The sequence below is a fragment of the Taudactylus pleione genome, unplaced genomic scaffold (assembly GCF_031769625.1).
Source record: "Taudactylus pleione unplaced genomic scaffold, aTauple2 ptg000986l, whole genome shotgun sequence".
In the NCBI taxonomy this organism is placed as follows: Eukaryota; Metazoa; Chordata; class Amphibia; order Anura; family Myobatrachidae; genus Taudactylus; species Taudactylus pleione.
Window position 1 is genome coordinate 476,883 of NW_028285387.1, and position 72,089 is coordinate 548,971.

General features: G+C 47.4%; 1 protein-coding gene across 1 annotated transcript; it reads right to left on the minus strand.

The window, feature by feature from the left end:
* Nucleotides 1–23,511: 23,511 nt before the first annotated feature.
* LRRN1 (leucine rich repeat neuronal 1) lies at nt 23,512–44,280 on the minus strand. Its single transcript, XM_088460813.1, has 2 exons — nt 44,200–44,280; nt 23,512–27,518 (listed from the first exon to the last, which is right to left on the minus strand). Exon 2 carries the CDS (start codon nt 27,416–27,418, stop codon nt 25,262–25,264), a length of 2,157 nt encoding a protein of 718 aa, XP_088316939.1. The 5' UTR covers nt 27,419–27,518; nt 44,200–44,280; the 3' UTR covers nt 23,512–25,261.
* Nucleotides 44,281–72,089: the final 27,809 nt, after the last annotated feature.

Sequence of the window (72,089 nt, forward strand, 5' to 3'; positions counted from 1 at the left end):
TGGTCACCATCAATGGCAGGAAACCATTAACAGAAAACCATCAATGGTCTGAGCCATCGATGGGCATTAGTACTGTGTGGCAGACTAGTCAGGGACAGAGGGCCTGATTCAGACCCGCTCGCAAACGCTGAGCGCTCGCAAGCGGGTTGTTGGTGGCCCAGTGCGCAATTCGCACGACGGAGACGGCTCCGTCATGCGCATGCGCGAGACCCGGATAGCGACGGGCAAACAGTCGCTCCGGGTCTCGTACCAAAGGGGGCGTGCTGTCGATGTTGAGTGACAGCACGCCCCCTTTGGTGGGCGTGCCGGGGGCATGGCTGCCCAGAGGCGTTCCCATGGGAACGCCTACCGCCTGGGGCCGACCCCACTGACATCACAAGTAATGTCAGTGGGAGAGCTTTTGGCTCTGTTTGAGCCGAAAGCACTCCAGGGCTTGCGGCAACGAGACCCTACCACAAGGGTCTCGTCACAAGCGCAATGGTCGCGATGGTCTTGACCATTGTGACCATCTTCCTGGCCGCTCACTATAGCTGTGGGTGGTCACCCACAGCTATATGAGCGCCCAGGAGGCCGTTCTAAAAATCAAGAAGGACGGCCCTGATTCAGAGCGAGCGCTCTGTCAGAGTGTCCGGCTCTGAATCAGGGCCAGAGTACTAGGCTTAGCAGGACACGTTGGGGGCAGCACTGAGTGCCATGTGCTGAAAACAATTAATCATCTGTGCCATCCATGCTGGAAACATCGGAACTCCACCATCAATCGCAAAACCGTCGACCATCGCTGGCAATGGATGGTCGTTGTTGATCCCTTACAGAGCACTGAGACAGGGCAGGCTGCAGAGGAGAAGCACTGGGCCATCACAATGGGATCTGTTCATTACATTTCATATCACATATAGAAATATTCAGCGTCCATATCTAGATAGCAATTTAAATATTCCAGTTTGTGTTGTGAAAAATCTGAAGTTATATAAATATAGCGCCCGTGCCTCTCCGCACTTTTTGCATGTGATGTCCCTGTATCTCTTCATTGATGTATGTGTTTTGTCAGTTCCTCGCCATGGTTCTGCAGATGCAGCCTTTCGTTGGGTGACTTCCATCTAAGAGATAAGCCTCACGTTCCGTATCTCGGAATAACACATTGCCGGGAATTGATGCGAAGATGAATTTCCCTTGAAGGAGCCATTTACGGCCCCCGTCCACTGGCCACTCGGTGCTCGCAGCAGAGATATGAACCAGCTGAGAATCGGATGAATGTTGCCAGGGCGTTCTTACTGCAGCTTCAAGGGTAATTAGGCAGCTCATTATTTTGTTTTCATTTTAATTGCATTCCTAATAGTCTGACATCAATATTCAGCAGCTAAAAATACAGCCGGTAACTAGGAAGGCGCTGCAGGTGTCATCATCCCTCGCTCTATCCCCGCTCACTCTCGTTTTGGGGCCTATTTATAATTTGTCGCGCTGAGGCCCCCACATATTGCGACAATTTGGAATGTATATTCAGGGATAATTATGTTGGGGTAGGAGCCGGGATAAAGGCTCTGATAAAAGAATGTTTTGGCCAGGGCTTCCCAAACTCAAGGCGTGATTCAGGGATGTCGGTAAACCCGGTGGAGTTTTGTGGGTCCGTGCGAGTCCTGCATGTTAGCACGCAGCGCCCCCCAGCCGCAGTGCGATTGACATGCTGCGGCGGTTTGGGGGAAGGGAGTTCTTATTTTCTGGGAATGGCGAGGCCAGGGTCTGCGTTGGGGGGACACCGATTTCCTGGCCTCGCAAGCGGCAGAAGGCAGCCAGTCCAAAGGCTCCCATACACGGTGCGATTTGCACCTTGCGACGCGACGGCAGATGCGATGGCCGACATATCAGGCGGTCCCCACACATGGAGCGATCGGCTGCCTGACCGCCCCATATGCCGGCATCCCCCCTCCCCACCCGTATAGCGCTGCATGCGATCGTACATCGCATCCCCAGATCAAGTGAACAAGCAGTAAGATCTGGGGGTGCGACGTATGACCCCACGGGAGCGCGCACTGGCCGATATCATGCCCACACACGGTACGACATAGCAGCGATATCGTACCAATCCGTCGGATCGGCTGCTATATCGCACCGTGTGTGGGGCCTTTAGTAAGCTTCAGCTTTCTCAGATGGCCGATGCTACAAACATCGCGACCATATAGAGATTGATACGTATTATCCGATTTCTCCGGTCACATTGATGTAAGCGCCGGTTACTGACACATAATGTCAGGTTTCCCTTTTATTACCGTTCCTATTTCATTTATCTGATAGATTCTTTAATTTCAAACGAGTCCAGTTCCCGGTGAGAGACGGCTTTGGCGTGGCCATAGATACAGCGCAGGGACAGACACCTAACGTGGCTGGAGGGGACCTAAGTAGAGAGTGTTTTTCTCATGGATAACATTACGTGGCTCTTTTGCATGTTAACTCCAAATCTAAGGACCTCATTCAGAGCCGGTCGCACAGAGCGTGCGGTCGGTCTGAATGAGGGGAGGACGTCTTGAATTTTCAAGACGTCCTCCTTTGCGGTGGTAAGGCTGTGGGTTAACACCCACAGCCTTACGACCGCCTAAGGTGATGGTCGCGATGGTCAAGACCATCGCGACCATCGGGGCTTACGACGAGACCCTAGGGTAGGGTCTCCCTTGTCGTAAGCCCCCAGGAGCTTCTGGCTCTGTCTGAGCCGGAAGCTCTCCACTGACATCACTAGTGATGTCAGTGGGGCCTCCCCCAAACGGTAGGTGTTCCCATGGGAACGCCTCCGTTTGGGCTGCCACCCCCCCGGCCCGCCTTCCAAACGGGGCGAGCTGTCAATCAACATCGACAGCTCGCCCCCTTTGGTGCGAGACCCGTTACGACCGGCGCTGTCGGTCGTAGCGGGTCTCACGCATGCACACGACGGCGCCGGCGCCGTCGTGCGCATGCTCTGTGGGGGGCCATCGACCCGGTCCGAGCGCATCGGCGCTAACGACCGGGTCTGAATGACCCCCTAAATCTTTTCGCGTTGATGTCAGGAAGAAAAACGACTAATGTCACCTACAAGGCGATCTTATAGGACCTCGGTTAAACAAGACTATTGCCGGTAATTGCTCCGTGAAAAGCTGGGGCGGGTCACTACTACTGTATACGTTAAGGGTAAAATTGAATGATTTTCTTTTTCTGTGGACAGGGACACTAGTGAGACGTGTGTGAGTACATGTCATTGTGTATGTCATTGTGTATGTCATTGTGTATATCATTGTGTTATGCGGTAGCTGGACCCTCAGTCACGGATGTGCGGTATCTTTGTTGATGCTCCTCCAAGCGTCTGTAATGTGACAGAAGATAACACTCGGGGCTTTTGTTCCCTGTATCTATTTTCTCTCAGTTTGGTCATTATGTGTATTTGCTGGGAAGCCAATTGAATTAAAAACTCTGCATGATAGCAATGGGGAGCTATCGAAATGACTTCCATCTACAGTATGTCAGATTGCGCTGTAATTAATAAATCAAGGGACGATTTACTGACAACCAGTGACAGTACTGAGAACCAGTGACGTTACTGGCAACCAATGACGTTACTGACAACCAGTGACATTACTGTGACGTTACTGAGACCAGTGACAGTACTGAGAACCAGTGACATTACTGTGACGTTACTGAGAACCAGTGACGATACTGACAACCAGTGACATTACTGTGACGTTACTGACAACCAGTGACAGTACTGAGAACCAGTGACATTACTGTGATGTTACTGAGAACCAGTGACGATACTGACAACCAGTGACATTACTGTGACGTTACTGAGACCAGTGACAGTACTGACAACCAGTGACATTACTGTGACGTTACTGAGAACCAGTGACGATACTGACAACCAGTGACATTACTGAGAACCAGTGACATTACTGTGACGTTACTGAGACCAGTGACAGTACTGACAACCAGTGACGTTACTGAGAACCAGTGACATTACTGTGACGTTACTGAGACCACTGACAGTACTGAGAACCAGTGACATTACTGTGACGTTACTGACAACCAGTGACATTACTGAGAACCAGTGACATTACTGACAACCAGTGACATTACTGTGACGTTACTGAGAACCAGTGACGATACTGACAACGTGACATTACTGAGAACCAGTGACATTACTGTGACGTTACTGAGAACCAGTGACGATACTGACAACCAGTGACATTACTGTGACGTTACTGAGAACCAGTGACATTACTGTGACGTTACTGAGACCAGTGACAGTACTGAGACCCGTGACAGTACTGACAACCAGTGACGTTACTGAGAACCAGTGACAGTACTGAGAACCAGTGACATTACTGTGACGTTACTGAGAACCAGTGACAGTACTGAGAACCAGTGACATTGCTGTGACTTTACTGAGACCACTGACAGTACTGACAACCAGTGACATTACTGTGACGTTACTGAGAACCAGTGACATTACTGTGACGTTACTGAGACCAGTGACAGTACTGAGAACCAGTGACAGTACTGAGAACCAGTGACGATACTGAGAACCAGTGACATTACTGTGACGTTACTGAGACCAGTGACATTGCAGAGTGTTTCCTACTGAATTTATAAGCTTCCTTTTGACGTCACACAATAACTGTGCGGGAATATTGTCACCGTTCTCTAGCGCCCTATCAGGGTGCCTAATTTATTTCAAGCCCATGTCACCCCACATTCACTTATGTCATTTTTTTTTTTTCAGGGAATATAATAACCGGAGCTGAATTACACACATGGATCGAGGTTATATATTGCCAATACATTTACTGTTAGCAAAAATTAGATTTCTTATAAATCTATACATCTTCGTTGCCAAATGACCACCCTGCAGCCAAAGGAATGGCTATTTACTTACAAAAGAAGACACTGTGAACTGAGGTCACGTCCTTAATAGGGAGCATCAATCCCTTAGTAACCCTCCATTATCTCTATATTATCCTTGTATTCATCCGATGGAAGGCAGCAAAGCAATGAACGGAGCAGGGAGCGCTCGTCTGCCCTCTGAAATCCAATATAACAAGACACACACTGTGGTTTAAAGGCAATATTATAACACTGTTTATGACTGGAATAAAACAAGCTATGCTTCATTAGAATAAAGTTCTAGTGGCAATGATAAATGATAAATTCACTTTTTCTGTTATATAGGGGGAAAAGCATCAAACCTTGGAGAGGGGTCTATTTACTAAGCCTTGGGTGGAGATAAAGTACCAGCCAATCAACTTCTAACTGCCATGTTACAGGCTGTTTTAAAAAATGACAGGAGCTGGTTGGTTGGCACTTTATCTCTAAGGCTTAGCTAATAGACCCAAAAGTACCAACCAATCAGCTCCTGTCATTTTACAAGCTGTGTTTGAAAAATGATTGGTTAGTACTTTATCCCTCTCCAAGGCTTAGTACATCACCTCCTATAACCCTAATATATGTACAATTATTGTTGAAAGTGGAGAGTGCTACTGCACACACTCCATTTTATTCCTCCAGGGAGAATTCATTCCCTGTTCCAAGATGGCCGCTGGACTTAGCTCCACGCGATGCCATCTAGGTCACTGTGTTGAGTGTCACAGTGGTAGACAGATGTCTCTCACTTAGCTCCAGAGAAACCCCAGTATTACTGCCCCCCACAGCGCTTTCCAGCATCCCTGTACCGCTACCGGCTCACCAAAAACACTAACCGGCTGGTTGAGTTGTATATCGCCCTGCTCTGCTCCATCAAACCAGTGTATAACAGTGAGTACGGCTGTATCTTATATGGCACCAATAAAACCAGCAACTGGGCTGGTCATCGTCTCAGGGCATCCGCTGGTGTGTACTGGAACTCTGCTACAGCTACAAACCTGTACACACATATTTCCATCACCTGTCACCTACACACAGTAGAAACTGTTTTCTGAGCTGCACCAATATTCCTGAGACTCCAGCCTATCAATTCACTAAGAACCAGTGATATAACGAAGGTACAAGGCAATTGTGCCTCAGGAATGTCAACAGATCCTAATAAGTGGATAGGTTGAGTATCACTTCAGTCCACAAAACGTCTGTATACACTATGTATAGGTGATGGACACAAGCAGGGATGCTCAAGAAAGGGGTGTAACCAGGCCTCACGGGGCCGCGTCACGACTCACTGGGTTATGGACTCTCGGCAAGCCATCTCTCTTCATGCCCAGGAGAGCAGAGCTCCAGCAGGCGGAGCTGCTCGGCCAGGCTTCCAGGCGGCCGGTCCGGTCCATCAGGCCAATGGACCTTCTGGCATTACCCAGAAAAGCCAGATGGCCAGCCCGGCCGCATAAATATACAAAGTCTTTTTTTATTTGTACAGTCACGTCTCCAGGCAACATGAGGCTTCGGCCTAGTAGCGTAGAGGACAATACCCAGGGTTCCTGAAGAATTTGAAACGTGAGGTTTTCAGATTCCTACGTTCAGCTTCAGGAATAATATACTGCTGCGAGGTTTTACCACAGAGACTTCGTTTGTATAATTACAGGATCTGTCTAGATGAATAAAGCAAGGACTAATGATTAATGATGCCGGGCCAAGAGAAGGGAAGGGGGGAATCCCGCTGTTATAAGCTTCTTTCATTAACCCAATATGCTGTCACATACATTTATAATCACACAAAACATCAGCTTTATTCTCATTTGTGCTGGATGATCAACAGGAGTTACTGAGGCCAATGTCTCTTTGTAGCAGCAGGTCGCAGATGCAGGGCCCGCAGCCATCAGAAAGCGCCTGTTAACTAGTTTCATACTGTAGATAGGTCATTGTGCCGCACAGTGGTGTCACTAAGCCTCCTCTGGGGCCTTATCCGCCTGCATGCAGAAAGCACCGCCATCATGTCACCCGCTGGGAGCAATGTGAGATAATTAAGCCCTCTGCAAGAACATTACCTATGCCAAAAGGTGTCAATGGGTATTCATAACATCCATATTCAGTTGAAAAGGCAGCTTACTGTTCGCCGACAGTTCCTGGGTGCTTTCAATTGTATACACTAGTTTGTATATACAGTTCAGTGAAGTTTTTGCCCGCACGCCGCCCTCAGTGCAGTTCAGAGTTAAAATGGAGCGTGCGATGGTTCATTGTGATCTCATTCCCTTCTCTGTTCAGAACAAATGTTGGCTCATGACAACATTTCATTGGTTGTAAAGAAAATCGGTGCACCTGCTGGAGAGATGAGGTGGGACGAGATGAACCTTTTCTAGCAACTTTTCCAAGAAGCCACCGAAAACTAAAAAGTTTTTCACCATATGAAGGAGGACACAAGGATATCATTCTCTCCCAACTACGCTGCTCCCTCCACCCCAATATTTGTCTATACCGAGCGCACGGCTTCATCCTTTCCATCTTCAAACATGCACTCATCTCTCCTGTCCTCAATACACCAACCCTGACCTTTGTACCACGCAATGCAGTGTATGAATTTCGCTTGCATGGGGGTGTCCAAAAAAAATTGGCAGAAGGGCGCAGGGTCCATAACATATAAATTATAACACACAGACTCTATAAATAAAGTCCCTGTCCTTCATCGTTAATGATCTCTTCGTTATGGAACGTTTTGTACTACAAGGAATAACACCTGAATATAAATATAGAAATACATTTACTGTATAAATTATTCCAAAGCAGAAAAAGCAATGACAGGCGCAGGACGCTGCAGGGTACGTAGAGGTTTAACCACTTCCAGTCTAACTGCAAAAAAAAGAGGAATTAAAGCCAAACCCAAATGTTTGTTTTTAACTTGTAAAATGTATTTATATATATATTATATATCTGACAATGATGACGGAATATTGTATTCAGCAGTTTCACCGTATCACTCCCCTGGGAGCTGCCGTGTGATGTCGCTCAGGCTGTGCGCTGACAAAGCAAAAGCCAAATACCTTTCTATAGCGGAAATGTATTACTCCAAAGTAGGGGTGTGCACCGGCCACTTTTCGTGTTTTGTGTTTTGGTTTTGCATCTGGATCTTTCTTCGTGTTTTGGATCTGGACTGGTTTTGCCAAAACCACCCTTCCGTGTTTTGGGTTCTGGGTTTTGTGTTTTGGATCTGTATTTTTTTGAAAAAAAGCATAAAAACAGCTAAAATCACAGAATTTGTGGGTTTTTCTGCTCCTATGCTATTATTAACCTCAATAACCTTAATTTCCACTCATTTCCAGTCTATTCTGAACACCTCACACCTCACAATAGTGTTTTTATGTCCAAAAGGTTGCACCGAGGTAGCTGGATGACTATGCTAAGCGACACGAGTGGGCGGCACAAACACGTGGTCCATCTAGGAGTGACACTGCAGTGGCAGACAGGATGGCAGTTTGAAAAACTAGGCCCCAAACAGTACATAATGCAAAGAAAAAAAAGAGGTGCAAGATGGAATTGTCCTTGGGCCCTCCCACCCACCCTTATGTTGTATAAACAGGACATGCACACTTTAACAAACCAATCATTTCAGCGCCAGGGTCTGCCACACAACTGTGATTGGTTCGTTTGGGCCCCCACAAAACAAGCTGGCAATTAATGTGTCCCTGCACAAACTGGCTCTACAGAGGCAAGATGTCATCCTCATCCTCCTCATCCACCGATTCCTCACCCTCTTCAGTGTGTACATCCTCATCCTCACAAAGTATTAACTCGTCCCCACTTGAATCCACCACCACAGGTCCCTCTGTACGTTCTGGAGGCTGGTCTCCCTGGAAGAGCTGATAATTCATTTTGATGAACATCATCTTCTCCACATTCTGTGGAAGCAACCTCCTACGCCTTTCGCTGACAAGGTTCCCGGCTGCACTAAACACTCTTTCGGAGTACACACTGGAGGGGGGGCAACTCAGGTAAAATAGAGCCAGTTTGTACAGGGGCCTCCAAATTGCCTCTTTTTCCTGCCAGTACAGGTATGGACTGTCTGACATGCCTACTTGGATGCTGTCACCGATGTAATCCTCCACCATTCTGTCAATGGTGACAGTATCATATGCAGTGACAGTAGACATGTCAGAAATTGTTGCCAGATCCTTCAGTCCGGACCAGATGTCCAAACTTGGTCCTGCCTACCCTGCATCACCGCCAGCGGGTTGCTTAGGATACCTAAGCTTTTTCCTGGCAGCCCCAGTTGCGGGAGAAAATGAAGAAGGAGCTGTTGACGTGTCACGTTCCGCTTCAGCTGACAGTGTGTTCACCAGCAGGTCTTTGCACCTCTGCAGGCTTGTGTCCGCCGGAAAGAGAGACACCACATAGGCTTTAAACCTAGGATCGAGCACGGTGGCCAAAATGTAGTGGTCTGATTTCAACAGATTGACCACCCTGGAATCCTGGCAAAGCGAATGAAGGGCTTCATCCACAAGTCCCACATGCCGAGCGGAATCACTCCGTCTTAGCTCCTCCTTCACTTTCTCCAGCTGCTTCTGCAAAAGCCTGATGAGGGGAATGACCTGACTCAAGCTGGCAGTGTCTGAATTGACTTCACGTGTGGCAAGTTCGAAGGGCTGGAGAACCTTGCACAACACGGAAATCATTCTCCACTGCGCTTGAGTCAGGTGCATACCCCCTCCTTTGCCTATGTCATAGGTGGATGTATAGGCTTGAATGGCCTTTTGCTGCTCCTCCATCCTCTGAAGCATATAGAGGGTTGAGTTCCACCGCGTCACAACCTCTTGCTTCAGGTGTTGGCGGGGCAGGTTCAAGAGTGTTTGCTGGCGCTCCAGTCTTCGGCACGCAGTCGCTGAATGGCGAAAGTCGCCTGAAATTTTTCGGGCCACCCAAAGCGTCTCCTGCACGCCCCTGTCGCTTTTCAGAAAATTCTGCACCACCAAGTTTATTGTGTGAGCAAAACATGGGACGTGCTGGAATTTGCCCAGATGTAATGCCCGCACAATATTGGTGGCGTTGTCAGATATCCACAAATCCCCAGGAGAGTCTAAGTGGGGTAAGCCACTGGGCGATGATTTCCCTCAGTTTCTCTAAGAGGTTGTCAGCGGTGTGCCTCTTACTGAAACCGGTGATACACAGCGTAGCCTGCCTTGGAACGAGCTGGCGTTTCTGAGATGCTGCGACTGGTGACACTGCTGCTGTTGCTGCGTAAGGTGATACATCTACCCAGTGGGCTGTCACAGTCATATAGTCCTTAGTATGCCCTGTTCCACTTGTCCACATGTCCGTGGTTAAGTGGACATTGGGTACAACGGCATTTTTCAGGACACTGAGGACACTTTTTCTGACGTTTCTGTACAGTCTCGGTATCGCCTGCCTAGTGAAGTGGAATCTAAACGGGATTTGGAACCGGGGACACACTACCTCCAGCAATTGTCTAAATCCCACTGCACTAATGGCGGATACCGGACGCACATCTAACACCAACATAGCAGTCAAGGCCTCAGTTATACGTTTTGCTTCAGGATGACTGCTGTCGTACTTCATCCTCCTCGCTAAGGACTGTTGGAGGGTCAAATGTTTAGTAAAAGTAATGGTGTTCCTACTTCCTCTCTGGGATGATGAACGACTCCCAGCAGCAGCAACAGCAGCAGCGGCAGCAGGAGGCGTAGCAATGCAGGATCCTCCGGAGGTATCCGGGATAGGAGAGTCAGTCATGCCAGTGACATGGCCTGCAGGACTACTTCCGATCCTAAGGAGGAAATTGACGAGGAGGGAGTTGACGGTGTGGTTTGCAGGCGCTTGGATACAACAGGACAACAGGATTTAGGTGTCCCTGGACTGCTTACGGTCTTAGCCAAAGTTTCTGAACTTGACAGTAACTTTTTATGAACGCGCTGCAGGTGCCGTATAAGGGAGGATGTTCCTAGGTGGTTAACGTCCCTACCCCTACTTATTCCACCTTTACATAAGGTACATATGGCAAGACAGTTGTTGTCCGGATTTGGATAGAAATATTGCCAGACCAAAGAGGTGGAATGTTTGGTCTTCTGCCCAGGCATGACCGTGATGGGCTTTTTCATCCCACGGACAACAACTGTCTCCCCCGGAGCCTGATTTAAACAAACCACATCACCATCAGAATCCTCCTCGCCAACTTCCTCCTCAGCGCAAGCTACACCAGTATCCTCATCCTGTTGTACTTCAACAGTGACATCTTCAATTTGCATATCAGCAAGTGGACTGTGGGTGCTCCTTTCAGCACTTGCAGGGGGCGTGCAAATGGTGTAAAGAGCCACCTCTTCCCGTCCAGTGCTGGGAAGGTCAGGCATCGCAACCACCACCACACTTGGACTCTCCTTGGGGATTTGTGATATCTTCTTAGAAAGCACAGTTCTTCGCTGTGCTTTTGCCAGCTTAACTCTTTTGATTTTTTTAGTGGGAGGAGGGCTTCCATCGTCATGTGAAGCTGAACCACTAGTCATGAACATACTAGGGATCGACCTTAGCCGTTCCTTGCCACTCCGTGTTGTAAATGGCATATTGGCAAGTTTACGTTTCTCTTCAGCTGATTTAAATGTTTTTTTCAAGGTCATTTTCCTGAACTTTGTCATTTGGGATTGTATGTGCCCTCTATTATGACATTGGGCATCGGCCTTGGCAGACGACGTTGATGGCATGTTATCGTCTATGTCATGACTAGTGGCAGCAGCTTCAGCACTAGGAGGAAGTGGTTCTTGATCTTTCTCTATTTTATTTTTATCGGAGAAAGTTTGGTCCTCCATTTATGTTATATCGATTTGATATATACGTGCGGCTAAACACAGAAAATATTTCTTTATTTTTGCTGGAGAGTAGTGCACTTTGTGGGTTACACCAGCCTTTAAGAAATGAGCCAGCCGGCTCTTTACTTATGGGACACAGGCGCACGCTTGGCGCTGCTCCTTTGTTGATGCACGTGCGGCTACTGCGCGCACAATTCACAAACACAGAAAATAATTTTTTTTTTGGTTTGGACTGGAGTGTACTTTGGGGGTTACAGCACCCTTTAACGGTCAAGCCAGCCGGCCCTTTACTTATGACACAGGCGCACGCTTGGCACTACTTTGTTGATGCACGTGCGGCAACTGCGCACACAATTCACAAACACAGAAAATAATTTTTTTTTTGGTTTGGACTGGAGTGTACTTTGGGGGTTACAGCACCCTTTAACGTTCAAGCCAGCCGGCCCTTTACTTATGACACAGGCGCACGCTTGGCACTACTTTGTTGATGCACGTGCGGCTACTGCGCACACAATTCACAAACACAGAAAATATATATTTTTTTGGTTTGGACTGGAGTGTACTTTGGGGGTTACAGCACCCTTTAACGGTCAAGCCAGCCGGCCCTTTACTCATGACACAGGCGCACAATTGGCACTACTTTGTTGATGCACGTGCGGCTACTGCGCACAATTCACAAACACAGAAAATATTTTTTTTTTTGGTTTGGACTGGAGTGTACTTAGGGGGTTACAGCACCCTTTAACGGTCAAGCCAGCCGGCACTTTACTTATGACACAGGCGCACGCTTGGCACTACTTTGTTGATGCACGTGCGGCTACTGCGCACACAATTCACAAACACAGAAAAAATATTATTTTTTTAGCACTTGGGGGGAGCACCCCTGATGGACAGAGCACCCCCTGGACAACACTACAGCACCCCTTTAGGACTGGGACACTGCACAGGACTTTGGAGTGGACACAGCCCCTATGGAGAACTGACTGCACAACACAGTCCAGCCAGCCCCTATGGACTTTGAAGTAGTGGACACAGCCCCTATTAACAACAGCAGCACAGCACAACACAGCCAGCCCCTATGGACTTTGAAGTAGTGGACAACAGCAGCACAGCGCAGCACAGCACAGCACAACACTACTCTGCACTACACTACACTACACTACACAGCCCAGCCAGCCCTAACTCCCACCCTCCCTCTTCACTGTCCACAGCCGAGTGAGAAAATGGCGCCGACGCGGGTACCTTATATAGGTTCCAAAACCCACGAGACTCGGAAGGCGGGATAATGACGTTTTGCCTCGATTTCAGATCCGAGTCAGGCGGGAAAAGTCGAGCCTGACTCGGATCTGCCTCGGATCGGGGGGGCTCGGATTTCAGAAATCCGAACCCGCTCACCCCTACTCCAAAGGTCTCTTTTCTTTCTTAAAAACATGATATTTAACATGGTTAAGGAGCTAAGGACAATTTGCTCTACTGTACACTGGCAGAGCAGTTAATCGGTTCAAGGGCCTGAGTCAGCGCGGATCACAATTGCAACCGTGTACGCAGATCAGCCGAAGGTGCGTACAGAGCATGCATCGCAGTGCATGTGCGCAGGATAGCCTTGCAATCGCACTGCGATCACGCACGCAGGTAGAAAGAGGGTTTGACTGGACGTCAGTGTTTGGGGGAGTGATTGGGAAGTGGTCGGAGAAATGCAAGCGTGCCAGACCGCGTGAACGTCTATGCATGAATGGGCGTAAATTAGCCACTGCAACGGCATACGCAGCTTCAGTACTCGCTGCCTGCGACGAGACATGGAATTTCTGAGACAGGTCAGAGCTGCTGTAACGCTGCGCGAGGGACCGATGTTACCGATGTATACGCAGGAGTGCGAGGTCTTACGGATGTGAGAAATCGGTAATGGGCGTCTCTATGCTGGCGGAGTGGCTGCAAACAGTAGCATATTTTCACAGCAGAACTGCGTGCGATTTTGCAGCTGCAATCGCAATAACGATCCATGCTGAATCAGGCCCCAAGTCACTAACTAGAGGTGTGGGACAGATGTTCCCATAATTATGGCAGTTTCTCTGAGCAACGCCTGGTAAATGGAGGTTCTATGGCACAGGGAAAGATGTATCAAGACTTTGAGACTGATAAAGTGAAGTTGGCCAAAATAACCAATCAGCTTCTGTCATTTATTTAGCACAGACTCACTTTATCACTCCCCAAGTCTTGATACATCTCCCCCCACAATATGAAAGGTTAGGGAGATCAAGTTACCTGCACCCTCCATATACTCCCATAAATATTTGTACAGCAAATAAAATCATTTAGAAGTTGGTCACTGCACATTGACTTATTTGAATAAAATAATTTCACCCCAGTTCAATTTGAGTGACCCACATGTGATTAACAGACATCCCTTGACCCTCCAGCTGCTGTGGAACTAGAAGTCTCAGGCTGCCCCGGGGAGGGGGGGGGAGCTCTCTTGTAGCTTTAGAAGATAGAGGGAGCCACATGCCGCATAAATTTGGTTTAAACAGATTCTCTCTGCCTATTTTTAGACCTTGAAGATCAGATGATATTTTAGGTCACATTAATGCAGGGTACAGAGGATCCAGGAGGTATTGTAGTCTGTCGCAGGATATATTGATGTAACGAGAGGCTGAGTGCCTATGGATGGGTCTCTGCAGCTGTCCCCTCCTGTAGCCTCAAATTATCCATTACAAAAAGTTATAGACCCCACTATTCAGTACACTGACTTTATTTATTAACAGTTATTTCTACAGAGCAATTTTGTTTGTTCTACATGTCCTTATTCTATGGGTTTTAGAAGCCACGGTTTATAATAGCTGAGTATTTAAATCACACCCCTCCCCTCCCCCATAAAGATTATAATCCAGGTCCATGAACATATCCGGAAGGTCCATCTGGACAATCCCGCCTGCCGTGTGCCTAGATACGCCCGGAGGTTACAGTCAAAAGTTGGCGACTGAAATAGATCTTTCTCCGAGACATGTATGACATTGCTATGAGGAGTTGCAGCACTGCAGCCTATTATCTTATATGGCCCAACAGAATACTCCATGTCAGTATTACAGCTGCTTTCTAGTACTGTAAGCAGAACAAGGGAAATCTCACCCTAATTGAGGCTGTGGGATGAGACAGGACATGGACCGGCGGCTCTGCCACTCAGCTTGCTACCTGATCTGAGATCTGTCACTTCATATCATCAGCCCGTTCCCTGGGCTACCTGCATCTTCCACGCTGCTCAAAGAAATGCGCTCTATGATAGCTTACACAGATGCCGAGTCCTGGGGCCAGGGCCGGGGATAACTCTCTATGATAGCTTACACTGATGCAGAGTCCTGGAGTGAGGGCCGGGGATAACTCTCTATGATAGCTTACACTGATGCAGAGTCCTGGAGTGAGGGCCGGGGATAACTCTCTATGATAGCTTACACTGATGCAGAGTCCTGGAGAGAGGGCCGGGGATAACGCTCTATAATACCTTACACTGATGCTAAAAGTCCTGGGGCGAGGGACAGGGATACTGCTCTATGATAGCTCACACTGACGCTAAGAGTTCTGGAGTGAGGGCCGGGGATAACTCTCTATGATAGCTTACACCGACGCAGAGTCCTGGAGAGAGGGCCGGGGATAACGCTCTATGATGAGGGTCGGGGATAACGCTCTACGACAGCTCACACTGATGCTAATAGACCTGGAGCGAGGGACGGGGATAACGCTTTATGATAGCTTACACCGCCGCCGAGTCCTGGAGAGAGGGCCGGGGATAACGCTCTAAGACGAGGGTCGGGGATAACGCTCTACGACAGCTCACACTGATGCTAATAGATCTGGAGCGAGGGACGGGGATAACGCTTTATGATAGCTTACACCGACGCCGAGTCCTGGAGAGAGGGCCGGGGATAACGCTCTATGACGAGGGTCGGGGATAACGCTCTACGACAGCTCACACTAATGCTAATAGACCTGGAGCCAGGGACGGGGATAATTCTCTATGATAGTTCACACTGACGCTAAGAGTCCTGAGGCGAGAGATGGGGATAACGCTCTATGATACTGTAGCTCACACTGATGCTAATAGTCCTGGAGTGAGGTCCGGGGATAACTCTCTCTGATAGCTCACACTGACGTTAAGAGTCCTGGAGTGAGGTCCAGGGATAACTCTCTATGATAGCTCACACTGACGTTAAGAGTAATGGAGCGAGGGCCGGGGATAACACTCTATGATAGCTCACACTGACGCTAAGAGTCCTGGAGTGAGGTCCAGGGATAACTCTCTATGATAGCTCACACTGACGCTAAGAGTCCTGGTGCAAGGGCCGGGGATAATGCTCTATGATAGCTCACACTGACGTTAAGAGTAATGGAGAGAGGGCCGGGGATAACGCTCTATGACGAGGGTCGGGGATAACGCTCTACGACAGCTCACACTAATGCTAATAGACCTGGAGCCAGGGACGGGGATAATTCTCTATGATAGTTCACACTGACGCTAAGAGTCCTGAGGCGAGAGATGGGGATAACGCTCTATGATACTGTAGCTCACACTGATGCTAATAGTCCTGGAGTGAGGTCCAGGGATAACTCTCTATGATAGCTCACACTGACGTTAAGAGTAATGGAGCGAGGGCCGGGGATAACACTCTATGATAGCTCACACTGACGCTAAGAGTCCTGGAGTGAGGTCCAGGGATAACTCTCTATGATAGCTCACACTGACGCTAAGAGTCCTGGTGCAAGGGCCGGGGATAATGCTCTATGATAGCTCACACTGACGTTAAGAGTAATGGAGCGAGGGCCGGGGATAACACTCTATGATAGCTCACACTGAAGTCTAGAGTCCTGGAGCAAGGGCCGGGGATAATGCTCTATGATAGCTCACACTGACGCCTAGAGTCCTGGGGCGAGAGATGGGGATAACGCTGTATGATAGCTCACACTGAAGTCTAGAGTCCTGGAGCAAGGGCCACCACAGTGTCGACACGAAAATGTCAACATGTACCAGGTCGACGTCTTCAGAATGTTGACATGTTCACAATGAAAATGGTCTTCTTTCTCCGATTAGCATCTGTAGCACTCAAATCCATAATGGAGGACAGGCGACGCATACGTTGTGTTTTTATCGCTTTAGAAGCGCACGAGAGCGGCAAACTGAGCAAAATATTGAGCCAAAAGAGCACGAGGTGCAACTTAGTTGCATTTTTCATGCCATCCCAAATGGGGCTCTTTGAAACAGAGAGGGGCGCATCTGTAGACGCACAGGGCATGATTAGGAGATGTACGCTATTCCGATATTTACGTAGTAAAGTGATTATTGGTCTATTGAGCATGTGTCACGGTAATGGGGAGTGTCGTCAAAAAATACAAATCGTAGCCTGCGTCTGCGATCCCGTACGCAGAGGATGTGGTTTCCGAGGTCTCAGTTCAGGCATCCATTCTGTATGACCACAGGGCCACTCAGATGTACGATTATCAAATGGTCTGCGATGGCGGCTTAATATTTGCACACACTTGCTTGCATCTGTGAAGACGCCGGTGGGCGCCTTAGTACACTCCCAGCCGGCTACAGTATTAGCAGATTTTTCGCACACAGCAGCTGTGTGCGGGATTGCAGCGGCGAATGCATTAGCGTCCACAACCGATTCAGGCCTAGAGTTAGGACTCCTGCTGCACCCAGATTAGAGAACGCTCTTTGTCTGTCTGCACCTCACATCCCAGGATATTACCTCGCTTCCACATCTCTCTGTATGAAGGAATCTCTCTCCTGGTACTACCACTCTTGGGGAGATGGTTCAAACCTTCAAAAGAGGTTGAATTTGCCCATATCAACCAATCAGCTTGTACTGATTAGTTATCAAGTACATTCTATAAAATGATAGCTAGAATCTGATTGGTTTGATCCATCTCCCCTAAATATAATTTTTTTTTTTGCCGGAGATGGACAACTTTTGAAGACTTGCCGAAACAGTTCTCAGGGACGTCCAATTACTACAACTTTCCTTCATATTCTTCTGTGGGACACTATGGTTTTTATAGGAATTCTCCTTCTGTAAAACGATGGATGAAGGAATCACAGTGACGTCACTTACTGCAATTAGTTATGGGTTCAGTTCATGGAGTGTTCCATTTAGCAATTTCAATTATTACATTGCGCTTGGCTGCCTTCCATCCAATACTTCTGTCCCATGACGCCACTTAGCTTTGTATCGGCTTCAGGGGCCTCTCTGCTACATTCCTCTCGCTCCTGGCTGCAGACAACATAAATTCCTGAATCCCTCCTTCTTCACGTCTGACCATAATATCGCTATTTATCACCGTTTATTTCTCTTGGCTGCTATCATCTTTTATTGCTCAGCGATTATCAGAAAACCTGCTTGTATTTTGCCGTCAGACACATGGTTGGTTATACAGACACAACCCTCCCCGTGATTTCCCTATTACAATGATGGACGAGGGCTGCAGGATTCCCATTCTACATTAGGGTCTCTAAAAGCCCCTCGGGGAGAACAGACAGAGAAAAGCTTCTAAAGCCTCAATATCTGCAGCCAGAACAATAAAAGGAACAAAGACTTATGGAGCGCCGAGGGACATAGATTTCACCGTATCGATCGGCTGCCTCGCTGGATGTCCCTGATCTTACAGCTGAAGCAGTCACAAAGACCTACATGTTGTGTCTGAGACAGACACGGTATCACTGCTCCAGTCATGTGTTACTGACCCTAGCAGTTGCTATAACCACTGACCCAGCAGGGAATCGTCACATCCACTCATAAGAGAGTGTATTTACTCTGTCACTATAAACTAACGTGAGATATAAATCCTGTCTCACACGGAGACCATTGATGGGGCACAAATCTCAGGACCTCTCAGGTGTCCCCAAACTCCTGGTCCAGACTTTTACAGCTAGCAATCTGTATAAACATTACAGGTGCTGACGGGGTTAATGGTTTCCAAACTGGGTGTGGGTCACAAGGTCTACAGTAAAAAGGTAGACAATGTTTAAGTAGACACCACAAGTTAGACAGGCAATAAGGTCGACAGAGACACAAGTTCGACAGGGTAAATAGGTCGACATGTAAGGTCGGCAGGGTCAAAATGTTGACACAAAAATGGTCGCCATGTTGTTGTTTTTTTTCTAGCCCTAGTCTTCACACTAACCCTCCCTCCTGGTGCCTAACCCTAACCGTCCCTCCTGGTGCCTAAATGTCGGAGTAAGTGCCTAACCCTCCGGTAAGTGCCTAACCCTCCATCCTGGTGCCTAACTGTCTGAGTAAGTGCCTAACCCTCTGGTAAGTGCCTAACCCTAACCCTCCATCCTGGTGCCTAACTGTCTGAGTAAGTGCCGAACCCTAACACTCCGGTAAGTGCCGAACCCTCCGGTAAGTGCCTAACCCTAAAAAATAAAACTCTATTGACCCTGTTGACCTATTGCCTGCATCTGGTGTCTATCTAGACATTGTCTACCTTTTTATTGTAGATCTAAAGACCGGATACCTTTCCAAAGGCACCCCTGTAGTTCTAGCAGTTTGGATAAGGGGGGGGGGATAGCTTATAGAAAACTATAGCTTTTCCTACCTATAAGGTGCGTATCCATTAGGTGATAGAGGAACAACAGTACGATTACAACATTGTAATCGTACAGTCATTCCTCATCCTGTGCTGTGCCTACACCGGCATGTACAGGCGATGATTGAGGTAAAAAAAGACCAGCGTTTTTGACATTTTCATGCCCGATTTGTGAACGATTAATGAGCGACTGAACGAGAACGATGTCTTTATTGTTCAATCGCTCAATTTCAATCGCTTAGTGCATACGTGGCATTAGTCTGGTCACTGTCACCTACACACGGCAGCTGGTTAGGGGGCTGAACCAATACATAGGAGTACGCAGCCGGTCCTCGCATTATGACCAGTGACCTCACTAGTGCTCATATGCCAGGATTTAATTCTGCATTGAGCCGTAGCAACCAATCACACAGCTGCTCTTTACCTTGATCCAGACAAGAGCTAATTGTTGATTGGTTGCGGTGTCTCAGTGGAATGTGGAGTGTAAATATGATGTTCGGGATATCACTGGTTCCCAGATAATTTACAAAGTGCATTCTTATAAATATGGGCTTCTACCACAAAACGCCTGCCTGGGTGTGTAAGGAATGGGCACAGTTTTCCCAAGGCCGATGCATGTTTATAATACTCCTGTCACGCTCCAAGCAATAACCCGGGTTACGATGCAGTGTGAAAGGGCCAGGCATGTCAGTGACCAAGGGTGCTTGTATCTCAGTGGATATATGCCGTGCCTCCCAACATGTCCAGATTTCAGGTTTCTGTCTCCATCGGCCGAGCAGTTGGGGAGAGAAGTCCCAATACTCTCTACACAGCTTGGGTGCTGCCAGGACTTGCCATCGTGTCTATTGGCATTCAAAGAGAAGGGAAAATCACAGACATTCGCCCGGTGAATCAGAAATATTGGGCACACCCCCTATTATGCTTTTCACCGCCCCCCTCTTGAGTGCGCTTTTGCTCTTCTCTTGCTTTGGCCACTACAAATGTTAGGAGGTATATTTTCTACTGTACAGAGGCGTCGGAACTATTTTATGGGGGGGCAATATATAATTTAATTTTGCCGCCCGCCCCCACTCACCCCCCCTCCCTCCAACTTACCTGTGGCTGGGCGCATAAGCGCCGGAGCAGCAGGAGGCAGGGACTGGAGCGTCGGCCGCGGACAGTCGGGCTGTGCTCTATAGCAATAGGCTGCGCGGTCCCTGCACTGTATGGAGGAGGTGTAATGTGAGGTCTTTAAGTTATAACAGCGCACATTACACCCCCTACTCCGTGCACTACAGGGGTCACGCAGCCTATTGCTATAAAGCACAGCCCCTGACTGCCCGCCGCTACACTGGCACCTTTCAAATGTTGGGGGTGAGTCGCCCCCCTCCCCGTTCTGACGCCTATGCTACTATACAATTTATAGGCAAATACCATCACGTCTATTCATATACGAGTTATATTTTCCCTCAAACACATGTATCACTTTACTTTCCACTGACAGAACTGTATTCCCTGGAAAGTACAGGCACGTCCACACCCCAGGTTTTGCTTCTGACAGGAAGTTTTAAAATAGAGGTGCTAGAAACGGACCAAGTATAATCCAAGGCAACATGATCAAACCAAAATCTCTGCCGAGGAACAAGCCCGGGGAGTTAGGTGAAACATTTGGGACAGTCGCCACAAAAACTGTTTAATTATCACTTCAGGCTGATTAAATCCGTCCACTTCATTAATTCTCAGAATAAGTCTTTATTGATCTACGTGCGCCAAACCCCTCCAACTAAGGCGATTACTAATTTAATCACTAAGAAAATTATTTTGGTTTCCCCCGTCAGCTTAGTGACACCAATACAGCAGAGTGTATCCTAGTACTTACGAAGAGCACGCGAGTGTGCGAACGCATACCAGCGCGGGCACAACAGGAACCTCTTTTGCATTCATCTCTCACTCCCCCCTTAACGTGACCCTGTTGCCTGCAACCATTTTGTGGACGGACCCAAAATATTCAGAGGACTATTTACTAAGCAGTGTTAGGAGACAGAGTGAAAAGTGATAAGAAAGTGATAAGGTGCCAGCCAATCAGCTCCCAACTGTCATCTCACAGGCTGTGTTTGAAAAATGACAGTTGGGAGCTGATTGGCTGGCACCTTATCACTTTCTTATCACTTTTCACTCTGTCTCCTAACACTGCTTAGTAAATAGACCCCTCAGCCTGCTAGTTCACAAGGCAGCGACAAGCCCCTCACGCCTCAGTGACGTCACTAATTGCTAGTGAATTAGTAGGCTATAAAAGCTTAGTGTATAAAATGGCTGCCGCCATTGTGTATATGCCACGGGTAATATTTAACTGAATGTGAGGTAACAATTGTTTAACAGATGTTTTTGAATGCCAGTGTGTCCCTATTTATAGGGATCTTATTTTTCCACTTACGAATTTGAATTCAAGTCCGACATACGGCCAGTTATATTGCGGTGCATCAGAACAGCGACACCTTGTGGCGGGAGTCTGCCAGCATTTTACGCCTTCTCACCGTACTACAGAGAGAAATGAATCATTTTCCGCCACAACTTGTGAAAAAAAAAAATTACTTTATTTAATTTTTTTTATATATATATAGAAAAACAGCATATCGTACAGAATAAAGTGAAACTAGGTTCTATATAATTACTCTGCATTAGGTTTTATTCGGGGTGGGGGGCGAGTTGTACGCTACTCTCTACGGTGTTTCTAGCAATGAGCAGAATAGTCTGACATTGTGCTTTAACGAGGAAAGTGACATGCGGTAACAGTCGTGTGGCGGTCAACTGACCTGATGGCGCTGACATGCGAAAACTACGGTGAGATGGCGCTCGTCAGGATGATCGGTGACTTCTTCCTGAGGTCTCTATGCACCTTGTAATGCTATGTTTAAAAAAAAAAAGGGGGTTATGTATAAAGAGGAAGGTCGACGTTGTGAAAGCAGCCGCTCATGTCTCACACATTATACTCGGGGAGGACAAGACGTAAAGAGCACCCATTGTTTACAGCGGAGCCAGACATCTTTTTTTTTTTTTCTGGGTGGATCCAGTGATCATGCAGCCTATTAAATCACTTGGAACCCATGACATCACCGAGAATGCGGACTATCATTTCAACTCCATGCCTCACTGGTTGCTGGCAAGACACGGGCTGCATTTTCAAAATGGCTGCTTGCTTTACGCAACGAGTGCAGGAGACCCTCTCTCGAGGGGCGAGAGAGGATGTATTGCTAAAACAGCTCTACAAGGAAGCTTAATCTTCTACTACAAAAAAAGGGGATCAAGGGCTTCTGTCCCCAATCAGTCCAAAAAAATTCCAGAGAAAAAAGTTGATACAACGATACAGTCAATTCACTTGTTTGGCGGAGAAGGATCTCTGAAGGGAAAATGGTGGGGTGGGACCTTTAGTCTCCGGATATAGCCTCCGAAGATCTGCCCGCGCCAATGCAACAAGTGTTCACGTGGGAAGCTGGCTTGTTAATAAAGTCAGCCCTTTCAAAATAAAAAGAAAAAAAAGAAAAAAAATGTTCCTAAAGAAAATAATTTGGGGAGTGGGAGGAATAAAAAAAAAATCACCCCAAATCATGCTGCGATACGCTATACTAAAATAACCAAAACAGATCCGGTCCAAATAACCTCACTTTGCTGCCAAATGAGCAAAGCCACAAATACACCTCTTGCTGCGCGGCCCGGCCAAAATCTTAGAAAACAGATAATAATTCATTCACTCGCTCTGATTCAATCTCGTAAAAAGACTGGCATCCGACGTCCAGGCTTCTGTGCGGGCAGCTGGTGCCCAGAATGCCACTTATTACAAAATATGCTGCAGATTATCAGTCATACCAGTGGGTGACAGGCTGAATTATCTGTAAGAAAACCCTCAGCGAGGGAGAAGCTGCATTTGCTACTTAGTGAACATGGGGCCCGAATCTGCAAGGATCACAGCTGCGATAACGCACACGCAATCGGCCCATTGCAGTGTGATTGACAGGAAGTACGGTTGGGGGAGGTGACGGGGGAGGGGCAGCGAAATGCAGGCGTGCCAGTGCGTTTTAACGCCATCACATAAATTATGCACTGCGACGCCATACACAGCCTGAGCTGTCACTGCGTGCGATGAGGTTAGTAATTCCTGAGTAAGGTCAGACCTTGTGCAAGTGTGCGTGAGGCTGCGATTGTACTCGATGTTACCGATGTTTTTGCAGACTTGCTAAGTATTACGGATGTGTGTAAGGTAAGGTGGGCATCCATATATTGTGCTGCGGTGGCGGCATAGCGATCGCAGTGGATTAGTATATCATCGCAGCGAGACTGCGTGCGTAATCGCAGCCTTCATCTGTACTGAATAAGTCCATGAACAGGTCTTTACCGATGGAGCGGATGGTTTTATGTTCACTTTACTCCACTTACCACATGGCAGGTGGATAGTGATGCATGGGCATTACTAACCTAGGCCGTATTTACCCACAATGCTTAGGGCAGCCTATGCTCTATCGGTGGCCCAGCCTATGGCGTGAATGCCTCACTATCTATTGTGAGGTTTTTAATTTTTTTAAGGTTTAACTTAATCAGCCCCTTAAACTGAGCTGCAGTATTGACATATATAGGACATCTCACGGGATGTGGTAAAAGGGTTAATAATATAGGCTATGCTCTGATCATACCATAATACACAACACAAGGGTTTTCTGGGAATGATCTAAAGAGGTGGCAGGAAAATAAGCTGTAGTGTATGTTTGTATACCTATTCCTGCAACTTTTACCAAGCAGTGAATTGTTTACCTTTTATTTCTAGTTTGTATTTTTGAGATCATTAATATAATGTAGTCATTTCTCGCACACTGCGAATGCTTTGTGAGCTGCAGACGCATATTTGCAAACCTGTTAGCAAATCAGAGCCGCCTCTCTGCGTGAGTGGCAACAATGCGAATGCATGCAAGAGAGCTGTTCATGGGCGTAACGTGAGCGTGTAGCTAGAGTCACATCCTCTAGCTACATGCTCTAGCTGCGCGGAAAATTCACATATCATGCACCTAGTATGGGGTTGGTGCAACAGCTGATGTGGGCAGCTGCTTGCGCAGGAGTGGGGCCGGAGAGGTGCGATCGCATAGATGCGCACAACTGAAAATACAGTGTACAGTCGCATTAGCATTGCGATTCCATTACGTGTAACTCAGAATGAGGCCTTATGTATTCTAGTGGCCCTCACTCCTATTAGATTGTTAGCTCTTTTGGTCAGGGATATCTTTACCTTCTGTTTCATGTCATTATGCATAATCAGTTTGTGTCATGATCTCCTCAATGTACAACGTTGCGTAATGTGCCAACGCTGTATATATATATATAAAATATAATAAAATGATAAATACATTTGTATCCAGTGTTGTAAAAAAAATGAATGCATTTAGCAAAAGTTGCAGGAGTACCTGCATAGACTGGATAAAGTGATCTGAAGGTGGAATCCCCGTACTGGGAACTGCGCAGTCGCTCTCGGTCATATCACTACCGGGGATCGGACACGGAATAGAGGCTGCGTGCACAGGATAGCAGGCATCAGCCGCATTTAGAAAACAATGGATATATTATTAGAGGCTTGTTAAGTGTCCATCTCCAGGCTCAGCGGAGAACGCTAATGATTAGATGGCACTTCTGAAAGCAGCAACAGTTGCCTGCAGCATGGCTTTAGCAGAGGGATTAAATTGATGTTCAATAGTAATCTAATAGACAAGCATCTTCAACTCAGACTGGGAAAATCTATTCAGTCGTCCATTCAGCCAGGCACAGGGGACGTCAGTAGCAAACATTTGGCAGCCGTTCATCGTTTTTGGCCGGGCAGCGCACATCATTTTATGCCATGAAATAATAAAAAAAAAAAAAAGACAGAGTAAAGGGGGCATAAAGGAGAATCAAGGGGGAGAATTGTAGGGGGCGAGTGGGGGTTGTTGTAGACGTCTCCACCAGTCTTTGTGCTCTCTTCTAAGGTGTTTCTGTTGGGGGAGTTACCACATGTAATAGCTCCGGGATGTATCAACCTGTGAAGCTTTGGCCTCCATTGTCCCTTCCTTCTCCTTCTCACTGTCTCCCTCCCACAGGCTGATAAGAGGTGGATACAGCTCATTCAACGGGATCGAGGAAGTCTTCTGCATGTACTTCTTCAGGGAGTGGCGATAGTTTTTCCGCTGAAATCTCTTCGCTGCATAAACAGAAATGGAAGCAAAACTGATTAGAGCGAAAAGAGAACCCATGACAGCGGCCAGAGCAGCGCTGGTCTCCTGGTCGGTGACAGCCAGTGAGTAGGAGGTCCCCTTGGTGGTGACGTTAATGCAGGCCCTCTGAGCTTGTTGGTGTAGACCAGATACCGTCAGACATACTTCGTACTCTGTGGCAGGCTGGAGGTGGGTCAGGTTGTACTCATGGACGTCGGCAGGGACCCGGGCAGTGTAAGTGATGTGTGGGTTGTCGATCTTCATCGTGGCTGATGACCATTTCAGGTTAGAAGCCAAGACGCTGGAGCTAACTTTCCAGGACACCAGGACAGAACTGGGCTCAGTCTGTTGGACATACAGCCTCAGAGCCTGTGACCCATCTAAAAGTGTCCCATTGATACGCAGCGTGGCAACCCTGGTGTCTGCTCCTTCTGAATTTTGTGCCACACATGTGTAGCGGCCAGAATCCTCCACCTGCACATTGGAGATCTGAAGTGTGCCTTCTCCACTTAAATGGTATTTGTCAGACAGAGTCTCTGTGGTGACCTTATGGCCCAAGGGTGTCACCCAATAAATGTCCGGCTCAGGTTCTGCCATTGCACGGCAATCCAAGGAGACAGTCATACCCAAGTCTAGGCTGAGGTGGCTTGGGAACGTGTCTTGAGAAATCATGGGCAGACATTGCTCTCCTGCTGGGTCTTGAGCCAAAGCCTCTTTCACAGGCTGGCCTCGATATTCTGGTGGCAATGCGCAAAACATGGACAGCGGCTCCATGAAACGGATGGTGGTTTGGTTGGAACCCATCCAGTGTAGGACACAGTCGCAGCGTAGTGGATTGCTGTGAATGCTAATTTCGCGGAGATTAGGGAGGGACTCCACTGTCCCCTTATACACAGAGTTCAATGCATTGTTGTTTAGCATTAAGCTCTCAAGAGTAGGCACATTGCGAAAGGCGGAGCGGTGGATGTAGGACAGTTTTGGATTATTGGTGGCTTCAAGCTTTGTTAGTTCAGGGAGATTTTCAAGAGCACAGCGGTCCAGGGATACTAGCTCCGCCATGTTGTTGATTCCAAGCTCCTTCAAACGTAACATGTTCTTGAAGTCTCCTTCTTGGATCTTCCGAATAGGATTTTTATTAAGGTCCAAAAACTTTAGGTTAGGTAATTTCTGTAGGGCGACCTGGGGCACATTGCTTAGTTTATTGTCATAGAATGATAAACTCTCCAAATTATCCAATCCCAGAAGAGCATTCCCTGGGATGTCACTGAGGTACATCCCTGCTAAGACCAAGCTGCGCAAATTGGCAAGAGGTTGGAAATTTAAATCCAGTATGCCAATAACTGGGTTCTCCCCAATCATCAGGATCTCCAAATTGGGTGTGGACTCAAACCAGCGACTATCGATAATACGTAGTTTATTAGAATTCAGATGCAACCGGAGTAAACTGCGCAAACCTGAAAAGGCACTAGGTGAGATAGAACTTAGTTGGTTGTGGTTGATGTAGAGTTCCTCTAGATTGGCCAAGTCTTGAAGACAGTAGTCCGTCATCTCAAAGACTTGATTCTCTTCCAGGTGCAAAGTTGTGAGCTGGCTAAGATTGGACAAGCCCACGTCTTGAATGGAGGTGATGTTATTCTGGGAGAGGTCCAGCTCTGTCAGGTTCACCAGTTTTTGCAATTCTCCGTTCGTTCGTTCAATGTTGTTGCTTTGCAGCAGAAGTACCTGTGTGTCAGCGGAAAGGTTCACTGGGATCCTAGTCAAACGAAGGTCATTGCAGTCCACGGTTTTAGCTTCACGGTATGTGGACTGCGGCGTAAACCAAGGCCGGTTACCGCAGACGCAGAGCTGTGGACAGTCGTTAGCAGGAAATGAAGATTCTGTTAATGAACTGGTGAGAATTCCAACCACTAACTGCCAGGCAGCCAGCACAAGAACACGACTCGGACCCATGTCCGCTCTTCTGACAAGATACCAGTGTTGCAGGGTCGGTGTTAATGAGAATAAATATCCCGTTCGCTTCCCGTCCCGGATGCAGCCAGATTTAGATCACCTGAGAAAAAAGCACAGAAATACATATAAGTTTTACTATGTACAATACCCTCTCTCATATCTACTAAACATCAACTCTCTCCTTCATTCTCTATCAGAAGCCAACAGTCCCACTCAATATAATACTTGGCATAGATATCTGATGTCCCACTAACAATCGATAAAGGAAAATCCAAACCAAGGACAACCAACGCTCTACTGCAAGGGTAACACATGTTCGAATGAAAGGATAACTAAGAGTCTCCTGCCCAAAAGACTGAGGTTCCCCTGTCCAAAAGACTAAAGTAGTGTTCACTCTAGGTCAAGCGCCTGGCAGGTTGCCGGACCTAGAGTAAGGGCACTCTGGCGTGCCCGGCATCCATTCACCAGTAGTAATCGCTGTACCACAATATTCCCCACCCGTGGCACACTGTGGCCCGTGGGTGGGGGTGGAACCCGCAGTCTGTTTTAGCAGGACGCCGCCAAGGGGGGGCAGGGCGCATTCTGCCCTTTAAAAAAATCGGACAGGGTGCGGTGCCCCTCTAAAACAGTCTAGCGGGAACGCTATAAAGTTTGCCTGCCCAAAAGAGTGAGGTTCCCCCATCAAAAAGACTAAGGTTCCCCCACCCAAAAGACTAAGGTTCCCCAGCACAAAAGTCTGAGTGTCTACTGTCCACTCCATACTGTACATAAACTTTTATGGTAGCACTTTACAAACAATTTAACTTTGCATATTGCACTCCTTAACGCTCCAAATAACCAGAAGTATGGGGAAATATGAAAGCAACATAATTATTTATATAAACAATATTTGTATAAAATGTATAAGAAATTTCTATACACTTGTAATTGATCATTCAAATAGGATCAGCCTGCACTGTAGCTAGGGATTGTCTTAACACAACATGCACCAAGCACTTTCCACTGGAAGAGGACAAGACTAGCATTAGATCCAGGACGTACACACATTCACACTGACAGAGTGATGTCGCCCAACGCATTCACCCCATCCCCCCTTGTCCCATTCATAAACAAATGTTGTGACAGCTGGGACTGGGAACTTTAGCCGAGGTCAGAGAGCAACACCACACTTATATTAACTCAGTCACCCCGGGGGAGCCCCGGCTTGTACTACAGGTCCCAAGAGATGTCACGGTTTCAGACAAAAGAGAGGGGGGGATGGATTAGGGTTGTTTTACGGAAGCCCTGCAAGTATATATGTTTCCAGTGCTATGCATAACTTCTGTGCCAGTCTTTTTACAAATGCACATCAGTAAAAATGCCCTTAATGGACAGGGGCTCTGATTCAGAGCTGGACGCTCTTTCAGAGACCACCCACAGCTTTTGCGAGCGGCCAGGTGATGGTCGCGACCATCGCGCTTGTGACGAGACCCTTGTGGTAGGGTCTCATTCCCGCAAGCCCCAGTGAGCTTCCTGCTCTAATAGAGCAGAAAGCTCAACTACTGACATCACTAGTGATGTCAGTAGGGCCGCCCTCAAACGGCAGCCATTCCATCGGGAACGCCTCCGTTTGGCCAGCCACCACCCCCCCCCGCCTACAAAACGGGGTGAGCTGTCGATCAACATCGACAGCAAATAATGAAGAGTTCAACTGCCTAAAACAGATCAATGCATCTTCTATATCAAAACCTAGCACCCCATCTAACAGGAGTACTAAAGCGCTTCTCACCCACCCTGACACTATTGTAAAAATATATTTCTCACTTTAATCCCACATTAAATTTGCAGATCCCAATCATATGACAAAAAGAACCAATCAAGGATACATTTAGGCAGCCTGCTGTGGAACCACAAGCACCAGCATGTCAAGTCAGCTAGACAGCCACAGACTACCTACCTCTGTCTACATCTTCTGTTTTGTAGTGTCCACTAGACAATATGTTGAACGACTGAACGATAACATTATCATTCAGTCGTTTACTATATTATCCAGTGGATATGCCGTCAACGGCCAGCGATGTGCGCTCCCGCTGGTCGTCATCGACGTCGCCTATCGCTCTAACCTGCTGTCCAATCTGATGATATTGTCGTCAGGTTGTGCAGGTTCGGCATGAGGGAGGGTGTCGGCACTTAGCGATATCAGTGTGTGCGCTCATTGTCGTTAACGACACTGAGCACACCACTGCTGGGGACACACTCTTATGGAGCGAATCGTTTAGTGGATACGTGGCATTAAAGACGTCACCGGTAGCCGGGCCCCCAAGTGCGTGCAGAATGCAGCGGAGGGAGTGTGGCCCCTGGGTTTCTCGCTGACTTTTACAAGCTGGAAGCTTCAGTTTGTTAAACAGCTGAACTTTATCTTCTTTTCAATTTTCTTTTGTAACATAAAACAAATAAATGTAAGAGGAGGAACTGGGAGCGCGATCTGAGCCGGTACAGGGATTCGTTTCCTGGCACCCGATGAAGATGTGGACAGCTCCTGATTGAGGGACTGTACAGGGCGAGTGTGGAGCACAGTCCTGGCTCCAGCCTTGCTGCGGTATGAATAGATTGTGCTGTGCTGTGCAGAACCAGGAGCCCTGACACAGGGAGAATAGAGGCTGCACGGGGAGAAGTGCACATTGGCAGCACAGTCCATGCAGTGCACCTCTCTCTGCACGCTCCTTGTCCACACATACACAGTAAGTGCACCTACCTCACCATCCTGCAGAGTACACACACAGAGGCACAGGCACACAGAGGCACAGGCACACAGAGGCACAGGCACACAGAGGCACAGGCACACAGAGGCACAGGCACACACTGCACTTCTTGTTCACCAGATTCATTATTGTGCAATAAATTCCTCCAGATGAACACTGAACGGGACATCTGGCTCCAGTGCTTCATTGCCATGCAAATCACGGCCCCGGCAGGGGGCATGCCTGGTGTAAATCCACACCTCAGCTGGGTACACAAAACTCAAAGCACATGAGGAAGGGGGTGGGGGGGTTATCCAATCAATACAAAAGGTTATAGGTAGGAGAACAGCACAACTTAACAAAACCGTGCACAATACCACTATACACGAAGGAGAAACAAAGCCTCAGCTGCTATACACACAGACAGCACAGCAATAGGCATGCTCGCTACACAATACACACAGACAGCACAGCAAAAGGCATGCTCGCTACACAATACACACAGACAGCACAGCAATAGCCATGCTCGCTACACAATACACACAGACAGCACAGCAATAGGCATGCTCACAACACAATACACACAGGCAGTACAGCAATAGCCATACTCGCTACACAATACACACAGACAGCACAGCAATAGGCATGCTCGCTACACAATACACACAGACAGCACAGCAATAGACATGCTCACAACACAATACACACAGGCAGTACAGCAATAGGCATGCTCGCAACACAATACACACAGGCAGTACAGCAATAGACATGCTCACAACACAATACACACAGACAGTACAGCAATAGCCATGCTCGCAACACAATACACTCAGGCAGTACAGCAATAGGCATGCTCGCTACACAATACACACAGGCAGTACAGCAATAGCCATGCTCGCTACACAATACACACAGGCAGTACAGCAATAGCCATGCTCGCTACACAATACACACAGGCAGTACAGCAATAGGCATGCTCGCTACACAATACACACAGGCAGTACAGCAATAGGCATGCTCGCTACACAATACACACAGGCAGTACAGCAATAGCCATGCTCGCAACACAATACACACAGGCAGTACAGCAATAGCCATGCTCACAACACAATACACACAGGCAGTACAGCAATAGGCATGCCTGCAACACAATACACACAGGCAGTACAGCAATAGGCATGCCTGCAACACAATACACACAGGCAGTACAGCAATAGGCATGCTCACAACACAATACACACAGGCAGTACAGCAATAGACATGCTCGCTACACAATACACACAGACAGTACAGCAATAGGCATGCTCGCAACACAATACACACAGGCAGTACAGCAATAGGCATGCTCGCAACACAATACACACAGGCAGTACAGCAATAGACATGCTCGCAACACAATACACACAGGCAGTACAGCAATAGGCATGCTCACAACACAATACACACAGGCAGTACAGCAATAGGCATGCTCACAACACAATACACACAGGCAGTACAGCAATAGGCATGCTCACAACACAATACACACAGGCAGTACAGCGATAGCCATGCTCACAACACAATACACACAGGCAGTACAGCGATAGCCATGCTCACAACACAATACACACAGGCAGTACAGCAATAGACATGCTCACAACACAATACACACAGACAGTACAGCAATAGGCATGCCTGCAACACAATACACACAGGCAGTACAGCAATAGGCATGCTCACAACACAATACACACAGGCAGTACAGCAATAGGCATGCTCACAACACAATACACACAGGCAGTACAGCAATAGCCATGCTCACAACACAATACACACAGGCAGTACAGCAATAGACATGCTCACAACACAATACACACAGACAGTACAGCAATAGGCATGCCTGCAACACAATACACACAGACAGTACAGCAATAGGCATGCCTGCAACACAATACACACAGGCAGTACAGCAATAGGCATGCTCACAACACAATACACACAGACAGTACAGCAATAGGCATGCCTGCAACACAATACACACAGACAGTACAGCAATAGGCATGCCTGCAACACAATACACACAGGCAGTACAGCAATAGGCATGCCTGCAACACAATACACACAGACAGTACAGCAATAGGCATGCCTGCAACACAATACACACAGACAGTACAGCAATAGGCATGCTCGCAACACAATACACACAGACAGTACAGCAATAGGCATGCTCGCAACACAATACACACAGACAGTACAGCAATAGGCATGCTCGCAACACAATACACACAGACAGTACAGCAATAGGCATGCTCGCTACACAATACACACAGGCAGTACAGCAATAGGCATGCTCGCTACACAATACACAAATTCACTACACTATTCTACACGTAAACCACAATATAAATAAAGGATAATAATAATAATACAGACTGAGACACTGTAGCCAAATACAACTACTATAGAGTAGTGCAGCAATACACATTTACTACAAGAGTACTACAGAATATTACTCTGATGCTCACAACCATTGGCACGATCTAATATATATATATATGCATATATGCTACACAATGACAATTAAACAGGCTCAGCCTGCAAAAAAACGTTAAGGGGCTGATGTATATTTGGCTGCACTTGCACCCCGCATTCATTAAGATAGAAACAATTGCAACCACGGGCCCGATTCTGCGTCCCACGAAAAAGTGCGCACAGCAATGTCTGTTGGCAGTCGCCCATTTGACACTTTATGCCGATGGCCTACACACTCCTTCCCTTGTGTACATTCGTGCTGCCAACTGTACAAGGACTAAGACGCCCACATTTAGCGCTCGTTCATTCTGAAAATACCGATTGATGCGTCCTGATACGCCCCCATTGCTCGCACGCCGACACTGCTCACATCCGCCCTATAGCAGGTGCCTGACTATCGCCTGCGGCGGTGCGTGTGTTTGCAGCCGCTTGCATTGACAAGACCGCGACACTCCAATAACACGCCCGCTGAACTATTTTTGCGCATACTACAAGCCACATCCCAGGACGGCCATCACATTGCCGTTACCTTTCTGATACGGTGTGAATTGAACGCATCTGCTCCTTTGTGTGTACACTCTGCAACACTTAAGACGTAGGGGGCTTTCAAAAATGTTCACAAATGCGCAGTTGCAAATCAGCGTTGCGTGCAGCTGCGAATCAGGCCCCATATGCAAAGCCGCAACTATATTAAAGTGCCAGCCGGTTGGCACCACAGTAGCATAGACGCCTAGTTTATACCAAGAATATAACTTCCCATTTGCGCCCATGTTTTTAACAATTTAATTTATTTTAAGACCTTGGTCATTAGACATCAATAAAACATAAAAAAAAAAAAATATTAATACAGCAGAAACAACTCTCCGGTTTGCGAGAGAAATCACCGGTCAGCGTTTTTTGGGGTGTTTGTAAACAGTCCATCACATGAGACGCACAATCCACTATTTACACCTGACCCTGCCACACGCAAATAATACAACTTTCCCAGGTGTATACAGTCTGCGTGGCGGTCTGCATGTGTTCGCAATTGCGCATACACACCCCTATTGCACCTGAGCTACGATAGGACACTCCTGACCTGCACCGTTCCAACTTTCCAGACCATAAGAAGCAGAATTGCGAAAATTCGCACGGGCGCAATTGCACGGGGCCACTTTTCTAGCACAGCGACACTATACACTGCGCAAACTCAACTAGAGACCACTTGGCATCGGCCCAGAAGTCTGTCACTGGGCAACACAAAGAATAATGTTAAATGACTATTAGACGACCCCTAAGGGATAGGAGCTGGCCTTATAGATCCACATCCTCCTGCCTAACCCTGTGGTAAGTCCCAGCAGGCACTTCTGTGAAGATCTCCAGGGCTCCCATCTCTGCATACTGGTGACACAATAAGACTAAATGGTGGTAACTGCTGCATTACACAGGTTTATGTAACCATTTATACAGTACAACACTGGTCACTGGTGTAATGACTACTGCTGCAGTATTACAGATTCCTGCAGAGTAACACAGAAAAACGGCACCTATCGCCCTACATTTGACGCTTAATGAACCGAGTCATTATGTGCACGCTCAGGGTAAAGAGGCGCAAATCACCACCATCAATTTTTATTTCATTGCTCTTTGATGGCTGAATCCTCTGTGAGCTCCCTTAGGACCTGGTATCTCCGATCTAGCCTCACCGCTGACAGAGGGCCTGATTCAGAGCCGCTCGTTCGCTCTGAGCGATGTTCGCACAAATGCACATGCATATGGGTCATAATGCGCATGCGCAAACCAGTCATTGCGGTTGGAAATCGAGCGCTCGCAAAACAACGAGGGGCTACTAATATGATTGACAGAATGTACCGTTTGTGGGTGGTAACAGGGGAAGGTGCTTGAAAACGGGGGAGTGGGGATCCGAACGCAGGAGTGCCTAACGGTCAAAAGGGCGTTTAATGGGAATGCATAATTAGTAAAGGAGCGTCATCGACCATGTCACTTGGTTGTCTTTTAGCCTGAACTGCTCGCAGTGATTGCGGTAGGACAAACCTACCACAAGCACTGCGAGCAGTTCAGACGCCTTTCGACACTCAGACATAGAGGCGTCAACAAACCGCAAAGAGCGAGCGCTCAATTTAAAGAGCCGGCCCCCTTTTTGGAACGACCGTCCGAAAATAGCGTCCGGCTCTGAATCAGGCCCAGAGTGCATCATACCTGGCTCATTCTCACCGGAATGCCTAGCGCAGGAGAGCGCCGTACAGCACCCCAGATACTGAACGATCTTGTACAACAGTGGACCCCATATAATTAGATAGCTGGGGCCAATTTATCAAAAAGCAGCTATAGAAAAATTAGAAATTAATCAAACCACATTTAAAAAAAAAACAAAAAACACATTTTTTGCAGAGGCAGCAGAGCAATGTTCAGCCGCCCCAGCGGCACTGGCACAGAGAGAGGCAAGGGTTAATCTACCTTTTCGCTAGGCCAGTCCCTGTGAATATACCCAGGAGTGACTTACACTAGTTCAAATAAAATAAGTTACAAAATCCATTAAAAAATATTACAAAATATCTGTTTTAAAAACCTTTCGACATTGACAAATGCTTTATACAAATGTTTTTCAATGATTTTCAGTTTCTCTTAAATGGAAGTTACCCAGGGACGTATTCCCACCTGGACGCAATTGCAATTTCACTCGCTCCGCAATTGTGAATATATGCTGACTCAGAAGTTTACCTGAGCATAGAAACGCCCCCTGCTGCCTTCTCATATCGGTCGGATGGCATGCAATAACGTAACCAGAAACGCTGATCGGACGCCCACCAACCTGAGGACTCTCCAGCTGCGAGCAGGATCACAGTGGCTAATTTATGAACGCCCAACTGACAGCGTTTAAAGGGACACGCCTGCGTATCTGTAGCCACCCCCCCAATACCTCCCCCGAACACCGACGACCTGTCAATCACCTTGCCATTAAAATCCTTTTTGGGACCAAAATTGCAATTCAATCGCTGCGCGTGCGCAGTGCCACTTATACACGTGCGCAATAGCGAACAATCACTGAGTCTGCGTAAAGCATCGACTCTGCGCCCGGATCGGAAACAGGCCCACGGTCAGAATATTGTGCCAGGAAAAGAATCAGCTCCTAAAATGTCTAACAATATTCTGAGATCATCACATTCAGGAACCGCTCATGGCATCCAGCAACAGCCCCAGAAATGAGCAGGAAGACTTGCGATGCTGTAGCTACCGGGTATGGCAGATACGTGCCCAGCTGAGCGTTGCGGCGATACTTGGCGTCACATCGCCTGCAATAGACTTACCCCACTAAATATGTAATAACTTCCCCCACGTGTAACATTGTGCTTAGTGCAGCAGTTATTGTACTGACACGTGTGATTAAAGGAACAAGTCTCTCTATATAAATACTTTTGGGGATGATAGAAGATCCAATATATGGGGCCTGATTCCGCAAAGGTCACAGGGTCCATGCCAGACGATGTTTTAAGTCTGCGCAATTGTCCCAAGTCGCACCAGCTTGTCTGCGCACAGAGACGCAGAACAGAAGTAGACGCACGGTCTGTGAGTTTTTAGTGAGCGTCAGTTATTTGAAAAACGGACGTGGCATAAAGACACGGACGTGACCACCTTAAAATCAGGCCCAGGGTGTCATGTTGTACAACGCATCTCATAATCAGATATCGGTGATAGATCGCTTACCGGAACAGTGTATACATAAACTCCATTCCAGCACACAGCAGTCCTGTATGCCATTACAATCATCCACATGGAGGCAAGTGAGGTCTACTCCAGCTGGCATGGCATAACTACTGTGATTTCCCTCTGATGATGCACGGAATAGTGGGCACATGCTTTACACCAATGCTGACTCGCGTGATTCTGCCACCTACTTCTGCTGGGAAGGTGGTGCACTACTTCTGCTAGGATGGTGGTGCACTAATGTAAGGCTGATTACAGTAAGGGTGTGTTTGGGCAATTGTGGACCTGGAAAATGATGCATATGTGCCAGAGAAAACCATATTAATTGCGGGTGGTCAGGGACAGGTGAATATGGTGGATAAGATGGCGGTCACCAGTACTAGCGAGCTTTGGTCACTGCCGTTTTGGGAATGCACTATTGATGTTTTGGGCATATATTATGCAACAAGAACAGCTGCCGACACAGTACTGCTGTCGTCCAGCACCTTAAGATAGCTGTAACTTTGCATTGTGTCTTTTTTTTTAATAGATGCAAATTGTGCCTACGATTTCAGGCGCAATTGCGGCCATCTCTGTAACCGTTCTATAGAGGAATACATAAAGGTTACTAGTGTTCATTCTAGCACCCTGCACCTATCACATCCCGTGCAGTTCCTCTTTTCTGCCTGGGGTGTTGCTTTCTGCTCTGGTGCTTCTAGCACACTCTAGTGACCTAAGGGTGGAAAATAAGCGCCCCCCCAGCTGTTGTAGAGCTACACATTTCAGTATACCCTGTAACAGTTTTCTATTTGATCAAGGCATGCTGGGATTTGTAGTTCAACAGCAGTTGGAGGGCCGCTAATTGCCCATTCTAGTCTGTATCTCAGCTGTTTGTTGCATTAGCTGAGTGGGCTAGAAGCACCAGAGCAGAGAGTGACACCTCAGACAGGAAAGAGGAACTGCACGGGATGTGACAGGTGCAGGGTGCTAGAATGAACATTAGGTACTACAATTCCACATATATCTGAATAAATAAGTATACTTTTGACCCAGAAACTCCAAAGCAAAATGTTTCCTGCCCACCCCATAAAGAGATGAGGCCTGATAGGATTACAAAGTAAACAAGTCACTGCTATAACAAAGTACAATGATAACTATGATGTCAGGATGGCATTTATAACTAAGGCCCTCATTCAGAGCCGCTCGCTAGCGGCCGTACGCTCGTTCTGAGCGATGTTCGCACATCTGCGCATGCGTACGGTTTTTAGTACGCATGCCCGAACCAGTCAGTGCGGCCGAAAATCGTTTGTACGCTATATAGCGAGTGCCTGCTATTTTGAGTGACAGAATGAGGCGTATGTGGGTGGTAACAGGGGAAGGTGCTTGTAAACGGGGGAGTGGAATTCGAACGCAGGCGTGCTTAAAGGTCAAAACGGGCGTTTTAAGGGAGTGCATAATTAATACAGCAGCGCCATTGACCACGTCACTTGTTTTTTTTTAACTCAGAACTGCTCGCAAAATAGCGGTTGAAAAAACCAACCACAAGAATAGCGAGCAGTTCATACGCTGTTCGATGTACTCGATTAATCTAATAAATAGCGGACATGACGCATGGTGCGAGCGGCCAGGGGGCGTTTTTAACAAATAAACGAGCGTATGTTTTGCACGCTCGTTCAGACTTAGAGGTGTGAACAGACTGCAATTTGCGAACGGATCATTTGAATAGCCACCCCTTGTTTTTGAACGAACGACCGCAAATAGCGAACGGCTCTGAATCAGGCCCTAAAACACAAAGCACTAAAGCAGGGGTCAGGGAACTTTTTTACCTTTTACCCCAAAATATATTTAGATACGCCAACGTTACCCCCTTGATTTGAAAGGAAGGAAATCATATAGTAGTGCCCCCATATAATGCTCCTGTAGTAGTGCCCCCATAGTTATGCCCCTGTAGTAGTGCCCCCATATAATGCCCCCATATAATGCCCCTGTAGTAGTGCCCCCATATAATGCCCTTGTAGTAGTGCCCCAATAGTTATGCCCCTGTAGTAGTGCCCCCATATAATGCCCCTGTAGCAGTGCCCCCATAGTTATGCCACTGTAGTAGTGCCCCCATATAATGCCCCTGTAGTAGTGCACCCATATGGTGCCCCCATATCATGCCCCTGTAGTAGTGCCCCCATATAACGCCCCTGTAGTGCCGCTTGTACAAAAAACCCCCACTTACCTTAATCCCCGCTCCTGCATCCGCCGCCGTCCTGTCCGCCCGGCTGCTCCTCGGAACTATGGGAGAAACGTCATGACGTCTCTCCCATAGTGCGCATGGAGAGAGCCGGAAGCTGGAATTCAGAAGAGAACCCCAGCCTCCGGCTAAAGCGGCGCTGCAGGGAAGGAGCCGGGCGCCCGCTGGTAATAACATCTCAGCGGGCGTCCGGCTTAGAGCCTCCCTGCGGCACAGCCTGGCATGCATATGAATCATCCTATATTATATCATTAATCATTATAGAATGATTCATATGCATGCCCGTCTATTACCCCCAGGAATTTCATTTTTACCCCATGTGCGGTAATTTACCCCTGTTCCCTGACCACTGCACTAAAGGATTACTTATGGGATAACTTATATGGATATTAGAAGTCGCAGAGGTGCTCTGTGACAAGTCTGTATGCCAAATACACTGAAGTGATGACATCAGAGCTCACTCATTATACAGATGTTTATAGGACTTTTTACAGATATTTCCGTCACTGGAGTATTAAAGCATTGTACAAGACCAGCCCCACTAAATCCCAGCGTCTCGGCTGCAAGTCAGCAGGTAACCATGTATTGCTTCCATATTACACAGCGGCACTGGAGTAATAAACATTATTACTTCTGCAGCACAAAAGGGACACAATAGTAATAAACATGATGAAAAACACACTATGTACTTGGTTTGTTCATTAATATAAACAGTTAGTAACCTCTGCAGGAGAATCAAAGCTGAAGACTACGCTCAGGTGTGTAATGTGATACAGCGGAGGACATTACACCTGCCATTAGTGTATTAAGGAGATAATAACATCATATAACGCATTACTGGTTCACAAGATATAGAAACTTGAATACACGTCCACAACAACACCAGATCACTATTGTGTAACACCAGACAACCTCCGCTACACCAGGACAGAGCGTGTACACAACTCAGCACCAATGTGATCATCCTCCTGAGAGACACAATACATAGGATTACTGGTCACAACCAGTCACACTGGGGGAGGTCGGAGCACAGCCCAGCAAAGTGTGATGGATTGGTGACCAGAACTGATCCCTACTACCTTCAAAGCCACAAGGAAGGGATAAGTCCTAGGCATATCTCGCACAACTAGCTCTTCACACTAGATCGCAAGTATATGTTGAGATCACTGGGATATCACACTAGATCACTAGTATATAGCAAGATCACTGGCACATCACACTAGATCACATGTAATCACTAGCACATCACATTAGATCGCTAGTATATAACAAGAGATCACTGGCACTTCACACTAGATCGCTAGTATGTAGCAAGATCACTGGTACATCACACTAGATCACATGTAATCACTGGCACATCACATTAGATCACTAGTATATACCAAGATCACTGGCACATCACATTAGATCGCTAGTATATACCAAGATCACTGGCACATCACATTAGATCACTAGTATATAACAAGATCACTGGCACATCACACTAGATCACATGTAATCACTGGCACATCACATTAGATCACTAGTATATAACAAGATCACTGGCACATCACACTAGATCGCTATTATATAACAAGAGATCACTGGCACATCACACTAGATCGCTATTATATAACAAGATCACTGGCACATCACACTAGATCACATGTAATCACTGGCACATCACATTAGATCACTAGTATATAACAAGATCACTGGCACATCACACTAGATCGCTATTATATAACAAGAGATCACTGGCACATCACACTAGATCGCTATTATATAACAAGATCACTGGCACATCACACTAGATCACATGTAATCACTGGCACATCACATTAGATCACTAGTATATAACAAGATCACTGGCACATCACACTAGATCGCTATTATATAACAAGATCACTGGCACATCACACTAGATCGCTATTATATAACAAGATCACTGGCACATCACACTAGATTGCTAGTATATAACAAGATCACTGGCACATCACACTAGATCGCTATTATATAACAAGAGACCACTGCCACATCACTGTAGATCGCTATTATATAACAAGAGATCACTGGCACATCACACTAGATCACATGTAATCACTGGCACATCACACTAGATCGCTATTATATAACAAGATCACTGGCACATCACACTAGATCGCTATTATATAACAAGATCACTGGCACATCACACTAGATTGCTAGTATATAACAAGAGATCACTGGCACATCACACTAGATCGCTATTATATAACAAGAGACCACTGCCACATCACACTAGATCACATGTAATCACTGGCACATCACACTAGATCACTAGTATATAACAAGATCACTGGCACATCACACTAGATCGCTAGTATATAACAAGAGACCACTGGCACATCACAATAGATCGCTATTATATAACAAGAGATCACTGCCACATCACACTAGATCGCTATTATATAACAAGAGATCACTGCCACATCACAGTAGATCGCTATTATATAACAAGATCACTGGCACATCACACTAGATCGCTAGTATATAACAAGAGACCACTGGCACATCACAATAGATCGCTATTATATAACAAGAGACCACTGGCACATCACACTAGATCGCTACTATATAACAAGAGATCACTGCCACATCACACTAGATCGCTATTATATAACAAGAGATCACTGCCACATCACAGTAGATCGCTATTATATAACAAGAGATCACTGGCACACCACACTAGATCGCTATTATATAACAAGATCACTGGCATATCATACTAGATCACGTAATCACTGGCACATCACACTAGGGGGGAGATGTACTAAGCACTGGAAAGTGATACATTGGAGAGTGACAAACTACCAGCCACTCAGCTCCTAACTGTCATGTTATATATGTTTGAAAAATGACAGGAGCTGATTATCACTCTCCAGAGCTTAGTACATCTGCTTTTACTAGATCACTAAATTATCATAACAGATCAGAAACATGGGACACTAGATCACTAGAGTATGACAACAGATTGCTGGATTATTCTAATGTCACAACAGACTGTAGGGCACGTCACACTAGATAATTTGAAATAACATGTGACACTAGATTAGGACAACAGATTGCAGGCACAGCGCACTACATCTATAGAATATCAGATCACGGGTAACAGATCACGGTCCCATCACACTGGATCAGTGGGACTAAATGAATATTACACTCTCACTGGTCTGGAACTATATTAGATATCTACCATAGACACACATTGGATTACTGGTATTGATCCTACAGGATCCAGCAATATCATTTCACCTCCCAGATGAAGTCAGTTCAGAATGTATTGCTCCTGCTATTGTATTATCAGCTGTATTACCTGACCTGGTGCCAGGACATCAATATCCTGTACATACAATCATATGATACATGGAGTCATTCTGCCAGCTGGTAGTGTACACTGTCAGATCCTCAGTCAGGGACCACCTGGTACCCCTGTACAGCACAGACACCCAACATCCACACTGCACTGTCACTGTATACCTGCACTGTCACCATATACCTGCACAGACACCGTATACCTGCACAGACACCGTATACCTGCACAGACACCGTATACCTGCACAGACACCGTATACCTGCACAGACACCGTATACCTGCACTGTCACCGTATACCTGCACAGACACCGTATACCTGCACTGTCACCGTATACCTGCACTGTCACCGTATACCTGCACTGTCACCGTATACCTGCACAGACACCGTATACCTGCACAGACACCGTATACCTGCACAGACACCGTATACCTGCACAGACACCGTATACCTGCACTGTCACCGTATACCTGCACAGACACCGTATACCTGCACAGACACCGTATACCTGCACAGACACCGTATACCTGCACAAACACCGTATACCTGCACAAACACCGTATACCTGCACAAACACCGTATACCTGCACTGTCACCGTATACCTGCACAGACACCGTATACCTGCACTGTCACCGTATACCTGCAGTGTCACCGTATACCTGCACAGACACCGTATACCTGCAGTGTCACCGTATACCTGCAGTGTCACCGTATATCTGCACTGTCACCGTATACCTGCACAGACACCGTATACCTGCAGTGTCACCGTATACCTGCAGTGTCACCGTATACCTGCACAGACACCGTATACCTGCACAGACACCGTATACCTGCACAGACACCGTATACCTGCACAGACACCGTATACCTGCAGTGTCACCGTATACCTGCACAGACACCGTATACCTGCACTGTCACCGTATACCTGCAGTGTCACCGTATACCTGCACTGTCACCGTATACCTGCAGTGTCACCGTATACCTGCACAGAACACACTAAGCAGTACTACACTTATATAACACTAAATACTACTGTACAGAAACATATTCAAGTGCAAATACAACAAAACACAGACCCTATATATAGTGTATATAATGTATATAGTGTATATAGTGTATATAATGTATATAGTGTATATAATGTATATAGTGTATATAATGTATATAGTGTATATAGTGTATATAGTGTATATAGTGTATATAATGTATATAGTGTATATAATGTATATAATGTATATAGTGTATATAATGTATGCATTGGGTACACACATATATAGGCTGTGCTATGTCCTGGGTACATACATGTATATATATATATATATATTGCATTATATAGTTTGTATACATATATACTGTACTGTGCACACGGTACATACACATATACACTGCATTATACAGTGGGTACATACACATATATACTGCATTATACAGTGGGTACATACACATATACACTGCATTATACAGTGGGTACACATATATACTGTACTGTGCACTGGGTACATACACATATACACTGCATTATACAGTTTGTATACATATATACTGTACTATGCACACGGTACATACACATATACACTGCATTATACAGTGGGTACATACACATATACACTGCATTATACAGTGGGTACATACACATATACACTGCATTATACAGTGGGTACATACACATATACACTGCATTATACAGTGGGTACATACACATATACACTGCATTATACAGTGGGTACATACACATATACACTGCATTATACAGTGGGTACACATATATACTGCATTATACAGTGGGTACATACACATATACACTGCATTATACAGTGGGTACACATATATACTGTACTGTGCACTGGGTACATACACATATACACTGCATTATACAGTTTGTATACATATATACTGTACTATGCACACGGTACATACACATATATACTGCATTATACAGTGGGTACATACACATATACACTGCATTATACAGTGGGTACACATATATACTGCATTATACAGTGGGTACATACACATATACACTGCATTATACAGTGGGTACATACACATATACACTGCATTATACAGTGGGTACACATATACACTGCATTATACAGTGGGTACATACACATATACACTGCATTATACAGTGGGTACATACACATATACACTGCATTATACAGTGGGTACATACACATATACACTGCATTATACAGTGGGTACACATATATACTGCATTATACAGTGGGTACACATATATATTGTACTATGCACACGGTACATACAGAGACACCATTATTCCTCAGTGTACTCACCTCTGTGTGTTCTGTATTTCCAGTGCCTCATGCCCCCCCTGTCACTGCTCCCATTGCCCCTGCCCTCTCTCTCCCCCCATGTGACCTCACTCTTCTGCCACTTCCCCAGGACTGAGGAGGCTGCTGCTCTGCTCCTGCCCCTGGGGTAAGTCCCGGACTGGTCAGCTGATCGGCGGGATGTGATTGGCCGCTGCCGGGAGGGAGCTCCATCTGCACCATGAACAATGGATGGGGGGAGGTAAGAGCATGTGTAGCCGGGAGGGGAGGGAGGGACCCTGGCTGGGAGAGAGGAAGGTGCTGGGAGGAGGAGGAGGGAGCAGGTGGATCCAGGCTCTGCAACTTCTGCTACTTTCTGTGTCACAGAGTAACCCATAGCTGGATGTAATAGTGTTATTATTATATATCAGAGGCAGCTACTTCATCCCTGACATTACAGCTCAATGCAAAGCCCAACCCTGCTCCCTGACAACTACACCATATGCTCAAGATATACCAAGTAAAGTGCAATATGCCGTCACTATATATATATATATATATATATATATATATATATATATATATAATATGTTACTAATACACCAGGAACCAGTATGTGCTGACCACTGTGCTTGTTGATGGCGTACACATTATGGGGAGTGTCTCACCCTAATTTGTGCCCATCCACCCTACTAGACTCATTACAGTGTTATATAAAGGCACTTAACCATTGGTGTCCCTACTTTTTTTGTGTAGTTGGTCAGGTACCCCAAGTGAATGCTATCAACCAAAAAAGGACTAAAACAAATTAGAAGATACGGCATAAGAATATATCCTTATACAAATGTGTTATAATAACAACTGTGTGAGCAACCTCTAAAAATTCAAACCGCAGATTTAACCCTGCGTCAGGCGCAGCTGGCCTGACAGGCGCCACAAAGCTGTTCTCGCTCACCTCTCCGCCGCAAGGGGGCGCAGGGGCCTGCCCCCCTAGTACCTTCCTATCTCTAGGCGCTGTTTGAAACCCCCCTAGTCAGTTTTCCCGCCGCCTGCGTGGAGTGCAGTAGTGACCTTCCTGGCCTCTCAGGCTCATTGCGCCCGAACTCGTGCGACTTTTGAAGGTACGTATTTCTTTTTATTTTCTCACAATTTTGTGTATTTTGCTCATTTTATGAATGAAAATTAAAAAAGTTGTGGGTATTTTGCGGAAATATGTAGGTTTGTCCAGGCACACTGGACAAACCTACATATTAGGCACACTGCGCCTCTTAAAATGTAGTATTTTTTGTTTTACTTGCTTTAAGTTTAATAAATGTGGTTTTGTGAATCAGATTTCCATATATTCTCTCTTTGTACATCCTAATGAAGGTCACTGATCACTTTAAGAACGTTAGAATTGAGTCAATTAGGTGCTAATGACGGTTTTATAACAGGCGCCTGTCAGGTACACTGCGCCCGAACCTGGGAGTCCCAGAGGTGCGTCTGACGCAGGGTTAATAAGCACAATGTGCAATCTAATATACATTCAACAGGCACATATATAATACAATCCTAGGAATAGAAAACCTGTGCAGGGGTATAGTCTAAATATGAGAGGGAAGGACCAGTCCCGTAGTGCTAGATCACTGTAAGGTGAAAGATCCAAGTTCTGTATATAGTTACTGGGTGCCACTCAGAGCCCGATTCAGCAAGGGACGCATGTGAGAGATCGCATAGAGCCGGCCGATGTTGCGTCACGGCATACGCAGCTGTACGCCTCGATACACACAGGAAGCGGCCAAAATCCTGCGCCAGGTCAGGTCATCCTTTGTTGTGCGCCTGGGTCCGATGGTTCTCGATGTTACCGATGTTGCGCTATCCGGCGTACTGATTGAGCACTGAGTAAAGGGAGATGGGCGGCACTATGTATTGCTGGGCGTCTGCATCCTTGTGCTGCGGATGCCGTGCGTATGCACTGATTAGCATATGCTCGCAGCGGCCGGTCCGTGCGATCTCTCACATGCATCCCTTACTGAATCAGGACCACACTCCTTTAGGGTGAAGATGGTAATGTCCAGCAAGGTTAGAATATCCTGCAGCCTGTACAGTCCCTTTGGCTGTGATAAACTCCTAATAAAGTAAGTTCCAGAGTGGCTTGTCTTTAATTATCCGGTTCTTGTTTGGAATAAAAAGTATTTTTCAAAGTTGATGTGCAGTGGGTGGTCCAGCAAGTAAGGTAGTCCTCTGGTAGTAGGTCTGACATGTTTCCCTGTCATAGACAGCTTTCTCAAAGGGAGACTTACTGGCGATTTAAAAAAAATATATATATATGTAGGTGACAAAGGTAAAAGAAGGAAACGTAGAAGAACAGGATGAGAGTGGGGAAAGTAGTGCGAATGAGGGATTAGAATGGGACCCGTTCTGCACAGAATTAGAAGAAGAGGAAGTGACTAGAGATTTAAGGGTAGAAAGCAGAGATCGCCCTGCTGACAAATGGTAGTAGAGGAAACACCCCAAGTAGAGGAGAAGGAAGAGATTGATATAGACTCCTCAGGTTCAATAATCAAACCAAGTGGGGGACCTGCAGGTGATCTGTTGGGGGTTGCAGGATTGCCTCCCAGGTCCGAGAGCAAACCACCAGATCCTGGATCCTCACAAAGGGTGACTTGTCCCAAAAGTCAGGCAAAGGTGATGGCATACAGGGTGCAATTGGAGAGAGGGAAACCTTCCTCAAAGAGAAGGAATCTAGAAGATCTAGGTCTTCAAATAGGGGGTCAGGGAAGGATGTAAAGGAAAAGAGAGCAAGGTCTTCTGTAACCCATAGAAACATGGATCCCCAACCCATACGATGCGCCACCATTAATGTGGCTTCCGTAATTTCCGAACATGCTCGTTTTATGGCCTTTGATTTTTTTAATACAATTGAGATTGATATTTTGTTTTTGCCAGAGACTAGAATAAGTAGATTGGACATCCACCACAGGGCGAAGAGTGAGTGGAGGCGTGGGCTTTCCTATTGGTCTCTTGCGGCTGTGCGGTGGGGTGGCAGTACTTTTTACTGGTATGGTAACTGTGAACAGGGTTATAGAATTACAGGCAGGTAGGTGTATGATTTTAGATGTCAACCTGAGGGGACATGACTTGAGACACAATAACGTCTATGAGCCGCAGTCGTCATGGGACAGGAAACGTCTCTCAGGGAGATAAAACCATTCCTTTTTACGGCCCAGCAGATTGTCTTTGGAGGTGATTTTAACACTTATTAGACCAAAAGACAGGGGAAGTTCACAGTCCTGATTCTAATTTTTTAGTTAGTATGGTTAGACAGGCTGGTCTGGTGGATGTGCACATTCGTCATTTCCCAGACCTCACAGGTTACACCTATTTTAGCGGTAGTCGTAGGTCTAGGATAGATAGGATTTTTGTTAAGGGGTTCTCCAAAACCTTGCCTCCAGAGGTAAGGCTAGTAGAGTTCTCCGATCACGCTTTTCTCCCTGTCACTTTGAATGCTTCAAAAGCCACTCAGAACTCAGAAAGGACGGGTCCTATGGCGCTTGAACTCTGAGCTCCTAAAGGAAGAAAGGATTAGACAATCCATTAGAGACTTCTTTCAATCACAGGAAACACTTTTGGAGGCAGATTGGAGTAGATCTGAGTGTTGGGAAGAAAGAAAAAGAGAATTCGGAGACTCTTCCGTAGGCTGATGACCAAAAAAGAACTTGATAAGACAGAATATCTATCAGAGTCTGAGAAGGAAATTAGATTTCTTGATCTCTGAGCATGAAGATGGTGGGGAAATCTCCCGGGTGAAGGCTCAGATGAAGGAGTATCAGTATAACTGGCTGAATTCCCTGGTTCTGGAGAGGAATTTTGGAAAGTACCACTCACCTGATCCTTACCAGAGCTGTGGAAAATCAGTTGAGGTGAAGGAGGTGAGGGGTCTCTATGACGGACAGGGTGTCTTTCGTGAAGATAGGCAAGTCATCTTGAATGTTATTAGATCCTATTACTCCGATCTTTTCTCTGTGCAGCCACTCATCAGGGAAAGGATGGAAGATTTTCTGAGGGGGGCGCCTAGATTTTGTAAACCGGATACCGCTTTAGAAAACTTGTGTTCTGATGTAACAGCAGAGGAGGTCAGGAAGGCGATTGATGAGTTAAACTTAAAGAAGTCTCCAGGCCCAGCTGGCTTAACATCTGAGTTTTATAAGGTATTTGCAGACCTCTTGATTCCTCGCCTTGTAGAAGTTTTTAATGAGTGCCTGGGTGAGGGAATTCTCCCTCCTTCTATGAGGTTATCTGCTCTCATTTTATTGTCCAAGGGTAAGGATCCATCTCGTATTGAGAACTGGTGCCCCATTGCCCTTCTCAATACGGATAGAAAGATTTTGGCAAAGGTACTATTTAATAGGTTGTCAGAATTCTCTGAGCAACTGCTTTCCCCATCTCAGCACTGCACGGTAAAGGGCCGAAGCACCTTTAGTACTGTCCTTGGCATTCGAGAGGCCAAGAGTGGTGCCGTGTTTGAAAGTTGGGAAAGTGCATTGGATCAGGCTAAGGCTTTTGAGGATGGATGCTGTCAGGTGGTCTCAATGGTGGGGTCACCTGAAACCCCCTTAAGTGGGTGGCAGAAGTCCTCTCTAAATCTTGCTGGAGGTCTTTCATTTTCTTTCCACGCCCCTTAGATTTTGGTAATAGTTTTTTTATGGAATAGGCTTGCATATACCTAAGAGGCTTTGGTCAGTTTTCCTTTACACAATATGTAAATATGTAGAAAAATAGATAAGGGTACTAGTTATTTGTGTATATATATTTATTTGATTGTGTATTTATCTACTATGATTAGTTTGAATTTTTTTTGTGTGTGTGTATTATACAGAATTTATGTTATGTATTATATATTATTATGCATTATTATGTAATGTATATTTATTTATTCATCACACTGTATATAATGTATATATGTTGCAAGTTTTAATAAACAGAAATATTCCCACCTATACTACTCACACTGGTACACCCTCACACCTACCCTACTCCCACCTATACTACTCACACTGGTACACCCTCACACCTACCTTACTCCTACCTATACTACTCACACTGGTACACCCTAACACCTACCCTACTCCTACCTATACTACTCACACTGGTACACCCTAACACCTACCCTACTCCTACCTATACTACTCACACTGGTACACCCTCACACCTACCCTACTCCCACCTATACTACTCACACTGGTACACCCTCACACCTACCTTACTCCTACCTATACTACTCACACTGGTACACCCTAACACCTACCCTACTCCCACCTATACTACTCACACTGGTACACCCTCACACCTACCTTACTCCTACCTATACTACTCACACTGGTACACCCTAACACCTACCCTACTCCCACCTATACTACTCACACTGGTACACCCTCACACCTACCCTACTCCCACCTATACTACTCACACTGGTACAGCCTCACACCTAGCCTACTCCCACCTATACTACTCACACTGGTACACCCTCACACCTACCCTACTCCCTCCTATACTACTCACACTGGTACACCCTCACACCTACCCTACTCCCACCTATACTACTCACACTGGTACAGCCTCACACCTATCCTACTCCCACCTATACTACTCACACTGGTATACCCTCACACCTACCCTACTCCCACCTATACTACTCACACTGGTACACCCTCACACCTACCCTACTCCCACCTATACTACTCACACTGGTACACCCTCACACCTACCCTACTCCCACCTATACTACTCACACTGGTACACCCTCACACCTCCCCTACTCCCAGCTATACTACTCACACCGATACATCCTCACACCTCCCCTACTCCTACCTATACTACTCACACTGGAACACCCTCACATCTACCCTACTCCCACCTATACTACTCACACTGGTACACCCTCACACCTACCCTACTCCCACCTATACTACTCACACTGGTACACCCTCACACCTACCCTACTCCCACCTATACTACTCACACTGGTACACCATCACACCTACCCTACTCCCACCTATACTACTCACACTGGTACACCCTCACACCTACCCTACTCCCAGCTATACTACTCACACCGATACATCCTCACACCTACCCTACTCCTACCTATACTACTCACACTGGTACACCCTCACATCTACCCTACTCCCACCTATACTACTCACACTGGTACACCCTCACACCTACCCTACTCCCACCTATACTACTCACACTGGTACACCCTCACACCTACCCTACTCCCACCTATACTGCTCACACTGGTACACCATCACACCTACCCTACTCCCACCTATACTACTCACACTGGTACACCCTCACACCTACCCTACTCCCACCTATACTACTCACACTGGTACACCCTCACACCTACCCTACTCCCACCTATACTGCTCACACTGGTACACCCTCACACCTACCCTACTCCCACCTATACTGCTCACACCGATACATCCTCACACCTACCCTACTCCTACCTATACTACTCACACTGGTACACCCTCACACCTACCTTACTCCTACCTATACTACTCACACTGGTACACCCTAACACCTACCCTACTCCCACCTATACTACTCACACTGGTACACCCTCACACCTACCCTGCTCCCACCTACACTGCTCACACTGGTACACCCTCACACCTACCCTACTCCCACCTATACTACTCACACTGGTACAGCCTCACACCTATCCTACTCCCACCTATACTATTCACACTGGTACACCCTCACACCTACCCTACTCCCACCTATACTACTCACACTGGTACACCCTCACACCTACCCTACTCCCACCTATACTACTCACACTGGTACACCCTCACACCTACCCTACTCCCACCTATACTACTCACACTGGTACACCCTCACACCTACCCTACTCCTACCTATACTACTCACACTGGTACATCCTCACACCTCCCCTACTCCCACCTATACTACTCACACTGGTACACCCTCACACCTACCTTACTCCTACCTTTACTACTCACACTGGTACACCCTCACACCTACCCTACTCCCACCTATACTACTCACACTGGTACATCCTCACACCTCCCCTACTCCCACCTATACTACTCACACTGGTACACCCTCACACCTACCCTACTCCTACCTATACTACTCACACTGGTACACCCTCACACCTACCCTACTCCCACCTATACTACTCACACTGGTACACCCTCACAGCTACCCTACTCCCACCTATACTACTCACACTGGTACACCCTCACACGTATACTACTCACACTGCTACACCCTCACACTGGTACACCCTCACACCTACCCTACTCCCACCTATACTACTCACACTGGTACACCCTCACACCTACCCTACTCCCACCTATACTACTCACACTGGTACACCCTCACACCTACCCTACTCCCACCTATACTACTCACACTGGTACACCCTCACACCTACCCTACTCCCACCTATACTACTCACACTGGTACACCCTCACACCTACCCTACTCCCACCTATACTACTCACACTGGTACACCCTCACACCTACCCTACTCCCACCTATACTACTCACACTGGTACACCCTCACACCTACCCTACTCCCTCCTATACTACTCATACTAGTCACACCATGCCATGGCTCGATAGTGCTGAGCGTCTTTTCATGTGACTTTTTGCCTTCAAATGCACAAGCAGCTTCTGCTGTTTAAATGATATGGGACATGCCTATGTTCTGTGTGCAACTGTGTACAACGCTCAGCTCTATCGAGTCATGCCGCGGCATGGCGCAATTAGAAGGGCTGTTTAATGTGCAAGGAAGTAAGATGGACGTGGACACATCAGCAGTCTGCTTATTCAGAATTTGCACATGCTACAGTGGCGTCACCATGTTATTACACCCACAAACCCCCGAGAACACATGTAAGGTGGCGTTTGTGTTGGTTGGTGTATACACACAGAACTGAGTATACTGCATCAGCCATGCTTGTCAGCTGAAAGAGAGCGCTGCCACTGGGTTTGTGGGCTTTTATAAGCATCCTGGGTGCGAGTATCATCGATTTGATAAACTCGATTCTTCGTAAATTCGTGATTTGCATTAGTACCAATGTTATATTAAAGATGTTTGTTTCGATGTTGATCTGATTTTGTCAGCAAAGTCGTGTTTGACATGCGGTATCCATGCGATTTGACCATTAGTAAATTCTCGATTTGCAAAATCGGACCTTTATCATGTAAAAATGCGAAATCGACCATACACAATTCTTAGTAAATCTCCCCCCAAGTGTCCACAGAAATTAGGAAGAGTATCCTACACTGAGGGCTGTAATTTTAGTCTCAGGGATTCACATTGACGTGTAAGCTATGTGTCTAGGACCCCGTACTGAATGCTATATGTTTTCCGAGTTCCAAAAAAGTTGTCAAACCTTTTTTCTTTTCAGAGTCAAGTAACCAGTGGCGATGACTCTTAGATGTCCTGGAACTAAAAATCCCAGCATACCATTACATCTGGGGGACAATTTACTAAAGTGAGAGTTTTTAGAAGTGGGTTTTAGAAGAGATGTTGCCCATAGCAACCAATCAGATTCTAGATATTATCTTCTAGAAGGTGCTAGTTAAATGTTAAGTAGAATCTGAGTGGTTGCTATGGGCAACGTCTCTTCTAAAAGTCACTTCTAAAACTCTCACTTTAGTAAATTTACCCCCCTAGTGTCTGGCACGGCATGTTGGGATTTGTAGTACCATAAAAGCTGAGGATTCAATTGTTGCCTAACCTGATGGAAGTTCTAGTGTGCCAAATATAAGAGAAAATACTTGTGCTCCAAATATAACTAACTGTATAAATATAGAGAAAGTCTCACTCTCACTGCAATATCCTGGGGAGTGTGTGCGTGGTGGGGCGGACAGTCCCTGGTGCGTAGTGTCACATTCATCCTCTTTTAGGGGTCTATTTACTAAACTGTGTTAGGAGATAAAGTGAACAGTGATAAGGTACCAGCCAATCAGCTCCTAACTGTCATTTTTCAAACAGCCTGTGACATGGCAGTTAGGAGCTGATTGGCTGGTACCTTATCACCGTTCACTTTATCTTCTCACACAGCTTAGTAAATAGACCCCTTAGAGATTAACCTTCTCCTCTTTAACTCTTTGTTATGTGTCTGGGATCTTGTGCGTTTGAAAATTATTTGAATATAAACAAAAAAAAAATCAGCATTAATCATATTTTATTTGGCAGCAAAACCTAATTTCCAAATAATACTTTGTACCAATATTTTCTTATTTTATATATAACATTAACATAATAGAATAGAAATAAATCATCCATCAACAGGTCAGCCATTGTCGGTGTAATAGAGAAGACTTTATATATATATAGACGAGGTTTTATACAGCCAGGGTTACACGAGAGGCTTACATCTGTTGTACACCTGTCGGACGCAGCAGGTGGGGGCATATAAATACGTGGAAGGATCACAATGCGGAGAGATAATACAGAAATAACAAGTCTCCTCCTACTAGTGGGGGTGGAACCTGCTCTTTTTTTTCCCTGCATGGGAATTCCCAGGGTCTGTTTTGCAATGTGTATGCCCTTATTATCAGCACGGGGTCAGATGTCACAGGTTAGAGGTCATAGGCGGGCCTTTGGAGATGCCATCTGTCCTTGAAGGCAGTGACGATGTGACCAAAATTATGCTAATTCTTAGGTGGAGCTTTATGCAAATGTATTGTACATTCACCGATGTGTGGGACAATCACCAACGTGACTGAGGGACTTTTCCATAGAACTCTGTTGCAGAAAATTCACCCTTTGTATTCGGCTATACATTAACAGCTGTCTTAGGACAACGGATTATTCAACAATTGGATGACATCCTCCCCTCTTCCCTGTACCTTGCGAACTTTACGCTGCGCGCCCACAATAAAACTGTATATATATATACATATACATATATATATATATATATATATATATATGCCAAAAAGTTATTGCATTTTTTTTTTTTCATGTTGATAATTGACTTTTGAACAATAATTTTTATTGAATTGCAAACAAAAAAAGAAGGGGATACAGAAAAAAAAGAGAATGCAAAGAAAAAACTTGGGGGGGGATACAGGTAAGTATCAGTCAAAAAAAATCAAAACATCACATTAAACCAAAAAACAAATCAAAATCAGTGTATGACATACACAAATAGTAGGGGACACTCCACAACAATAGACAAACCAAAATACAGAACACATCAAAACCTTAAAATATCAATGTGTGTTTATTGGATGGCATGGACCCACCGTGATGAATTCATGCCAGCTGAACCACTTTATCATTGGTGAGTTAGCGGAAGTAGAATATGGGACTGTTCAAAGTTTCTATTAGGAAACTATAATTTATTTTGGACTTTATCAAAGAAAGGGGGGGAGGTTTTTTCCTGCTTCCAGAACTGAGCAATAGCTGCCCTGGTAGCAATAAGTACATGACTTATAGATTATCTGTGGTGGACTGGGACATCATCCTGGAATATATGTAAGAGAGCAGTGGAGGGGGGCAGAGATGGCCGCAGATCGGTAACCTTCAGGATCAAATCCTCTACCTCCAGCCAAAGGGGGCGTATAGCAGGGCAACTCCAGAAAATAGGAAACATCTCACCAATTTGACCACATGCACGCCAACATAAACTAGACTGGGTAGGCCAAATTTTGTGTAATCTATCGGGGGTCAAATAAATGCCATAGAGCAATTTCATATACATTTCAATATGTGAGATACATCTAGACATTTTAAATATGGAAAAGAATAGTTCGGACCATACATGCGAGTCTCAACATATATTTAGGTGGTGTTCCCATTTAATAATGGCTGGTGACTTGTCTAGTTAATGCATTTTTAATTGTTTAAAACTTGTTTCAGTTACAATGACAATGAGAATGGAAAATGCTGATATTACTCAAACATTTTTAGATAGACCAGATAGCCTTGGATAATGTCCAGTTGAATTTACTATAAAGGAGAAAGGCAGTAAGGCCTGCAGGCAGTCCTGATTCAGTCGCAGATGACCAATGGTTTCAGGATGCAATGCCCTGGACATGGCAGCACGATTGGCAGGCTGCAGGCGTTTGGGGAAGGAGGTAAGGAGCGTTCCTCAAAACTGTGGCATGTCAATCTCCATTTTGGGGGCTTGTCCAAGGCAGTGGCTGATCCCCCAGACACAGTTTCACTGGCCCCGACAGCGTAGTTTTGCAGACTAACCTGCTGGTTTACTCAGGTAACTGATGCTGAGACGATGGTCGCTATGTTGATCTGATGCTGCATCTTCTGGCGCAGCCAGCGGATCTTAGAAGCCGGCAATGGCCGTCTTTTTACCCAAGACGCCTCCTACGCCTTTTCTGAGCGTGTGGATGCCAGTGGCTGCGTCCTTGGATGCAGCTCCAACGGCCCCGGCTGTGTAATTTCTCCGGACATCCCGAGTAACCCAAGGGCCGCTCAGATGTCCGATGGTCAGGCAGATGATTCGATTGCTGATACGGACGCAGCAGCGGATCAGAGAAGCTGGCAGCGTGCATCTTCTTACACAAGACGCCTCCTGCGGGCGTTGTGAATAGCGTCCATCTCTAAATCAGTCCCTGTGTCCTTAATGAGTGTCCCTATTCCAATAGAAACTGATTTTAACGGGGAAATTGGCAAGAAGTAAACAACTTACATTATTGTTAAAACTATCGGGATCATTTATCAACGAGTTTTATCATACGCAATGAGTGATAAAACTTGTTGCGTAGGATAAATGGTGATAAATGGTGCTCCAGCCAATCAGCTCCCAACTGTCATCCTAATCCTCCCCATTGCCTTACCTTCCCCTCCTGCAGCCTAACGCTAACCCTCTGCTGTCAGTCCGCATTTCACATTGTGAACATGTCGACATTCTGCACATGCCGCCATGTTCAATGTTGACATTTCCGACATGTAGACATCGTACACATTGACATTGTCATTTCAACATTCTGAATCTCGACATTGTAAATGTTGACATTAGGACTACACCCCTCAGTGAACAGGCTCTGAGTAAATGCGGAAATTATTTTGTTCTCCGCATCCTCTGGACATCACGTATTGGGGCAGATGTACTAAGGCCCTCATTCAGAGCCGTACGCTCTGAGCAGAGCGCACGCTCTGAATGAGGGCCGCCCTCCATAATTATGGAGCGTCCTCCTGGACGCTCATATAGCTGTGGGTCACCACCCACAGCCTATACGAGCGTGCAGTTTGATGGCCGCGATGGTCTTGACCATCGCGACCATCGCCACTGCGAGCCGGAGCCTGCGGTTGAGTTTTTCAACCGCAAGGCCCGGAGTGATTTTGGCTCTATCAGAGCCAAAATCACTCCCACTGACATCACTAGTGATGTCAGTGGGCCGGCTTCTGACGGTAGGCGTTCCCTTGGGAACGCCCCCGTCAGGGAGGCACGCCCCCGGCACGCCCACCAAAGGGGGCGTGCTGTCAATCAACATCGACAGCACGCCCCCTTTGATCAGACACAACGAGCGAAGGAAAGTCCCGCGGAGCTCCCGCCGTCGTGCGCATGCGCAGTGCACAACATCGACCCACTTGCGAGCGGACAGCCGATTGCGAGTGGGTCTGAATCAGGGCCTAAGCTCTATAAAGTGCTAAATTGGAGAGTGATAAACCACCAGCCAATCCGCTCCCAACTGTCATTTTTCAAACACAGCCTGTAACATGACAGTTAGGAGCTGAGTGGCTGGTAGTTTATCACTCTCCAATTTATCACTTTCTAGCGCTTAATACATCCCCCCATTGTGCTGTACCGGCAGCGGGAAGCTCAGAGTTCTGAAATATTGTTAAGTAGAACATAAATAGTTTCTGACTTGTGTCCGTAATGAAATAGGTGGAATTCTGCAAACTTTAAGCTTGTGCTGGACTACGATTGTCGGGAGCAGGTGGGGTCTCTGGGGAAGAAGGAATTTGATCGGGTAGCTGGAAACATGGGTTTGAGGATAAGTCAGCAGAGCACTGGTGAAATCGTGTAACCACGCCGTGCGGAGCCAGAACAGGTGGTACTGAGCCGCAGTGTGTCTGCATAGTTGTCTGGCTGCAATGTTCTCTACCAGCTACCATAAATACACCCACAAATGCTCGTCTAATCAGCAGACGTCTATGCATTAGTTATTTAAAACAAAATAAAAGTATATTCACACATAAGTGGAGACAGAGATGAATTCTCGCCGCCTTCTGTCTCCGCTTCTGGCGGCATTAGGGTGTCAGCTGACTCGGATGGATTTTATTTTTAGAGGGAAGTTTTTCTGTATAAACTTATGTTTACTGAACGTTATGTACACAGCTCATTCAGGGGCGTATTAAGAGAGGAGGGGGCCCGTGTACACTCCCTGTCTGGGGCCCCCTCCTCTCTCCATGGCTGCTGTCGGTGAACTGACAGCAGCAGTAGACTCCGGACACTAGTCTGTGCCTGGAGTCTACTGCGCACGCACAGGTCATCGGCGGGAAAATGGCGTTGCAGCCATTTTCCTGGTGATTTCCTACTGCGCATGCACAGGTCACCGGGAAAATAGCGCTGCAGCCATTTACCAGGTGTTTTGGGTAGCGCTACTCCATGGGACTTTGGAGAGGTAAGTATAAAAAAAAATTATGGGTGCAGGGTACACCGCACACCCTGCACCCATTATAAATACGCCACTGGGCTCATTATCCCCGAGTGATGCTCCTGAGATTGATACAGTCTGAGACCCGTTGCTTTAAAATTCACAGTTCTCTATGAAGTGCGCCCGTGACTTAGTCGGGAGGATACCAGGGTAATGTTTAGCTCCTTTTATTGTATAAACAATACACATAACAATAGCATAAATGTGACAATACCGGGGGTTCCCCACAGAGCAAATTGCACACTCCTGTCCCTTAGTAGCATCTTCATGTCAGACGCTTTGATACGCAATCCTGGCCGCTGAGCCCCGCTCTTCTCTGCCCATCTTGTAGGGACTAAGGGCCTGATTCAGCAAGGAACGCAGTTGCTTATACACAGGAAATCGGACGATTAATTTGCACTGCACATGCGTGAGCCAGACGTTGCGTTAGGAATCACGGAGGGTACTAAGGGCCTGATTCAGACCTGCTCGCTAGGATGCGTTCGCTCGTAGCGTGCCGATGTTTGCAATCTGTGCATGTGTATAAGTTGCAATGCACGAACCAGTTCATGCGATCGCGAAGCGTTCGCCCCTTGCACACAGACGCCTCGCTAGAATGAGTGACAGGATGAACTGTTTGTGGGTGGTGACAGGTTGGTTGAGGGAAACGGGGGTGTGGTGATGCGAACGCAGGCGTGTCTGAGCATCTTAACGCCAATTTCAGAGGCGTGCATAATTAAGACGCAGCGTCATAGTACACATCACATGGCTGAATTACACACTGAAGTGCTCGCAGTGCTTGCGGTAGGGTGTGGTCAGCCACAAGTGCTGCGTATTGGTCCGATGTTACTCGATGTTACCGATTGTTACATACACTTCCTGGAGATTACGTGTATTACTAAGGGAAAGTGGGCGTCTTAAGACAGGCTGCTGTGTGTCTATATACACATTGCGATCTCACGCCAAGACATAGTGGGCGTGCTAATGCCTTGCCATGCAATCGCGGGATTTGCATACTTTGACGGCTGCGTGCGAACGCATCTAGCGAGCGGGTCTGAATCAGGCCCTCTGTCCCATGGCAGAGTAATTGACAGGAAAAAAATACTTAGGCCCTGATTCAGAGCCGGATGCTCTGACAGAGCGCTCGCTCTGAATCAGGGCCGTCCCTCTTAGTTTTTAGAGCGGCCTCCTGGCCGCTCGCATAGCTGTGGGTGACCACCCACAGCTATAGTGAGCAGCCAAAAAGATGGACGCGATGGTCAAGACCATCGCGACCATCGGGCTTGCGACGAGACCCTTGTGGTAGGGTCTCATTGCCGCAAGCCCCATAGTGCTTTCGGCTCTATCAGAGCCAAAAGCACTCCCTCTGACATCACTCGTGATGTCAGTGGGGCCGCCCCCAAACGGAGGCGTTCACTTGGGAACGCCTCCGTTTGGGCAGCCACTCCCCCGGCACGCCCACCAAAGGGGGCGTGCTGTCACTCACCATCGACAGCACGCCCGCTTTGGTGCGAGACCCATAGCGACGGCTTGGCCGTCGTTATTCGGGACTTGCACATGCGCACAATGGAGGCACTTGGCCAACATCGACCCGCTTGCGAGCGCTCAGCCCTCGCGAGCGGGTCTGAATTAGGCCCTTAGTTCCATGCAGTGGCGTAAGTTCATCCCAGATGCCCGGAGGCAAGTTATCATTTAGTGCCCCCCTATCCCCCATATTTACAGCCCTAAATGGGGTGAATATATTGTGGGTGATAGAGGAGGTGCCCCTTCAGTGCTGGCGCCCGGCGGCAGGCGCCTCCATTGTCTCCCATACTTCTGCCCCTGGTTCCATGTAACTCCTAATGAATTGTAAACACTGTAACACCTTAGGAAATGATACTAACAATAACAATATTACAATTAGTAACACATACACTAGTTACAATGTTTAATGCATAAATAACAAACATTTAACTAAAGAACTCTGGGCCTGATACAGCAAGAATCACAGTCGCTAATATGCACGCAATCGGCCAATTGGGACTGCGATCGCAGAGTGATTGACAGGAAGTGCCATTTGTGGGTGGTGACGGGGGGTGGTAGGGCAAACGCAGGCGTGCCAGTGTGTTTCAACGCCGTTGCAGAAGCATAAATTATCCACTGCGATACCAGATGCCGCCTGAGGCGTAATAGTGTCTGCAAAGGTAAGGTCTGGGCTTCCCTAACTGTCCGATGTTACTTGATGTTAACGATTGTTTCTCTATGTTGGTCAAGTATACGGATGTAAGGAGAAGTGGGCATCTTTATGTCAGGCTGCGATCGCAATGTGAATGCACACATTTACATATCCCCGCTGATATTAGCAACTGCGACATACTTAGCAATAGCGACATACTTACCAACTTTTTTGCAGGCGGGGCCAGTATAGAGCGGTCATTAGGCCCTTACAGGAAAACCCCGCAATTCACGGGTCTGTGCAGAGGGGGCGGGGCTAAATTATGCAAATTAAACCCCGCCCCTTCCATACGCACTCACAAATTTCTTGGAGTATTTCACATCCTGCCCACGTCACTAGGAAGCTGGCGGGATGTGGGAGATCTGCCAACTATTCCGGGGGTGCGCGGGGTTACCTGAAAAATGGGAGCCTCCTGCGACTCCCGGGAGAGGGCTAATTATGAGAAGCCGGAACACTCCCCGGCACTGGCCGCCGCTTATGTGCAGACAGCGGCGAGCAGGGAGCCCCTTTGCCTTTGATACATTACACTGGTATGATGCATTTTGCAATGTGTAAGGAGCCTATGTATCATTAAATATTTGCGCCATTGCGATATCCACAAATAATTAGTATCCCCCAGATGTATTATGGAGATATCGCGGATACGTGCTGTGGTTCCTCCATTTCCGACAGCCGCAGCAGCAGCCCCCATAGCAGCAGCCTGGCCTCTGCAGCTTACACCATCTTAAGACGGACTACACCAGAAATGGCCAATTTGCATGCGTGGTCTGCAGACCGCACATACGGAGGAGTCCGGCACAGGAGTGAAGAGACGGTTTCTTCATTGTAAGCACATCGCAGGGATGGGTTCATTTTCGGAGCCCCTGTACCTGCGGCTGCTCTTTAATACATCCCAGCACTGTGATCTTATAACTAATATCGCGCCCAGATCGCATTGCAATTGCGATTATTGATAAGTGGGCCCCTAAGTGACCCTATCTGGCAACATTTGTGACTTGGATTGGGATGTAGTCATAATGTCATTTACAGTGTCGATATTCTCCTGGGATGGGATGGTTAGGCTGCAGGTCATTCAGTCGGGAAGCCAGCGGACCTAATGCCAACAGCCGGCTCCCCGAGAGTCATATCCCGATATGCCAACGACTGTCATTAGACATACACCGGGAGCCCGACACCCGGCATCCCGGTCGAAAGGACACCGAGTGCGGATAGACGCGTTGGAGGTGGGGTCTGATGGTTAGGTTCCCACCCGGGAGGTTAGGTGTAGGCTAGGGGAAGGGGGAGGTTAGCGTTAGGCACCCCCCCCCGGGAGAGGTTTAGGCGGCAGAGAAGGGGGGGTTAAGTTTAGGCACTTAGAGTGGGGATTAGGGTTAGGCACTGGGGGGAAGGTTAGGGTTAGGCACCCCTAAGGGAGGGTTAGGGGTTAGAAATAGGTTAGTCAATACTTACCTTCGACAATCAGGATTTCCTCCTCTGCCGGGATGCCGCTGTCGGGATTCCAACCGCTGGGCATGAGTCCGGCGGTAAATCATACCGATTCCGGCTGCAGGAATAGGGTTAGGCTCTATGGAGAGGGTTAGGATTAGGCTATGGGAGGAGAAGTTTAGGGTAAGGCTATGGGAGAGGAGGGGGAAGGTTAGGTTGTAGGAGGAGAGGGTTAGGTGCTAGGGAGAGGGTTACGCTATGGGAGGGGAGGGTGAAGGTTAGGCTGTAGGAGAAGAGGGTTAGGTGCTAGGGAGAGGGTAAGGCTATGGGAGGGGAGGGTGAAGGTTAGGCTGTAGGAGGAGAGAGTTAGGTGCTAGGGAGAGGGTAAGGCTATGGGAAGGGAGGGTGAAGGTTAGGCTGTAGGAGGAGAGGGTTAGGTGCTAGGGAGAGGGTAAGGCTATGGGAGGGGAGGGTGAAGGTTAGGCTGTAGGAGGAGAGTTAGGTGCTAGGGAGAGGGTAAGGCTATGGGAAGGGAGGGTGAAGGTTAGGCTGTAGGAGGAGAGGGTTAGGTGCTAGGGAGAGGGTTAGGCTATGGGAGGGGAGGGTGAAGGTTAGGCTGTAGGAGGAGAGGGTTAGGTGCTAGGGAGAGGGTTAGGCTATGGGAGGGGAGGGTGAAGGTTAGGCTGTAGGAGGAGAGGGTTAGGTGCTAGGGAGATGGTTAGGCTATGGGAGAGGAGGGTGAAGGTTAGGCTGTAGGAGGAGAGTTAGGTGCTAGGGAGAGGGTTAGGCTATGGGAGGGGAGGGTGAAGGTTAGGCTGTAGGAGGAGAGGGTTAGGTGCTAGGGAGAGGGTTAGGCTATGGGAGGGGAGGGTGAAGGTTAGGCTGTAGGAGGAGAGGGTCAGGTGCTAGGGAGAGGGTAAGGCTAAGGGAAGGGAGGGTGAAGGTTAGGCTGTAGGAGGGGAGGGTTAGATGCTAGGGAGAGGGTTAGGCTATGGGAGAGGAGGGTGAAGGTTAGGCTGTAGGAGGAGAGGGTTAGGTGCTAGGGAGAGGGTAAGGCTATGGGAGGGGAGGGTGAAGGTTAGGCTGTAGGAGGAGAGTTAGGTGCTAGGGAGAGGGTAAGGCTATGGGAGGGGAGGGTGAAGGTTAGGCTGTAGGAGGAGAGGGTCAGGTGCTAGGGAGAGGGTAAGGCTAAGGGAAGGGAGGGTGAAGGTTAGGCTGTAGGAGGAGAGGGTTAGATGCTAGGGAGAGGGTTAGGCTATGGGAGAGGAGAGTGAAGGTTAGGCTGTAGGAGGAGAGGGTTAGGTGCTAGGGAGAGGGTTAGGCTATGGGAGGGGAGGGTGAAGGTTAGGCTGTAGGAGGAGAGGGTTAGATGCTAGGGAGAGGGTTAGGCTATGGGAGGGGAGGGTGAAGGTTAGGCTGTAGGAGGAGAGGGTCAGGTGCTAGGGAGAGGGTAAGGCTAAGGGAAGGGAGGGTGAAGGTTAGGCTGTAGGAGGAGAGGGTTAGATGCTAGGGAGAGGGTTAGGCTATGGGAGAGGAGGGTGAAGGTTAGGCTGTAGGAGGAGAGGGTTAGCTGCTAAGGAGAGGGTTAGGCTATGGGAGGGGAGGGTGAAGGTTAGGCTGTAGGAGGAGAGGGTTAGCTGCTAAGGAGAGGGTTAGGCTATGGGAGGGGAGGGTGAAGGTTAGGCTGTAGGAGGAGAGGGTTAGGTGCTAGGGAGAGGGTTAGGCTATGGGAGGGGAGGATGAAGGTTAGGCTGTAGGAGGAGAGGGTCAGGTGCTAGGGAGAGGGTAAGGCTAAGGGAAGGGAGGGTGAAGGTTAGGCTGTAGGAGGGGAGGGTTAGATGCTAGGGAGAGGGTTAGGCTATGGGAGAGGAGGGTGAAGGTTAGGCTGTAGGAGGAGAGGGTTAGGTGCTAGGGAGAGGGTAAGGCTATGGGAGGGGAGGGTGAAGGTTAGGCTGTAGGAGGAGAGTTAGGTGCTAGGGAGAGGGTAAGGCTATGGGAGGGGAGGGTGAAGGTTAGGCTGTAGGAGGAGAGGGTCAGGTGCTAGGGAGAGGGTAAGGCTAAGGGAAGGGAGGGTGAAGGTTAGGCTGTAGGAGGAGAGGGTTAGATGCTAGGGAGAGGGTTAGGCTATGGGAGAGGAGGGTGAAGGTTAGGCTGTAGGAGGAGAGGGTTAGGTGCTAGGGAGAGGGTTAGGCTATGGGAGGGGAGGGTGAAGGTTAGGCTGTAGGAGGAGAGGGTTAGATGCTAGGGAGAGGGTTAGGCTATGGGAGGGGAGGGTGAAGGTTAGGCTGTAGGAGGAGAGGGTCAGGTGCTAGGGAGAGGGTAAGGCTAAGGGAAGGGAGGGTGAAGGTTAGGCTGTAGGAGGAGAGGGTTAGATGCTAGGGAGAGGGTTAGGCTATGGGAGAGGAGGGTGAAGGTTAGGCTGTAGGAGGAGAGGGTTAGCTGCTAAGGAGAGGGTTAGGCTATGGGAGGGGAGGGTGAAGGTTAGGCTGTAGGAGGAGAGGGTTAGGTGCTAGGGAGAGGGTTAGGCTATGGAAGGGGAGGATGAAGGTTAGGCTGTAGGAGGAGAGGGTTAGGTGCTAGGGAGAGGGTTAGGCTATGGGAGGGTGAAGGTTAGGCTGTAGGAGGAGGGTTAGGTGCTTGGGAGAGGGTTAGGCTATGGGAGAGGAGGGTGAAGGTTAGGCTGTAGGAGGAGAGGGTTAGGTGCTAGGGAGAGGATTAGGCTATGGGAGGGGAGGATGAAGGTTAGGCTGTAGGAGGAGAGGGTTAGGTGCTAGGGAGAGGGTTAGGCTATGGGAGGGGAGGGTGAAGGTTAGGCTGTAGGAGGTGGGTTAGGTGCTAGGGAGAGGGTTAGGCTATGGGAGTGGAGGGTGAAGGTTAGGCTGTAGGAGGAGGGTTAGGTGCTTGGGAGATGGTTAGGCTATGAGAGAGGAGGGTGAAGGTTAGGCTGTAGGAGGAGAGGGTCAGGTGCTAGGGAGAGGGTAAGGCTAAGGGAAGGGAGGGTGAAGGTTAGGCTGTGGGAGGAGAGGGTTAGGTGCTAGGGAGAGGGTTAGGCAATGGGAGAGGAGGGTGAAGGTTAGGCTGTAGGAGGAGAGGGTCAGGTGCTAGGGAGAGGGTAAGGCTAAGGGAAGGGAGGGTGAAGGTTAGGCTGTAGGAGGAGAGGGTTAGATGCTAGGGTGAGGGTTAGGCTATGGGAGTGGAGGGTGAAGGTTAGGCTGTAGGAGGAGATGGTTAGGTGCTAGGGAGAGGGTTAGGCTGTGGGAGGGGAGGGTTAGGTGCTAGGGAGATGGTTAGGCTGTGGGAGGGGAGAGTGAAGGTTACGCTGTAGGAGGAGAGGGTTAGGTGCTAGGGAGAGGGTTAGGCTATTGTAGTATAGGTTGGGATTAGGCACTAGGGGGGAGGGTTAGGCTGTACAATGGGAGGGTTAGGCACTTGGGGGATTGCTACGGTTTGGTTGTGGGAAGGTTAGGCACTAGAGGAAAGGTTAGGATTACGCTGTGGGAGGAGAGGTTAGGGTTAGGCATTAGGGAGGGTAAGGCTATGGGAGGAGAGGTTAGGGTTAGGCTGCGGGAGTGAAGATTAGGGTTAGGCTGCGGGAGGGGAGGTTAAGGTTAGGCTGCGGGAGTGGAGGTTAAGGTTAGGCTGCGGGAGTGGAGGTTAGGGTTAGGCTGCGGGAGTGGAGGTTAGAGTTAAGCTGCGGTAGAGGAGGTTAGGGTTAGGCTGCGGGAGTGGAGGTTAGGGTTAGGCTGCGGGAGTGGAGGTTAGGGTTAGGCTGCGGGAGGGGAGGTTAGGGTTAGGCTGCGGGAGTGGAGGTTAGAGTTAGGCTGCGGGAGAGTAGGTTAGGGTTAGGCTGTGGGGAGGAGGTTAGAGTTAGGCACTAGGGGGAGGGTTAGGCTGTGGGAGTGGAGATTAGGGTTAGGCTGCGGGAGGGGAAGTTAGGGTTAGGCTGTGGGAGTGGAGGTTAGAGTTAGGCTGCGGTAGAGGAGGTTAGGGTTAGGCTGCAGGAGGGGAGGTTAGGGTTAGGCACTAGGGGGAGGGTTAGGCTGTGGGAGAGGAGGTTAGGGTTAGGCTGCGGGAGAGGAGATTAGGGTTAGGCTGTGGGTGTGGAGGTTAGGGTTAGGCTGCGGGAGAGGAGGTAAGGCACTATGGGGAGGGTTAGGCTGCTGGAGAGGAGGTTAGCGTTAGGCACTAGGGGGAGCGTTAGGCTGCTGGAGAGGAGGTTAGCGTTAGGCACTAGGGGGAGGGTTAGAGGTTAGAGATATACTCACTACAGGAAGTTCTCCAGGATCCGCCGGAAGTTATCAGCACGTGACTGCCGGACCCAAAAGTCACAGTTGGTGCCGCAGGATGTCGACATGATGAATGTTACCAAAATATATCACCCCCCTTGGCTCAGCTACAAAGGCTGCATAGTATAGATTGGTCAAAGTTTAACTGCAGTTTGGTATTATTAAACGGCTCAATATATCGCTTTATATACTGCTGCTTCCATGTAACCCGTGCCGTCAGCGTAGCAATCCATACAGTAAGAAGCTGCAGAAGATGACCTCCGCCTTCCTTATCAGAAGACAAGGAAACAAATCAAATCACTTTATTATTTTTGAAAATAATGCTTGAAAAAAATCGCACAGAACTTTGGACCTCATTCAGAGTCGGTCGTTGCGGCCGCACAGTCGTAAGGGAAAAGGGTCCGGATATGCAAATGAAGCGCTTGCAAGTTGCGTCGTTAAGATGGGATCATTAGCTGAACGAGTGAGGGGAGGATGCGGCCGTAAGACTAAAAACACGCCCCCTTCTTGTTCGCAATACACGTCATCTCCGGGCATATAAGGATTAATCGAGACCATCGAGAACCATCGGAACTGGTCGTAGAGCTTAAGGCTGACCATACCCTCTCTTAAGCACTATGATCAAGTCCGTGTAAAAACCTCCCATGTTACATGTGCCATGACGCTACTTTGTTAATTATGCACTCCCATAAACCGTATGCACTCCCATAAAATGCCGTTCGCATAATTAGGCACGCCTGCGTTCGGATCTCCACTCCCCCGTTCACAAGCACCTTCCCCTGTTACCACCCACAAACGCCTCATCCTGTCACTCAAACTACCGACCTGGCTGTGTTCAAGGAGAGAGCAATTTCTGATCGTAAGAGCTAGTTTGCGCACGCGCATTGCGAATTTTACGCATGCGCAGTTTAGTGAACATCGGTTGCGTACGATCGAGCGGCCACAACGACCGACTCTGAATGAGGTCCTTTATCCCTTTAAATACATGGTTTTATTCTAGACTGATTCTTCCCATTTAATATGATGTAAATTCCAGGGACCACCGCTGAGATTTGGTCTAGATAAGTAATCCATCTCTGCCAGGGACTCTGTGAGCTGCACATGTCCTTCTGTCAGTGGCTGAGTGCACAGGGCACAGGTAACGGAAGGAGTCTCATACACAGACACTGCTGAATATCCGCGCGCAGATGGGTCTGTGCCCATGTATGCAGGAAACGTGTCATTATTGTTACATTCATCTCCCCGAAAGCCACTGTTCTGGACTGGAATACCTACTGAATCTGGACCCCCTGGCATTAGGAAATGCCTGCCAGCAAGTGGAAGGGCGGGTTACTGATTAAGCAATAACTATCGGATTATTGCTGTAAAAATAGGGTGATAATTTGTATCACAACCAGCATGTTATTAGTGTCCCAGCATGTTATTATTGTCCCGCCGCTGATTTCTGCTAAATCAGCCCCAAACCATTCCCCCATGTCTCTCTCACTGTTACCTCCGGGCCTGGGCCTGCAAACTAGCAATGCCTATATGTACAGGAAGGGCTAACGGGCCTTAGACTACTGTAGGGCTGGTCTGGGCTCCCAATTGGTTTTTAAAATTAGCTATTGAGCCCCAGGCAGTCCCGGAAATTCTGTCATGGGTCACGACGACTACGCTCTCTACATATGGCCTGCATTATGGGCCGTAATGTGCCATCGTGGGGCCCCATACCAAAATTGTAATGGGGCTAATACGTTTGGCCCCAAGAGCTGACCGGGTTACCAGGCACTGATGGGCTTATACCAACAGGCCCCGCGGGCACTATGGGCTGCTCCTGCGGCGGTTACAACACTGGTTATTGCGTGGGATGCTATGTATCCATGAGCCAATCAGTGAATGACGGCTATAATTAGCCTGGGCAAACAATTTTTTGTTTATTTTGGCCACGTAGACGAATATGGACTTTTATCTTTATCCCACAGCTTTGTTGTAGTCTTTGTATGAGACTTTGGGCTCTTCTTTTCGAAGCTTCCACCTCGCCCCTGGCACCCAGAATTATTTAAGACTCTCCAAAAAAGATAATAATCTTGTTTGCTTAAAATGCACTTGGCTGCAGCTGTAGCGGAGTGCCCACAAGACCTCATTCCTGAAGCCCGGAGATTCTAAGTAACCAGCCGCCAATGAAGTGATTATAAATATTGCATATACATACTTCCTGCCAGAACACTTTATGCTTTCAGCGCTGGCAGAGTGCGCGGCCTATTATCTCCTCCCCAGCTACTGTCCTTGGATTATGTTTTATTTAGAGACGTTGGATGCTTTGCTGACAGGATAGCATTGTCTGCGCAGCCATTTATCATCACTAACATTTTACTTGGTACCAAGGTGTTAAAACCAGCGACTGGGTGACCTAAATGTTAGAAATCACATTTCTTCTCTAAGCTGGTTAAATGCCGATGCTCCTGGGCTGTATTCTCAGCCCAAGAAGGTTTGCGGAGCTGCTGCAGAACATCTTGGAAAGAGGACATCATCATAGTTAGGATTTGTGAGCAAAGGTTCTGTATAAGCAGCAATATTCATACCCTATGCCTGATGACTAGACGTATTAGAGGAAGTAAGGAGTTTCACAGTATTTGTACTGTACCGGGAATTGTGTAACATTTGCAGAAAATAAGCAAATATACAAATACACAAAGCGGCAGAAATCTCTGGATAGTAAGAGGAATACATATGACATGTCTGGGGTACATACTATTACTGAGTCTGGCTCATAGGGGTCTATTTACTAAGCCATGGATGGAGATAAAGTTAACATAGATAAAGTACCAGCCAATCAGCTTCTAACTGTCACAGGCTGTGTTTAAAAATGACAGTTAGGAGCTGGTTGGTGTCTTCGTTCTCTTTATCTCCATGCACGGCTTAGTAAATAGACCCCATAATCTCATTTGTGGCCATGATATTATAAAACTGGTATTAACCAAAGCAATGGCTGGTGCAAGCAATCTCTGTTCCGCCAGCAGGCAGGGGTTAAGGTGGGCCGAAACGGGGCAGAACTGCGTTCCGTCACTTTTATTTGGAGACGGAACCAGTTCTGCTTCCGCCGGCCCACCTAACCCAGGCGCTGCAGGGAGGCTCCATTTGCCGGGTGCCCGCTGAGATTTTGTTACCAGCGGCCGCCCGACTCCCTCCCCGCAGCACCAGAAGCCGGGGGTTGGAGTTCACTCCTGAGCTCTGGCTTCCGGCTCCCCCCACAAGCACTATGGGAGAGGTGTCATGACGTCTCTCCCATAGCTCCGCGGAGCAGCCAGATGGCATCGGATGCGGGAGCGGGGCTTAAGGTAGGTATTAGATTTTTCTTTTTTTGTGTGTAAACTAGCGGCTTCACTATAGGGCGCATTACTACAGTGGGTATTACTACTGGGGGCACTACTTCTGGGGGTATAACTCAGGGGGCACTACTACTGGGGGAATTACTCGGGGCACTACTACTGGGGCATTACTGTTGGGGGCATTACTCGGGGGGCACTACTATTGGGGACATTACTCGGGGCACTGGTACTGGGGGCACTACTACTTGTGCCATTACTATTAGGGACATTACTACTGGGGGTATTACTCAGGGGGCACTACTACTGGTGGGCATTAGTACTAGGGGCACTATTACAGGGGGATTACTAATGGGGGCACTACTCCTGGGGGCACTGCATAAGGGACACTACCACTACTGTGGGCTCTGCATAAGGGGCACTATCATTGTGGGCACTGCATAAGGGGCACTACCACTACTGGGGACACTGCATAAGGGGCAATTCTGCTGTGGGCATTATGTGTAAGGGGAACTACTGCTGTGGGCATTGTATAAGGGGCACTCTCACTGAGGGAACTTCATAAGGGACACTACCACTACTGGGGGCACTGCATAAGGGACACTACTACTACTGGGGGCACTGCATAAGGGACACTACCACTACTGGGGGCACTGCATAAGGGACACTACCACTACTGGGGGCACTGCATAAGGGACACTACCACTACTGGGGGCACTGCATAAGGGACACTACCACTACTGGGGGCGCTGCATAAGGGACACTACTACTACTGGGGGCGCTGCATAAGGGACACTACCACTACTGGGGGCGCTGCATAAGGGACACTACTACTACTGGGGGCGCTGCATAAGGGACACTACCACTACTGGGGGCGCTGCATAAGGGACACTACCACTACTGGGGGCGCTGCATAAGGGACACTACCACTACTGGGGGCGCTGCATAAGGGACACTACTACTACTGGGGGCACTGCATAAAGGACACTACTACTACTGGGGGCACTGCATAAGGGACACTACCACTACTGGGGGCACTGCATAAGGGACACTACCACTACTGGGGGCACTGCATAAGGGACACTACCACTACTGGGGGCACTGCATAAGGGACACTACCACTACTGGGGGCACTGCATAAGGGACACTACCACTACTGGGGGCACTGCATAAGGGACACTACTACTACTGGGGGCACTGCATAAGGGACACTACTACTACTGGGGGCACTGCATAAGGGACACTACCACTCCTGCGGGCACTGCATAAGGGACACTACCACTACTATGGGCTCTGCATAAGGGACACTACCACTACTGGGGGCACTGCATAAGGGACACTACTACTACTGGGGGCACTGCATAAGGGGCACTACTACTGTGGGCTTTATGTATAAGGGGCACTACTACTGTGGGCATTGTGTATAAAGGGGCACAAATGTGGGCATTGTGTATAAGGGGCACTGCTGTGTGTCATACATGAATAATGGAGGTGTAATGTGAATCAAGTTACATAGAATTAAGCAGTAATATACTAGTATTCCTGGCGCTGTTGGTAAATATATTACTAAATTCATAAACCAGCTGCAAGTAATTGTGGTCAGGATAAGATCACAGAGATACATCTCTAGTTGAAAACACAAAATTCACATTTAGTGATTACTGCGCTAGGTACTGAGTGGTTTTTAATTAGGAAAAATATATAAAAAACAATATGTCTGTTGTCTAATGAATAAACATGAGGCTTGTTTTATAATACTCTAATCGTAATTTAATTTAAATTAAAAACATGAGCACATATTAAAACTCAACTCAAAATAAAAATTATTCACAAAATTATTCAAATACAAATAGTAAATATCAAATCAATAATAATAACATGAAACAACTGTTTCTTTTTGTAGCATGAATCCAGGTCACATAAAAAGATACTATTATGTCACACTGTATAGACACTTTAGATGTTAACTTGTATCTGTTTAAAATACATTCCATAGACACTGCAAATAGACGCTGAATCATGACATGCAATCATCTGTACATATATGTATCTAATGAATACGCTGATTTAATAAATGTACTGCCGTATAAAGTAATCCATGCACACTGGCGTCCCTTGTAGAATAAGGAATTACCTTAATGACAGAAACTGCCCGCTACACTTCCTTGTGTATATTGATCATTAGTCCTTTGCTTGGCGTGGCCACGCTAAACTCCATTACACCGACTGCTCCCTTGATGTGAGCTTGCGGCCGGAGGTAGAGCGGGATAACAGGACAGCCTAAAGAGGCAGCGTGCAGCGGCAGCTGCTAGTGATGTGTGGCGGCTGGAATGATCTGTGATCTGTAGTCCGATACTTCCCGTCTAGCCGCTATTGGGGTAAATTTACTAAGAATCGAGATAGGTCGAGTTTTTTAGTTTTTAAACTCACTTTGCTTCACCAAAACTCGGGAGAGTTTTTCCTTTTAAAACTCGCAAATTTACTAAGAAGTGAGTTTAGCTGAAAGTGAGTTTTTCGATGGTGAAGCAGATCGAGTTTTTTTCCCCCCAAATTGCGAGTTTAGAGGAGAGTTTAGAGGAGAGTTTAAGGTGAGTTTAGATGAGATTACTTACTCGAGATTGCAGTGTTTTCTCTCTGCAAAACTCACTCGAGCAAGCAGCCTGCACATATCAGTGAAATATGTGAAGGCTGCTTGTGTATTGAACCTGTAAAAAAAATTAAATATTAAATAAAAAATGACATAGGGTCCCCCCTCAATAGCATAACTAGCCCTGGACTTGTCAGCCAGTCCTGGTCCCTAAAATTACGGGGAACAAAATGACTAGGTTCCACCGTATTTTAGGAACCAACACCAGGCAGAAGGGCCAGTCCTGGTTTTAAATATAGGGGGTAAAAATTGCATAAGGTACCCCCTATATTTAAAACCAGGATTGGACCAAACCGACCGAGGTGTAATGCCACAACCCGGAGATCCTATCACCGAGGCTCCGTGGCCAAAGCATTAAAACCCCAAGCCGGTCAGACCAAGCCGGGGATCTCAGGGGA

Coding starts and splice junctions, on each gene's coding strand:
- LRRN1 (XM_088460813.1), bottom strand. CDS start 27,418: ATGGGTCCGAGTCGTGTTCTTGTGCTGGCTGCCTGGCAGTTAGTGGTT.